The sequence below is a fragment of the Citrus clementina genome, unplaced genomic scaffold (assembly GCF_000493195.1).
Source record: "Citrus clementina cultivar Clemenules unplaced genomic scaffold, Citrus_clementina_v1.0 scaffold_9, whole genome shotgun sequence".
Lineage (NCBI taxonomy): Eukaryota > Viridiplantae > Streptophyta > Magnoliopsida > Sapindales > Rutaceae > Citrus > Citrus x clementina.
This window is the reverse complement of record NW_006261964.1, coordinates 4,778,737-4,850,825: the sequence shown is the minus strand read 5'-3', so window position 1 is coordinate 4,850,825 and position 72,089 is coordinate 4,778,737. Positions and strand designations below refer to the sequence as shown.

The following is a 72,089-nucleotide window of genomic DNA, read 5'->3' as shown; positions in this document are numbered from 1 at the left end:
ATAAAATATACACACATTCTACAGAGAAGAATCATACCTTTTTTTTTTTTCATTCATAACTGAAATTATGTAATTTACAAGTCAAACAACTCATACCTTGGGCCTAAATTACATTACTTGATTCCAATCTCCAAGATATTCACATTTTGTTGAGTGATCATCTGTGCCTTCCTACAACTATCAGGAGTAAAGCAAGATGCTCTACAATCCTTTCGAGTATAAAAATCCAACAATGAAATCAATTGATATATGAAGCTCCATATTGTAACTGCCACTCCATGCAGTCCTCAATATCAAAACTGCTTGCACAATCCAACAATGCATTTTGCTGATGTTCGTAGCGACATATATAATTCAATCCAACAAGTAGCTCACAGATGGCTGCTTCAGTTTTTTCCCTATCAGCAAAATATAATGTTTGCAGCAGAAGAACATTTGTCCTTGTAACTATTTGCTGTTGCTCAAAATTACGCTCGCTCTGCCACCTGATCATATTATGTGCCATTGGGGCAAGCCATTTCAGTATCCCATCAAGGGTCTCTTTCCAATCATGGGCAAGTGGAGCATCATATATCGCCAGATTCTTGACATATGATTTGAGATTGGTCTTCAGAGACAGTCTCAAGCTCGCTGGCAGCATCTGATACAAATCCTCCCTAGCTTCCTCACCAACCAAATGAGGGTAACGTAGCAGCTTCTCTATGACAATTATGACATTAGCATAATGCAAGGCTAGGGCAGAGCCTCCCACAGTGGAAGGAGAAGCATATCCCGTCAACCTACTTTTGGGACCAAATTGTGCACTATTCATCTCACCACCCAAGGATTGGGTTCGGCTAAAATAACCAGAATAGCTTGGGTGGTCTCTCTTATAACCACCATTCCCGACACTGCAACAACCTGAAATTTGGCTACTCCCTTCCTCCCTATCAATCTCATCATCAGAATCAAACTTCGAAACTGAACTACCCAAACTAAGACACTCCATGAAAAGCCTTCCGGGACTAGTTCCACATGGAAAATTAAAATCTTCCACCCTAAACATTGCTGCCTCCCCTCTCCTCGAATCAAGCCTAGGCTTCAAACTTGCCTCCCTTTTCTTCATTCTGCCCCTCTCTATCGACCCCGAATGATACCCATTACTACTACCCTTACTCTGAACCCGTTTAAAAGGACCTGAAACTGTTTGGACATGACCCGAAACTTGCCTGCAGTCATCCTTCAACAAGACAGAAGAATGTGCCTCAGGATTGTCCCTCAAAGCAGAGTCCCCAAAAGCCACACAAATTTTTGCATAAATCGTACACACAGTCCTAGCTAACAACTCTACAACCTTATCATAAGTCTGGTTCCAAAGGGAAATTTCCTTAAGATGCCTGACATCTTGCTTCTGCCAAATCAGCTTCTGCTCAAACGCCCTTCGACTCTCCTCATGCTGATTCTGCTGAAACTTCTTCGAAGTCTGTTCCAATTCATTCAAAACCTCCATTTCAGTATACAAATTCGACGTGGCATTAACAAACCTCTCCATTTTCCTCACCATACTATCCATATCCTTAACCAAAAACCCCAGCTCCTTAACATCAATAACCCCACTAACAACATCATTATAGACGTGTTCAAATCCTCGTAAAGCCGGTTCACTACATTTCTTCCCTAGCCTAGACACAACATTCCCGACCCGGTTCAAATCATCTAGCTTTTCAGCTAAAACAAGCTGAAGCAAGTAACTTTGGTCATCAGAAACCAACAACTTAATCCCTTCCGAGTTCAGGATCTCATCTTTGAGCTTAGAGATTTCAGAATCGGTTAAAGATTTATGTAAATGAATGGTTTTGGACATTGTATTAGCGACTTCGAAAGAAAGAATCCCAATGCAGCGTTTGGGTTCTGGGTTTTTGTTTCTCTTAGAAGATGGTTCAAGGAGAAGAGCGTGTTTAAGATTGTTACTTACTTGGTTCCCCATTTTGAGTATCCAAGGTTCAGCCACCATTTCTGCCCGGGAGATCTCGGATTTTGTAGTTGGCTTGCTCTTTCGTTGTTGTGTTGGAGAAAGTTGGGGCAAAGTGTGGGGGGAGGAATCAAAGAGAGCAGCTGCAGAGTTGGAACAGAGAGCCTCTCATTGTGTTTGTGTTTTTGACAAACATGTTCGAGGGTTCGGGTGTTTTTAACTCCTGTGTTCTGTTCTGCTATCGGCTGCTGCTACCATTCAATAATATGATGTTAAATAATTAAAGTATGCTGACTTATTTTTATTTTTCCTGTTTAAGTGTAATGGATTGGTTTAAAGTTCTACCATTTTTTTTAGTCCTTACCTCGCACCCTGAGAAATATTCAGATTTCATTGATTTTCGTTGACCAAAGCTGTAGAATACGGCATCTTTGAGATATTATAGTCATGCGACTATACGCATTTTAGGTTCTATTATCAGTGCCAATGTATACACTAATTACTGTATTTAAAATTATCGTAACTATAACGTGTCAACTGTTGAGTTGTGTTCTACTAGTAAATGGAAGATATTTAGGTTTATAAAGAGAATATGTCACTCCATCAAATATGTTAGTTTTTTAGGTTGGATACTTATAAATTTTATACTAAATTCTTTTAACAAATAGTATCAGAACTAAACCCTAGTAGCTAAAATATGGTAGTGGAACAACTTAGATGTGTGGTATCAGAGCTAAACCCTAATAGTTGAAATATAGTGGTGGAACAACTCAAGTGTGCCGGACGAAAAGACCAGGGTCTGACAGTGGTTTCGTCCGAAGGAAGGATTGTTGAGTTATGTCCTATATTAACTAGTAAAAAAAAGATACTTAAGTTTATAAAGAGAATATGTCACTCAATTCAATAGACTAATTTTTTAAGTTGGATATTTAAATATCTTATGCTAAGTCCCCCAACACCAACATCATCTAAGATTTTTCATTTAAAATAATATGAGCTCATTTAATTTTTTTTCTAAAAAATTTAGATAAGACAATAACATCTAATAAAATTTTGACGCATGTTGCACATTCTCTCTCTAATTATCATAGTTATAATTGATAATTGGTCGATTTGAAAATGAAAGTATATGTGATAAGATTTTACTTAATCCGTGGACAAATGATGCAGTGCACGAGTCCCACCACAGACTTTCTTCTGTTCAAAAAGTTTGTGGGTATTAGAACTAAGATTTTGATCCCCCATGCTGCATAAATTTTAGTTATGTGTCATCAAAACAATTTGTTTTGTGATATTAAAATCTCACAAGAGGATAAGTTATTATGTCCTAAGATATTTCATTTATTTTCGAATCGGACCTGTTTCACAATTTATAAATTAGGCCAACGAACGTCTTGACGTTTTGTTTGGTTGTATATATAATTTCGAGTATAATATTTTGATTAAAATTAAAGATGATGAAATTTAATAGATTTATCATTTGCGTCCAAAGCCAAACACTAGCTTTGTTTGCGAATGAAGTAGAGGATATGATCAATTAAGAAAAACTGAGAGACATGTTTAATCATAGGCTTGTGACCACACATACAACTGAGAGACATGTTTAATCATAGGCTTGTGACCATACATAATTTTTTCTTCATTGGCTTTTGAATTGATTTTCTGGTTTTCATACTCAATTTGTCAAGGTGATCCCTATGGGATACAAAAAGAGGAATTCTTTGTTTTTCAAATGATCATAAATAAATCATTAAATATAATCGTATTTATAGCTCGGTCAAAATCTTATCATTAGAGTAATTGATAAACATCTCAAAAATTAATTATAAATTTCATTTTAAATAATGTATCATGTGATATATCATATTGATTAATTATCTGTTTGATATGAATTGTCTAATACCTATAAATGCTTCTATAATTCTATAAGGTCTTTTTAAATTTGTTGTTGTTGTTTGATTGTTTTTTTACTAGAGTTTTTAAAGATTAAATAAACTATTTTGCATCTATTAACAAAACTTTAAATTTTAGGCTTTTAAGAGTAGATGTTGAATTTTTTTTTAAATATTAAAATATCTAAAATATTATTTCTTTATTTCATAATCTTATTTCATTTATTCATAACATAACTTTAAATAATTTACTTATTAAAGTAATTTTATAATTTTTAATAAAAGTTCTCATTAACAATCAAAACAACTAAATTTTTTGTGGTAAAAACTCTAATTGTAAAAGATCTATTTAAATAAGTTCTATTTGAAAACAGAGCCTAAGTGGATGATAATTTTTCATAAGTTTTAAGTAAATTTATTAGATTATCTCATCAATCAATGAATAAATATTATATTATTTGAGATGTATAACATTACTCTTTGTATTTCTAGCTAAATTCTCATTATTTGAACTTGTTAATTCTTTTAAAGGAACCCAAACCTTAAGTTCTAGATATGAGCTTCTCTTGATTTGAGGCTGATTTAAAAAAACAGTCCTTTCTGCTAGGTGGCTTCATTATAATTATCATTATTTATTCTAAAAATGATTTTTTTTTCCAAAAAAAGGAATTGATATCCCCATTTAATCCGAATAGTCGTAACCAAGAAAGTAGGAAGGATAATGAGTGCTCTAGTTATGAAGCGTGTTTGACCTAGAATTTCTTTTGGATCAACAAAATAAAATCTACAAAACCAACTTTGACTTGAACTGTAATCCACCTCACATACTTAGAATATTATGATACTAAAAATTAGAAAATTGCATCAATTAAATATTTAGTAAATAAAACTGAGGATTCCAAGTACATGATTACATCAACTAGCTAGCAACTACTAGTGCCAGACAAAGTGTGGTGGCGCAAAATCTTCTTTAAGTTTGCCATTTTGGGGTTTCCAAGTCAAAGAGTACAAGTAGATGTCTGGTGTTATGGGTCAAGTAATCCAACATCCAGAGCGCTGATCATTCTCATATTTTTGTGTCCTTTGTGGTCATTGTCCTTACAAAATCATTAGTGGGAAAAAAGGAGTCAACAGAGGGACATGTTACTAGTACTGGTAGGACCTCTTGGTTATAAGTGGTTTAGAAAAATCAACAGTTGGCTTGAAACTTTGCAACTAAAATCATTTAGGTGCCATCTGCTCTCCTTTGATACTACTATTCCTTTGCCTGCTAAGGCACCTATCTTTTCCAAATTACCAGTTTTTAGTAAGGACTTTGGATTGGGTTTGTTGTTTGATAATCAAAGGAAAAGAAGTTTTATAGATGAATGAATTTGACCAAAGTGATCATGAGGGAGTTTTGTCAAAAGTTAACACACAAGTGGGAGTTGTTGATGACTTTTTTTTAAAATTTTTTATTTTTACAGGAGTCACTGCTTACTTAAGAGCCAAAGACCAGCCACATCAACATGGATACTCACTCTGCATAGGGCATGAAGAAAACAATCACATAATGACAAAAAGAGAAATCAAATCAACTAATTAACACATCTCCAAGCTTTTTAATTTCTCTAACACATGACATTTGAGTTTGGCTTTTTGTTCTGTATGCATTATGAGATGTCCAGCAATTCAGCAAATTGCCCAGATCCCAATAATTTATCATATCAGAAGTACTTTAGAATGAATTAGACCCAACAAATATTTTTTGCTTATGATCAGTACTACTGGTTGATTGAGAAGAAAATTCACATTGTGTAAAGATAATATCAATTTATGAATTATATAGCTGGGACGTTATATATTATATATCAATCAAGCTGCAAGTTAGCAAATTGTTTATTCGGTGAGATACATATATGGACAAATTTTGAGTTTTTAACGTATCTCCCCTGACTTGTTAAAGTGCTATATTATTCATGAATCTAAATTTCAGCCAATAAATCATGTGGGACAAACTCTCATTTTGCTGGGGAAACATGGTGAGGCTTCAGCCTCAGCCTTCAAGTGGGAACAAGAAGAATCAACCGCAATGAACTTTGCAGCACGTTTCTTCCACTCAGTGATCTAATTAATTAACATGTAATTATGTAATGGCATGCACATTACAATTGATGGGCTCATCTTTGGACTTTGATGGCATTTTTTTTTTCACTCTTTGTAGCTTGTAGACTTTTGTTGGAAAGGGAAGTGGACGAGGGGCCCGAGGGAGCTTTACTGAATGTACTCATTAGCGCCTTAAGAAGCTCATCAGGACCATGTTCCCTTTTGCCTATAATTTTGTGTATCTCAATATATGCCCACCTCTTTTTTTTTTTCTTTTAACCTTGTCGTCACGCATATATCTTCATCATTTCAACGTGAATATTCATGCATGCCATGGTCCATACACCATCATGATTTTCGTCTCTCTTTAGTCTTCACCCTTTTCTTTTTTTCGTTTTTCCCTTTTACTAATGAGAAATGAGATCATCTTTCGCATGCATTATGCATATATACGCACAAGTATAGTAAAAACAAATTAAGGGCTTTGTATATATAATATTAATCGTGCATGAGCTAGGGACCCCTTAACAAATCCACCACCTATGAGAAAAAGACATGCATATACATGCAGCACGTTGGCTGAGTGGAGAAGATATGCAAATTAAAGGAGGAGCGAATAAAAAATAAAGCACAAAAAGATTGGTTGATGGAATAGTAGTTGCATGTAAGTTTGTGTTTGGACTCACTTTTTCTTTTGAGAACGAAATGGGTGTGTTGAATTTTGCTTTGCACTTGCCTACGGGGAGCTTTTGTAACACACAAAATAAATTTTAATAGTAAGACTTGAGAGAAGTCGTTTTCGTGGAGAGGGTGGTGACTGGTGAGTGTGAATTTGTGCTTTGGGTTTTTGTTGGTTTATCTTTTTCTGACGAATGACGCCAATTAATTAAAGGTCTTCAATTTGTTGATGACTTTGTATATATGAATCAATCAAATCAATCAATGAGTGTTGTTTATAAAGAAATTTGCTGTCCCAGATTTTGCATATACAGACGATAAAGGTCTCTTTCTTGATGAATATGGTTTTTCTACTATTTCTTCCTATGTGTTGTAGGTTGAACGTCCTGGTGAACTAGTTTTGGGCTGGGCTGGATAGTTAATGAAGCCCAACCAATAGTTTTGGACCGAATCTTCTCAATGGGGAAGATGATTTCATTCTGGGTGACACTACTAGCACCCCTCCTTTTCTCTTACAGATAAGACCCCATTGGTTTGTATTTACAATTTTATTCTTTATATTTTAAGTAGTATTAAAAATTAAAAATTTTCTTATTAAAACCCGAATGCGGTTTTGCTCCCATTGTCTTTCTCCATCACAAACTCTTTAAATCGACAAAGTTTACAAACAAGAAAGAAGTCAATTAAAACAAAAAGTATTTGATTTAGAATAAGTCTTATCCGAGTATTTACAATTGATTTTTGTAGGAAAGATAATTTTGTGAAGCTTTCACTAAATTTATGAACATGCTAATGGACAATTAAATTTGGTGCTTATTATTTTTTTTTTTAAATGAAATGGGAGAGAAAGAATCGCCCATTGGAGTTTTATTGAGCAAGAAAAACAGTTAATAAAATGCTATATCGATAAGTTGAAAGGGGTTGAAATGGGAGACGAAGAGAGTCGCTCGCGGGGCTTTTTGAAGAAGAATATTAATGAGGGTTATTTTAGGAATTAAATAGGATGTAAATAGAAAAAGGAGCTTGAAAGGATAATCGACGAGTGGTAACCCAAGTTCTAAAATTTGGGCCATCTTGAGGTCGTGACTTTGAGCAGTTCAGCTTGGATACAATTGAAGCCCGCGATCAAAGATTAATAACAATAAAAATAATTAAAAGCGTGCATCACTGTCAGCCCCAGTTGGCTTAGCTAAGCAAGAGGTCATTGTTTCAAGTCTAAGGGCTTGTTTGGTGGCTCGCATAAGGCTGCATAAAAGTATTATTTTGTATTAAATGAAGAGTTCTGTTATTTAGACTAAAGGAAGATAAAAGGAAGACAGAAACAGCAGCACGTGCTACCGTTTTCTATCCTCTCTCTCTTTAGTTTCCTACATGCGTGAATTCAGTCATGGGCCCACAATTAATTTTTAAAAAATAAATTTAACATGGCGCGTGAGCCAATATATGCATTTAACAATCATTTTAAAATTTTTTTTTTTGTATTTAACAATCAGTTTCTTGTCCTCTCTCTTTTTGCATCTCTCGTATCTCTTTTAGTTGTGCATTTAACGTGAGTCAATATCTGCATTTAACAATCAGTTTCATGTATTCTCTCTCTCTCTACATCTCGCATCTCTTTTAGTTGTTTATCACACAGCCAATATCTGCATTTCCAACCCTGCATTTGCTCGATTTCAGCAACAAAAAAAAAAAAAGCTGCCATAAGGAAAAATGAAAATATTCGGTGCATTTCAAAGCCAAAAATTATCACAAATACAATATTTCCCAAATCAACTTATCACACAAAAATTATCACAAATCACGTAATTAATTTTTTTTTTTTACAGAATTATCATTATTCCTATCACAATTTTTTTTAATTATTTGACAAAAATTGATATAAAATATTGATTATGTACGAATGAGAGATAGAGAGAGTTAAATGGGACTTTAACAATGACTCAAACGGAGGGGATGTTTGTTCGTTTCCGGTTGTTATGCTGGTGGCAGCTTCGTTGTAGATCGATTGTCAGCAGACGTTGGGGACGAGTTCTATTACTGCCTGCAGTGTTGGATGGTGATGGGGATGAGTGGAGAAAGGCACACGTGAAGAATGGAGGGGACGAAGTAAGGAACGTGTGAAGAACAGAGGGGACGAAGTTCTGAGAACGAGAACGAGTGGAGGGGATTTAAACAAATCTAGAGAATGAGTGGTTGGGGAGGGAGGAGGAGAATAAATGGATAATGTTTCAAATAAGGAAAATGATAAATGAAGATATTTGAGTTGCTTTTTTTCATTTTTCATTTTTTATTTTATTATTTATTGTCGGTCCCACAAATAAAAAAATTAGACTAAGGAAACCTGTGAAACGGCAACCCACGCTGCTGTTTCTGTCGTCCTTTAGTCTTACTTTCGCTCGTTTATCATTTTCCTTAAATGAATGCACACTCATGTGTGGCACCAAAACCAACACACACAACATTGCATTAAAGGAGTGAGAGTTGCCGCATTAGCTAAACCCGGCTCACAGCCGGGTTTAAGTTAATGCGGCAATTGCTGCTTGTTTTTTTTTTCCCCTCCCTTCAGCGTTTGTAACTGCCGCTTGACTTTTGTGAGTCGGGTTTAAATTAATGCGGCAACTGTTGTTTGTTTTTTTTTTTTTCCCTCCCTTCAGCTTTTGTAACTACCGCTTGACTTTTGTTTTTGCTTTTTGACTTTTGTTTTATAATATTAATAATAATGAATAAATATAACTTTTAATTTAATATAATTTTGTATATTTTTACATTATAATTATTAATATAAATTAATAAATATGTAATTTATCATTCAATATTATTATATTATATTTTTACATTATAACTTATTATAACTAATAATAACTATTTAAATATGAATAATATTAATTTAAAATTAATAATAACATAAAATATTAATACAATTTAAATGTATTAATATAATATAAATAATAACATAATATAATATAATATTTAATTTAAATTAATCACAAAAAATTATTATAGTACACTGTGGTACCAAACATTGTACAACATTGTTATAATACAATGCTAATGTAATACAACATAATACAATACACCAACATTAAAATAATGCAATACAATATAATACAATACAGTGTGCCAAATGCACCCTAAAGGAATATGCTTAATTTGGAGAGGGGACAAGTTTGATAATAATAATTATTATCGTAATTACCCTTACAAAATAACTACTGTTATAATTTGTGCTTATTTTTATTTTGTCATTTTGTAAGGGTAATTAAGTCTTTTTTGTGGATGGTTTATACAATTGAAAATTGAATAAATTCAAACTTTAATAATATTTTTTTATAACAGATTAAATTTAAGATGAATAATTGATAATTTTCCTAATAATTAAAGGGTTAATACAACTTTGTTGATCAACACAATGAAGACTTATTAAAAAAAAAGAAAATAGAGGTGACATCGGTTAGTATTATTGGTGCATACTTAAGAGCACCAAAAGACTCTTTTAATTTAGCTCTTCAATATTTATATTATTTTAAATAAGATTATTAAATAAATTTATATTATTTCCTAGAAGACTTTTTAAATAAAAATAAATTTATATTATTTTAATCAGACTTTTGACTATACCAAAATAATAATAATTATAACACTTCTCACTCTTTAAGGATAATGGGAAAAAAAAACATAATACTAAATTAAAGGCTCTAAGAGACTCTCCAAATAAGATTATTAAAATGAGATAAAGGAGTACAATCTTATTTGAAGAATTTTTTAAAACTCTTTTTGTTGAGATAGTTCTTCAAATAAATAGTAGGGTCTCATTTAAAAAGCTTTTTAATCACGCTTTTAAGTTTATAAAAGATTCGTCAGCATCTAAAGAACAAATCTTTGATGTTCAAATTATTTCTCCTCCTTTATACAAACTTAGCTCCCTTACAAAAAGAGCATCTCCTTCAAAATTTGAATTACATTGTCTTCTCAAATGTTAACTTAAATTTTAAAACGTTATGTGATGACTAAGAATAGCAACAGCAGCAAGTTCTAAATTTTAGTTTCCACTTTAGAGAGTGGAGTCCCCCAAAATTAGAAAGAGTGAAGAATAGAGACTATAGAGAACAAATGAATTGTATTTTGAATTTAAGGGAGCTGTGCTTTTCTTATTCATTCATTTATTTAAATACTCTTTCAAGAGAGTTACAGACAATTCTAGAAACGGCTAAAAATATCCTCTCTAACAAACTTGACAACACAGCAAAACAAAATTATAATAATAAGTAAATAACAAATTCAACACAATATCTTTAGAATATCTAAGTGTTGTAATTAGTTGCACCATCAGTCACGAACAAAATCTTGAAGTTTGAAGGGCATTTTAGGCTGTCTCTTGGGCGTAGCATGAGCAACCAACTGTGCAATGATTGTATCATTATGTGTGAATCTTATGACTAAAATTTTGAAATCCTGAAACTATCATAGAAACTATAAAATAATATGTTGTAGTTTACAAACAAACATTTCAATTTGAAAATGACTATTGAAATTGTTTACAGTCTCATAACAATCAAGTTCGGGTACCCTTCATTTGGACATCGAAACTACTAGAGACTGTTGAAATTGCTGCTTCGCCTTGCGTCTAGATCTTGAAATCATGATGTTAAGTGTTAGCCTAGTTGGACTTTTTAATTTGTCTCGTTTGTCGAATCTGTCAATAGTCAGAAACTGTGTACTGCTTTACTTCTCATTCGGGTTCTGATGTTACAAGTACGGTATATCCATCTTATTGAATAAATCCACAGCTTGAATTTGCTGGGCCCATGTCAAGGGCATTGACATAATTTATCAACAAAATTACCAACGCGTGGATCATATTAATCCAACAAAGCATTAGGCACCAGAATGAACTACTCTAATTAATTATGAATACTAAATTAAAATTAACAGTTAATGGTGGCATACTTATCTGTTTAGAAGATAAAACAAGGAATATTGACCATCATTTACACCTTAGGCCTAAAGCAAATAATGATTGACAATTTATTTGATATGGGTCCTCAAGAATCCCCTTTAAAAATTAAATAACCTTCCAAAATTGTTACACTTTATGCGTCTTTAGAGATTTTGGAATGAAACTTTTAGAGTTTTTGACTCAACAATCACGTGTAATCGATGGATATGGCATGTTTGAAGATTCAAAGAGCCCCAATTATTTGTGTTCTAGTGATGAAACTTCTAGAATTATATACATATAATATACACACGTGTGTTGGGTGGTGTTATCCATTTTTGAAGAACCATAAATACTTGAAATGTTGAAAATTGAAAACTCATTGATCTAGAACGGATGTGTTCTAGTGAATATATATATATATATATGTTACAACATTTGAAACAATACAACATCTGAAATAATGATACTCTGACATCTAATTCCATCGGTCTATATCTATTACTCACAACTAGAAGATTATTATTGTAGTCTCAAAAGCCATATTTATTGAGAGCCATAAACTAATTAGATGATAAACTGTCTGTCTCTTTTTTCATATACATGATAAGTTTTCGAATGCACCGTGTGCATTGGCAGGAGAAGAGTTTCTTCCCAAGAATTTTTTTTTTTCCGAATCAAGTATTACTCATAAATTTTTAAATAATAATAATTAAACATAATTTCAAAAATAACAATTCAGATGATTAGCAATCTTCCATCCAAATATAAGATCCATAAAAATAAAATGTAACTTGTAAGATTTTCTTCACAAGATTAGAACTAGATGAAGCTCGCTATGGACACATATATTTGAGTTATAGCATAGTACAATTAACCTAAATGATCGCAACATATTTACCAAGGCCAGCTTTAGAGTTTTTGGAGGCTTATGCGAATTTCTTTTATAGGGCCTTTTTTTATTTTGAAACTTAATACTCAAAGCAACATAAAATATCTCAAAGTTCGGTCCACACTTAGTTCTTGAATTTCAAAAATAATTAAAAAGATCTTAAAATTTTTTAAAAACAAAACCTAAAAAATTAGTGAAGAAGATATCTTTTTTACTTCCATTAGAACCATTACAAATATATATATTATTTTAAAATAGAATATCTAGAATTGTATCACATAGAGAGTTGAGAAAATAAATTAATAATAAAATAATGGATATGGACTTTATATTTCAAGAATCTAATTTTTTCTTTTTTAAATGAACTAATGAATGTAATGATTTTCTTTATAAATAAGACGTTAAGGAATTGTTTCATCTATTGATTTTTGAGGTAATAAGGTAGTAGAAATTAAAAGGAATACTAAAGTTAAAGATTCCAATGTTAAATAATTAAGTTTTCTTAGAAAACTGAAAAGGTAAAGAATTTAATTTTTTTCTTAGAAAGACTAATAATGAATGAATTAATGGTTAGACAATATTATTAATTATGTCTCTTTAACACTAAGATTAGCAAATATGAATAGGCTTTCCTACGTAAAAAACACTTCATTAATTAAAGAATTATTAAGGATATACTCAAAAGATGAGGCCTTCCCAAAATATGAGGTTTTAAACAACTGTCTTGTTCGTCACTTAAAGCCACCACTGATATTTATTGTAAAATATAAAGATCAATGAATTTGTAAAATATAAATTTTGAAGAAATAAGAGGGATTCAGTTTCCCCTAGTTGCAAATTTGGTTAGTTTTTTTTATTTTTTTATTTTGACCACGAGGTATCCTGGAGAGGGCTCAAACTGTGGGAGGCACCTTTAAGTCCGTACCACAATTCAGACTAGAAGTCCTCGCTCGAACCGAGAGGCACATGTTCTCCTAACAAAGGCGACTTCCCTGCGACTCGAACTGAGGAGCAAACCCAATCAAGCCACTTAAGGGGACTCTATTGCCAGTGGAACTAACACTTCGTTAAGTTTTTTTTATAGAAGTATTATATTGGTGTAAATTTTCTCCGTTGGAATTAAAATAGACGTAATTATTTCTACAAAAGTAGTATAAATAAATAAAGGAGTAAAGGCTCGATTGAGGGTCACATGTGGTCAGGTAGATGAAAGTCAGAGTAGCCATTCCATAATTGCGTTTCGAATATGCGAATCTCTTTTTAATTTTTTGCCTTATGATTATTATATACCAATAGAATTATTTTTCTGAATATTTTTTAATACTTTTACGTTATTCTTATATCTTTGCTTTTTCATGCTTTTTTTTCGTTTAATTAGAGTATGACCATTCAACTTGCATCAGATCAACCGATTGATAGAAGTTGTCGGTACCTAAATTGATTGACTGAGTGGAGCATTTTTTTTTTAAAATTTAATAACCAAATTGAATATCATAATATAATGGTGACTATGACATCACTTATTTATTATATTTCCTGGTTTTTTACACCGTTAAATAGTTAAATTTTATTGACTTTTTAATTATTTGACGGTACTTAAACTGTGATTATTTGACGGCGTTTAAACTGCACGGTCTGGTATAATACCTTTTGGTCGATACATTTATAATTCAATAAATAAATTTGTATGTTGTAATTTGTAAATCAATTATTAATTTCTCTTCTCTAAAACCTCCCAATTCGTTTCTTGCACTCCTTTTCTTTCCCTTCCGGCCAGTATTCTAAATTGCCCGTAACTTATTTTTAAATTTGATATAACTGAAATCATATACAAACTTGTTATAAACAGAGAATTAATACGATTAACACTAATAAGTTGAAAAAAGTTATTTTCTGTAAGAAGATTATTAACAAGAAAACCCCAACTCAGTTTAATATTCAAACTAAACTATTGTAATTATTCAAAATAAGTTATGGTAAACATTTATAATAAGTTTATCATACGTGCATTTATAGTAATATACGTTTAAAATTTAATTACATATTAAACTCGGCAATGAATTCTACTTCCACACGTGGAGGTACGATACGAGCTAGTAGTCGATTAACCAAGCATTTCTTTAGAAAAATCAAGCAATTATTGTAAAATTATTTTGGTTACCAAGCAAATGTGCCGTGTAACACAAGACAAAAATCAGCATATTGTATTCCTGATTAATATTCACCATTTACGCAACATTTACAAAAATCGATTTCGATTATATAATCCTAAAAAATAAACGCCCCAAATTTGCCAATTTTCTTTCCATTTTCCCATTAGCCAAACAGATTTAAGAATCATAAATATTCAGAAATTAAAAAAAATCGCATATTTGGTAACATTACTTAAATTTATGTTCATTAACTAATTAGCCGTATGAATATCAACATATTGATCTGTATCGGTATAACAAGTCAATAATAGCACCCAAAAGAAAATAAAAACCGCTCTAAGTATCAACAAATTAGTAAAACCACGCGGCGCGTGGTTCACAAACTCTATCCCGCACGCGCGCACGCAGAAAACGTTAGGTCTAACAAACTACTTTTGACCGGACCGGGTTAAACAAAATAATTATCATCCCCCTTTTTACCACTTCTACACCGGCACAAAGAAAGACGCCTTTATAGGCGCCGACTCGTAGCAAAACGGCGCCGCAGGGTGCTGCCACTTCTTGAACACCACCGGCTTGTCGCCTTCCGCCGACCGTTGCTCCTGCCGTGACTCCACTCTCATCGTCAGATCTTTATTGTTGGTGGTCGTCGGCGAGGTGGCCAGCGGCGATAGAAGCGGAATCGCCACGTTCCAGGATGAAGCCGGACTGATTTGGAGAGAAGCCGGCCGGCGCCGCTGCAGCCGGCTCGGCTGGTGCCGTGAACCGGAGTTATCATTTCTCGATGAATCAGCCATATACAACAGAAGAATTGATGAGATTTCCTTTGAACGGAAACTTTTGTTTTTATTTGTTTAAGATTTTGGAAAGCTGAGGAATATAAGAGCGGATATTTTTTTGTAATTTTTGGCCGGGTGAACAGAAATAGGGAGGGAAGAGAGAGGGAAAGAGTATATATAGGGAGCGAGGGGCATGTGGCTAACACGTTGGGTGAGTCCAGAAAGAGTTGAGAAGGGAATGAGCTGTCACACGGCTCGACTATTTAGCCGATTGATTTTGGATTTAATTTTGACTGAATTATGACTCGGATCTCACCCTTTTTTTTTTTTTGAAAAAAAATATTTTTCTAAATTAATTAATTTAGTTACTGTAAGCCGTTTTTTTCTGACAGAAGGGGAAACATTTTTTGAAGTCAGAAAAGGTTATTACACAATAAGTTAAGACAAGCAATTATGTGAGTTAATAAACGGGATCAGGCTACGGTGCAACTGTGGCACCGTGCCACAGTTGCACCTAAGGTTCCCCCTAATAAACGTCTCCATTTTTTTTAAATTTTGTGTTTTCATTTAATTAATTATTTTTTTTATTTTCATTTTTCTAGCATGCAAACCACGCTCAATTATCATTAAGCGTTTGTTTCCGAAACTTCTTATATTATTTTAAAGAGATATTACAAGAATAAGAGAAATCGAATTGATAAAATATGTGAACTTATGTGAAACTTTAAATTAGTCATATTCACAATAAGAAGTCTATTAAATAAGAATAGATTAAATTTATTTTTAATAATTAAAAGAAAATCTTATCAACAATATGCATAAAACAATTCAAATCTTCAATTTTTTTTAAAAAAATCTACCACTTAGGTTCCATTTTATACATTTTTTCAAGTATAAATTATGTAAATAGAGTTTTTATTTAAAAAAATTTAATTATTTGGTTGTCAATGAGATCATTTATTAAAAATTTATGAAATTACATTAATAGATAAATTTTTTAAAGTTATGTTATGAAAAGAATAAAATAAGATTATCAAATAAGTAGAGGATATCTTTTTAACCTCTATTTCTAAAAATTTAAAATTTAAACTTTTGTTAGTAGAGGTAAAATATCTTAGTTAAATTTTAAAAGCGCTACTAAAAAAATAACCAAATAATAACAAAAATTATAATAAGAGTTTGTGCAATTAAATAAGCACTTATAACCATTAAATAAGTCATAGAAAATTAATACTTAGTCAAAAGTGGTTTTTAAAATTTTAGATTAAGATAAAAAAGAATCCCCAAAATTTGTATCTCATTTTAAACTGGAAAACATAGATCAGGAAATTATAAAATAAACATGGGGTGGGTAAGTTTAGTTCAACATAACAAAAAGGCTATTCAAGTCAAGTTTGTTCTTCGAAGGAGTAATTGATTATTCGAGAACTTTCATTTATGAACAATATTTTATTTATCGTATTTAGTGTATAAAATTATAATTTGTTTTTAAATATATTAATTAATTTGTTTGAAGCCAAGCCAAGTGAAACAAGTTGAGCAACCAAACAAACCAATGGCAGCCCAAAGGCAAAGAAGAAGAGCATATTCATGGTCAGAGGCTGAGCTGGGGGTGTGTTATTTGACCCTTTTATCTGAAACAACAACAATAATAAACAACCACGTCACCATCACCTGGGCCCCACTGGCTAACAAAATTCTATGGCTCGCTTTCAACTTTTAGTAACTCTTACACCACCGGGATCTCCATTTTGGACCCCACCCACGATTAAATGCTTTTAATCAACGTTATTTGATCAACGACATTTCAACCTCCAAACAACCACCGTCCGATTCTCTTAGTGCCCCATGGAATATCTGACGGTTGATGTCGCAGTTACGTGTTCGACTCTGGATTAGATATGTCGACACGTGTTTGGTCCGTATTAGTTGCTATCCTCATCGTCGTTTACGTTGAATATGCGCAGTATTGAAACAATAGCTATTAGCTAATTAATGACAGCCGTGTGTTTCTTTCGTCTGGACCTGGTGATGTCGAAGGCCGGTGGGGTGACTGGTGAGTCGCTTTAGTCAAGGGTAGAACTGTAATTTCAGAAGCTTCCAAATTGTTGGTTGTCGTATAGTTGGACAAAGCCGTTACCAGTCAAGGATTTCCGTGTGCTTGTTGTTGCACGGTCTTTGTTGCAATCAAAAGCTGTGGACAAAACCACCGTCAGGGTAATCATGACGGAACGGAAAGGTATTGGGTGCCGTGTGTGTATTCTCTTCTGCCATGCTACAGTCTCCGAGATTCCTGTCCGAACAGGTTAAACCCGAAAACTACGTCGTTAAATAATTTATTATTGATTTTCCTATTCTCATACTTTTAAATTTTATGACTTCTGTAATTACTTTTCAAAAATTTGAAAATCTAGAAGAAAATCAAAATATATCTAATAATGTATATTGGTGATTACAAAATCTGGATGCAGATCTAGATCTATCCATGAAAAATCTTATTTACATGAAATTTAGAGACTATAAACTTTAATTATTGACTTCAAAAGTTGAAGAGATATGAACACCAAATGAAATATTTTTAAGAATAATTTGTGTTAAAAGTATATAAACAATAATGGAATATTATTATTTTATCATCTAATATTTTCTGACATTTAACACAAAAGTTTTATGACAATTATTTTTTTCATTTTACTATCAAACCATTAAAGTCAATAGAATTTCATAATAAAAGTCTATTTTATCTCTAAATTATGTAAATTCTATTATTAGTTTATGACACGATCACAATAATTTAATGTCTTTAGTTAGTTTAGAACCTAAAAGTTTATATTCCTAAATCTTAAGATACATTAAGTTCGTGATTTGGTGGCAAACATACCGAAAACATGAGTGAATAAGTAGCCTAAAATTGCGAATTGCTAGTGATTATAATTTTTTATACGAATTTTTTAACCTCCAAACATCGGTTGAGCACTTATCTAAGTCACTTTGACACTCAAATCACTGTTTCACCATAAGAATATAAAGGAAAATCGGATAAAAAAGTGAGATGTATTTTTACAAGTGCTCCCCTATGCAGCTAGCCGGCTGCTTATTAAGGGTAAATTAGTAATCCTAGCCATTTCGGGAGTCAAATCAATTTGTGCAATTTCAAAATTGGTCATTTTAAAATCCAATTGGAGGATAGAGAGCGCAAGTGGTAGTACTTTTTCAATCAAAAGAATCCTCATTAGCAATTCTTCTTAAAATAATATAAGTCATGGTAGAAGAAAAATCAAACTTCATGGTTTCTTGTTAACCAACTATAAACTAAACCAGCTGGCATTGGCAAGGCTAGAAAAGTTAGGCCGTTCAAGATTTGCTTCAATAAAAATTGACATGCGTTTAACGCGCAACTTATTTTATTTCTTTGGATTAATTTATTTTTTTTAACTTTAAAAAATGTCAAATAAAGGGGACTAATTAAAATCTCATTCATTCATTTTGATAGATCCCATCATCTAATCATTAGAGCTAGCTAACTGAAGACTAGTAGAGTATCTTATATATATTTATACATATGTATAAAATAATTCTCTAACGAGATCATCTGTATTCTGATAAAATAAGGATTCCACTCATAGATAAAAAAAATTAAATTTTAATATATTAATAGATAAAAACACACGCTTATACACACATAAATATAATGTTTGATTTTCAATAATTGATTTTTGAAAGATTTTAATATAATTTATCTCTTCATTTCTTTACTTCAATTTTCATACACATTACAAATACATTGTCATAAGTACTTTATATTAATGGGATGTTTGGTATCCAGAAGTGATGCAGAGCAAGAAATTAAAGAATTCTTAATTAGATTGAAAGTTATAATATTTAGATATTTTAATTAACTTGTATTCTAGTTTAATTAGGTTTCCTATTTAGAGTTTTATTGTTTAGGCATAGCTTATTCAAGTTATATTTCTAGTTTAAATATAAGTCTTACTGAAATAGGTTTTCTCGTCAAATTAGGGTAAATCGTAGTTTGTATAAATAAGTATCTCTTGTAGCTTTTACAGGAAGGCCTTGTTTATTTGTTATTGATTATTTCTTGGATAAACTCTTGATTTGAGTTCTATTCTTATTATTTCTCAACATTATGCAGAATTAACGAGTTTTAACACTCTAGATTCACTGGTATTCTTAGAATCAATGTGGATTTAAGTTATTTCTTAATTATGATATTATAAGAACTAATGTAATATTGAAAACATCCTTATTCTTTTTATTTCTCAATATTCTGCAAGAATAATGTGTTTTAACATCCTAAATTCACGGGTATTCTTAGAATTAACTTGGATTTAACTTATTTCTTTATTTTAGTGTCATAAAAAACCAACATAATATTGAAAACATCCCTATCTATCGATCACCCTATATCTTTTATCCATCAGCTGCATTAATTTATCTTTTCGTTGCATCAGTTTCACTGTAGAGTGTTTTTGTTTTAGAACCACGCTGCATTAGTTTGGCATAAGAGCCAAAAGCCTAATTCTTAACTTTTTTCATCCACCTATCCTTCCCCCATGTTTAGCTTTACAAAAAATATAAATCAGAAAAAACCAAAAGAGAAAACTTCAACCTTTACGTCAGCCACCATCCATGGCCACTAGGTGCAATTGTTGTCTTATTTTGGTTGATATCCTCCACCACTCGTGACGAAGAAAGCCAGTTATCAAACCCCATAGAAGGACCACTGCTAATTAGCCACAGATAGCCAAAAAATAGCCATCATAGACTAGATTTCCGATACCACCATCATCGATTTTCGCTGCAATTTATCCAATAACACCACTACTAATCAACTCCTCTCCACCAGCACAACCTTTCTAACCATGTATAACCACCGATTGACGTACTGATCATTGGAATTAAAGCACTTAGAAACAACACCAACTAAAACATTGACTTTTTGAATAAACTGTTGAGTACTAGAGAATACATATTTATAAAGGGCAAACTTATCGTTTTGCACTCTAAGTCTCACCAATATTTTTACTTTTATGTGTTTAAATCCTTTAAACTTTGATTTTGTGTGTTTTGTTATAATTTGAATATTTTATGTATTTAAGGGGTATTTTACTCATTTCATGATTAATAAGAAATCAAACAACAGAATAGATATCATTTTTTTAGCTTAAAATAACTGAAAATCTTAGGAAGGGAATATAGGGTAAAATTATAATTTTAAGATTCTGGTGGGACCCAAACGACATGGTGTTGACCAACTGATGTGCCATTGACCAGCTGATTTGGCATTGACTAATGACACGACAACATCCTATTGAATCGAAAAATGTTGATATGGTGTTGACAAATGTGGTGGCATTGACTAAGATGAGGTGGCATTTACCGATGACGTGACACCACATTATTTGACTGAAAATTTGACTTTTGTGCTGACTGTTGACGTGGCAACATATTAGCGGACCGAAAAATGTGTGTATAGTACGTGTATATACACGAAATGATAGTCGTGATGATATGTTCCATGTGTTTCATCCAATTAGAGCTTGCCACATGACGCAATACTAAGCATCCAAATTGTTTTTATTTGATGACCATAATTTACTCATTGTATTTATAAATAAGGAATCATCCTTTAGTTCAACAGGTCTGAATCTAAATTTGACCTCAATTTTGTCTAAATCTTACTGTATCTTGTATTGTTATATGTATTTTTTATAAAATTACTATTTTACTTGAAGTTCGAAATGAGTAGCTAATTTAAGTTCAAGTTGTGAAGCCTCAACATGATCCATAAGCTTAATTTAGTAAGTTTATTCACCATTTCTTTTTAATTTATATGGTTTTTTTTAACCCATCGTTGACAGATAATAATAATCTTGTCTAAATTTTGTATGGTATAACGGCTCCTTAGTACAAGATTGTTATTTTTTTGCACAATGAGCTCTTTACATTATATTTATTAGAGAAAAACTCCCCTCTAAGACTTGTGGGTCGTCTTGACTTAGTATTGACAGGGAATGCATCTAAGTTATTTAGCGGATAGTCTTGCTACATTGTCAACAATAGGATCATTATCACTTGGCACAACGTGTACTTAGCACCACATTTAGCAGAAGATTATTTTCCCCCAGCACAATGAGTTCTTGATAATATATTTATTAAAGTTATGCTTATAAGGAGTGAAAATATCCTCTTATAAATTAATTAGAATTAAAAAGGAATATTAAGCCCACGGTGAAATGTTGAGTGCAAATAAGAGACTCAAGTGCTTCATTTGCATTGTTTCATCTTTAATTCATTCTCATCATTTTATTTTAAATCTTAACATAAGTAAATTACATCCAACCAACTCACATATAAACTTGGAAAATTAACTCTACATATAATTAAATTTACCTCTTCTTATGATCGACACTTCTCACCATTAATCTATATTACAATAGATTCATGCACTAGCGAGTATAATAAAATTTGTAAAACACAAACCAGCATATCATCATACTCATTGACCTCAAATTTTCTAGATCCACTTATCTTTATCTTATTTTCTAATCACCGTTGCAGGTAACCCTATTTTTTGCTTATTTACAGTTTTAACCCAATACTATCTCTTATTTACAATATTACATTTAGATTTTTTGATCTCATAAAGAAATCCCTAATCAAAATCTCATAAAAGAAACCCCTAAACAAACAAAAAAAAAAAACTTTAGTCATGAAGCCACAATATCATTATAAATATTTCGTCTTCAAAGAATATGTTTTGGTTAGAATGTTGAGGATTTTGCGTTCGATTGGTCAAGATTTAGAGAAAGTTCAAGATAAAAAATTATTTGCATATATGGCATAAATTTGAATTTGACGAAGTTGTTCATGACAATACAAGTTATAAAGATAATGTTATTGAGGAAAACAATGACTATATATGCTTCCCTTGTCAATGTTACTCCATCCAAAGAGAATATTGATTGGCCATTAACATCAACCTTAACTTCTCACGATCCTATCATCAGTTTAGATCAACCGCCTAAATTTGATCACTTTATTCATGTTGTGGAACGAGATGAGACAACTGTTAATGACATCTTGTGATCTTGTATAACAAAGATGAGGTATTTGTCGATATAACCTTATATTGTTCTCTAGATGGTTTGCTTGAAGAAAATAAAGAAGATTGTTGCGATTTTTTCCAATGGTTAATAGATTATGAGAAGAAATCATTTTCCTCAACTATGCTGAAATTCGTCATGAAGAATGCGAGAAGGCAATATCAGAGAAATTGTTGATAGAAGAATTTATTTTACGTTATTGCAGTGATTGGATGGACATCATAGCAAAGGTTGGAAATTTTAAAGTTTTTTGTCTACATCGAAGCTTTGTTTTGAAAAGTATTCCTCATACATGTAAGATGTTTTTGGAGATTACAACAAGCAAAATTCAAAGACAAATTTTATCTACTCTGGAAGGAATGATGTAGAGTAAGAAATTAAGGAAATTCTAGGTAAATTGAAATTTATAATATTTAGAAATTTTTTAATTAATTTTTATTGTAGTTTAATTTGGTTTCCTATTTAGAGTTTCATTATTTAGGCATAACGTATTTAAGTTATATTCCTATTTTAGGTTTAAATCTTATAAAAATAGGTTTTTTAGTCAAATTAAGATATGTTGTAGTTAGTATAAATGAGTGTCTTTTGTAGCTTTCACAAGCAGACGCCATAATTATTCGCTATTGATTATTTCTTGGAATGAACTTATGCTTTGAATTCTATTCTTGTTATTTCTTGGCATTCTATAGGATCAATGACTTTTAACACCCTAGATTCGTAGGTTTTCTTAGAATCAACATGCATTTAGCTCATTTCTTTATTTCGGTATTCTCAAGAATAACGGAGTATTGAAAACACCCCTATATATCGATCTCCCTATATCTTTATCCATCCGCTGCATTAATTTATCCTTTCATTGCATCAGTTTCATTGCAGAGTTTTTTGTTTTAAAACCACGCGACATCTAGTTGTGACTTTTAATCCACATAGTTATCACATGAGCAACTGCTAAGTTACATATAATATAACTTACAGCAACCCTCTTAGAATCAACATGGATTTCGCTTATTTCTTTGTTTCGGTGTTTTAAAGAATCAATGGAGTATTGAAAACATCATTCTATTTTGATCACCCTATATCTTCTATCCATCCGTTGCATTAATTTATCCTTCCACTGCATCAGTTTCACTACAAGGTGTTCTGTTTTAGAACCACACTGCAGCAAGTTGTGACTTTTAATCCACATAGTTATCACATGGCTGATAAGTGCATATTTTTCATATATTTTGCTATTAATTTCTCCATCTTTTTCTTATTTTGGTCTTAAATATTCTAGTTATTTTAGTTAATTTTTAATTTAGTAAATTATATTTTTATTGTGTTAATTTTTATCTTAGTTTTTTTATTTTGTTATTTTAGATATTTTCTGGGATTAAAGAGAAATTAAATCGAAGCATTCAAGAAAGAAATATGATTGAGAGAATCAAAATAGGAAAAGAATTAAAGATCGAGAGACAAAAGTACACAAGAGATCAAGAATTGAAGAAATAAATAATATTTTCCATTTAGAGCTTTTACGGGCTAAGCAAAATTAATTTTGCTCATGGAGCTAAAATGGGAAAAAGGAGATTGCCATCCAGCACGTGAGAGGAAGAAAAGAATAAAGCCTTTTGCCTTTAAGGATGGCCAATCAAAAGAGTTTGTGAATGAAGATGAAAAAGTAAGCAAATATTTTGCATGACAATTTAAATGGCAAGCACGTTATGAAAGTGGCGGTTTTGGCTTTGGATTTAATTCTTTCCATGCAAGGATTTAAAAGCCGCAATTGAAGCATTATAAAAGGGCCAAGCGGAAGCAACACAAGGGGGGATTTTTTCGGCAGCACACAAACTGAAAACAATTTGCAGCCGCAGAGGAGAAGAAAAAAATCAGCAGCTGAAAAGAATTGAACAAAAAGGTAGCTGCTTGAATTGATCTCCATGATTGGTTTTATCAATTCTCTTATTCTCAATTTAATTATATTAGGCTAGATTTTCTATTTGGTTGAGGGTGAATTTAAAACCCCAAATATGTCATATAATTAATTTTTAATTTCTATCATTCAATTTATTTAATTGAGATTGTTTATGTCCTTCTATAATTAATGTTTATATTCTTCTATAATTAATGTTTATAATTTTATTCTCATCTAGTTTGAATGGCCAATTAGATAGGACTTGAATAAATTCTATTGCTAGATTAAAATTCTTGATATGTAATTGTCTTGATATTTTAATCATAAGTAGCAGGTTGGAATCAGTGATTTCAATTAGAGAATATAACTTAGGTTAAAAAATCTGAGCTTGTGTGTTTATTGCCTAGATCAACCTAATATTTTTCTTTGTTTAATGCTTCCATTATCTTAAATTTAAAGAGCTTTTTTTAAAATTATTTAATGGTTAGAGATTAGGTGAAGAGCTTGTTTTGTCTAACGACACACTAAGGAAATATTGAGACTAACAGAGCTTGTTGTTGTCTACGGTTGATAGTTTCAATATAAATTGATGATAGAATTGATATATTATGTGCATGTTTGGTGGTGGCGAATGATCCTTTAACCAAAGTTTTCATCATTATTATTTCTTTCTCCTTTAATTAGATTTTTAATTAAATTTTTATTTTCATAGTTTAATTTCTTTATTTCTTGCTCTTTAGTTAAAAATTCAAAACCTCTCCTTTTATTTATAATTGGCATTTTCTTTAGTCAGATTAATTTATATTAATTATTTCTATTATTATTTTATTTTAAGTCTTGCTTTAGAGTTGATAATAAATATAACTAGCATAATCTCTGTGGAATCGATCATTACTCATTCTGTACTAATTATTTATACTAGTAGTAAGGTTTTAAATTTGGTGCACCCTAACGACACTACCAATGGCCAAGTTGTGACTTTTAATCCACATAGTTATCGCATGGGCAACTGATAAGTTACATATAATATAACTTATAGCAACCCAAAAGTCGTTACCCAATACCAAAAAATGATAACATTTAAAATAAGTAATAGGTCATGGGTAACTATTTTTGGGTTTATCATAAGTACTTATGATGTAACTTATAGCAAGACTCTGTCACATAATAGTCATACTGACTCTTAAGATATAGCATACTATATGATGTATATGCAATTACTTTAAGAAAGAAGAAAAATTGTTCTTTTGAATTGAAAGCTAATTGATCTTGATATTTCTCCCTAGTTTATTTTTTTATTCAACAATTTTGGAGGAATTTTGCCACATTGAAAGCATCTTTCTTGACTAAGATGGTATGCTCTCTCTCACTCATTCTCTTTTCTTCTTTGTCGTCTACATGCAACAAAAATTTTCATCTTATTTTCTCCTTGCGGTGTTAAAATTACATTAGCACCCATTGAAGGCCAATTTCGCATGTGCCATCAGCTCATTACGTACATTGTTAAAATAAAATCATTTTGAATACTTCCCAAGAGTGCAGAGGAGAAATGTGAATTCAGAGAAAGATAGAGGCTATAAAGGGAAATTTACAAAAATAGCCAAAAAAATTAAGCGTTTTTCAACTTTAACCCCTCAAAGTTTTTTCTATCATAACTAGCCAAACACCCTATTTTTGGACTACATTACCCTCATCACTTTCATCAAATTTACAAAGGTATGCCACTTTTCCCTTTTTCAATTCCAGCAATTCCAGCACTTCCACCACTTTTCTCTTTTCAACTTAACAAACTTCATCACTCAACAAACTCCATTACTCTCAATAAATTAACAAATTTCATCACACAAGCATTACATAATTGAAGATATAATTATCAATTGGAGAGCTTCTTAAGGTTAGTTTATACTCTTACCATAACTTAAACTTTTAATCTATTGATTTTATCATTTGAGTTCGAAATTGAAGTGAGTTTTTATTTGTTATTTTTCATAAACAAAATAATGTGACTTGTTAAAGTAGTTAGTTTGAGTTGAGAAATGAAAATCAATCATTAAAACCCTTGAAAAATCGAGCAAAACAGAAGCCTAGAACAAGTGAGACAGGCACCTGTCCCACTTGCCTGCCTCACCAAAATATGTGCGACAGGCAAGTGGGACAGGCGCCTGTCGCACATATAAACCCACTGGTTTTATGTGAGACATGTGCCTGTCTCACTTGTTACCACCGGTTTTATGTGAGACAAGCAAGTGGGACAGACGCCTGTCTCACTTGTTCCCACTGGTTTTATGTGAGACATGCGCCTGTCCCACTGCATGTCTCATTAAATTTGAGTTATTTTCCAAAAGTAATAATTTGGGCTACATGTGTCTGTTTTAGGCGTATAATATATCGTTTCGAAGCTTACGATGAGACAAAGCAAATCCAAAATTGTATACTTCATTTCATTCACATAAATGTACTGCATATTCACTTTACTAGGTTTTGTAGCGTGGAATCTTATCTCTTTTGTTTTTTTTTTATAATTTTTAGGTTTAATGGATTCCGTTGTACTTCAATTATGTTACGACGGTTGGTGGGATACGTTAGCAGATGGCAGTACGGAGTACATGAATGCAAAGAATACGGCATTTTTAGTTCGAAAAGATTGTATGTTTGAGCAATTTCTGGCAAGGGTGTATGAAGTTTTACAGATAAATCCTAATGAATATAGTTTGACGATGAAGACAACTTTGAGGTCTAGTAACACAATGTATCGTGTATGTTCACTACCTATGGACATATTCAATGATGATATGGTTAATGTTGTGCTGCACATGGCCTCTGATGTGGTAAATTATGGATGCCTCCCTATATTTGTCACCACATATCCTCGAGTTCCAGCCGAAAATCCTGAGCCACTTGTGGAAAGTGAAACTTCGTTTAGAGCAAACGAGTCTATCCCCGATATTGAAGAAGATGTGTTACCACAACAAATGTCGTTCTAGCAACGTTACTCACCAGTCAACGAAAACAATGACACTATTAATGATAATGACATTATGTTAGCGGATGTTGAAGAAAACGTGTTACCATTAGGGATATCGTTAGAGCAACATTACTCTCCATTTCACAATAATGTGTTCTGCAGTTATGATGATCCTGATTATGACACCAACAACACAGAAGCTGATAATGTTTGTTTAGAACCGTTCAATAGTGTGCAAGGCATGAACTCCAATACTGAAGTTGATGATATGAGCATTGGTAATTCCGATATTCATATCAATGATGAGGATGAGTATCAGTATGATATTCCTATTAACAATAGAAACAACCAACTTATTCCTCCGACGGCCCGTTCGAGGAGGAGGACAACAGTTAATCCCCTGGTGAGTCTTACTCCAGTTTTGCCTTCAAACTTAGTTGCTCCAGACTTAGTTAGAAGTTGTAATTCTACTGACATTGGTGTGGGAAAGTTGTTCGCTGAGAAAAATGAGTTAATACTGGAATTGCGCAAAGTGGCCTTGTGGGAAAAGTTTGATTTCAAGATTGCACGGTCCACAACGACACGCTTTGAGGCTCACTGTTCTTCGGAATCATGTAATTGGCATCTTCGCGCAACGAGAAGTTCGGATGAGCAGAATGTTCCTTGGGTAGTGAGAAGCGTTTCCCATTTATCTGGTACAAGTTAAAAGTATTATATGTTAATAAATTATGAACAAAAGCAAAAAAAAAAAAGGCAGTAAAAAACAACGCGTTGTCTCTTGGTGCGATGGGCACCAAAAGGCAGCACCAAGCTCGTTGCCTCTTGGTGCAACGGGCACCAAAAGGCAGCACTAAGCTCACTGCCTCTAGGTGCGACAGGCACCAAGAGGCTCGCCAAGCGCGTGCGAATTGCCCGCAGGTTGGCACGCAGCTCGCGCGTGCAGACTGGTACGCGTCTCGCGTGCGGCATGGGCATCTCGCTCGTGCGACAGGCGCGGCCTCGCGCGCGAGATGCCCATGCCGTGCTCATCTCGCATGCGACAGGTGCGGCCTTGCGCGTGAGATGCCCATGTCGCGCGCATCTCGCGTGCGATAGCCGCGACCTCGCGCACGGGATGCTCCCCTTCACTTCCCTTTCTCTTCCATTCCCTTTCCCACATGCATCTCACCCACCACCGCCATTAAACACCACCAACAACAACAACCCAAACAACAACAACAACAACAACAACATCAAAAACAACTCACCTAGGGTTTCCAATTTCAACGTGATTTAGCTTGTTTCAGCCACCGACAACTTCCTCCGCTGCCGATCTACACCGCCGACGATGTATACGGGATTCCGGTGATGAAATTTTGGGTGAGAGGGGGAGGAATTTGCTTGAGGGAAACGTGAGAATGAGGAGGGTAATTTCATCCACAATTTGGTGATTTGGCTAATGTTGATAGAAAAAATTTAGGGGGGTTAAAGTTGAAAAACGCTTAATTTTTTTGGCTATTTTTTGTAATTTTCCGGCTATAAAGTGGTATATTTTCATTAATTGTTGTAATTCAATTAAGTTGTGCCAAGGCCTTATTGTTTTTCTTCCTTTTCTATGGTGGTATTAAGCCCAGCTCGTTATGGGTCCAAATTGACTAAGACCTCTTATAATAACATGAAAGATTTTTACCGACTATAAAATTAAAGGTTTGAATCAGAATTAAATATTATATACTAAGTACATCTTTATAAAATGTCAGATAACCTTGTTATAAGGACATAAATGTTATATACTAAGTATTTTACCGACTATAAGATTTTCTTCCTTTTTTGTTTTGATTTATAAGGATATAAATTTCAGATAATTATGTTTAAGATGTTTTCTATTTACAAAAAGAAATAAGATGCCACTTATATTTAGCTATTTATGATAGAAAAATAAACATGTTTAGATCCATTCAGACCCATTCTAATTTCAGACCATAAAAAAAAAAAAAAAAAAAAACCAAACGCTACCTAAATGTGGCCATTTTTGATACTTTGATTATGCAATATTTCTTTGTGTATAGAGAGGAGAGTCGTAAATTTTGTTGCAACTTTTGTACTAGACAACAACATTAAGATCTTGTTTGGTATTGAGATGTTATGCGTTTTAAGTTATAGTTGTTGTACAAAAAAAAAAGTCGTAAATATAAAATAAAAGTGATAATGTGTGGTAAACATAAGTTGTAAATAACAATTTTAACAAAAATAATAAATTTATCGTAGATTTGTTGTCCTGTAAGTATATGATCAAATCAATTTTGCTTCCAAAATTTAGTTTCTAAACTATTGTAGTACGTGTTCACTAAATATAAATATATAAAGAGCCGTAACTTTTAAGAAATAATTGTCCAATCACACTACCAAATAGCACCTTAATTAGTAAAATATTGACATATGTATTTTATAATTAGAGAATATGATCCAAACTCAGAGAAAAACTTTTATTTGATGAGGTGGTAGGGTCCCTGACCACTGAAAATGGGTTGTGTTTGCCAAATTCAAGTGTTGTTAAAGTATATGAAGAGTTCACATTGAGTATTTTGGATTAAGAGCGGGTAAAACAGGAATCTAGTAAAGGTAAAATGTTTCTATCTTCACTTACAAATACTATTTCGATCTGCTAATAATAAAATGCAATATTTTACGTACCATAATTAAATGAAACTCAGGTTTGAGCCAAATCCTAATAATATCCGAATATTTTTTCATTTTCTTTTGCAGGAAAACAATGGTTCCTTCCCTAGTGAATGAGCAAAAGAATGAGTATCTAGTGAATGACGTTTGAATGCGTGGTAAAAGACTGAGCTTGGAATTTCTGATGGACTGTAACAAGAAATTCAGATATAACTTATTACAAGAGAACTGATTCGTCAAAATTTTGATTGTTTAATAATTGGTAAAGATTTTTTTCTTGATTATGTGCTTGATCTTAATTGTTCGTCATTAGCAAGAAACAAAATTTCTTTTGGGCTCTATTTGTCACAACGCAAGCAATGAGTTCTGTTGGATTTGTATACTGCAAAGACATCATTAAGGGTCCCTTGACCATAAGGTTGAAGATTCACTTCAACCTTGATTATTATTTTTGTTGTATATTTATGCCTGTGTATAGACTGGGATGGGGTTATGATGTGTTCACCAATATACATATAAGAGTTTTGAACATTGAAGTTAGATATATATAGACATAAATACAACAAAAATAATATTCAATCCATCATTGAATCCCAATTCCCACATGATGTACCTCACTCTGTTGAGCTTCTATTTGTATTTATTTTTGAGGTTTTTTAACTCTCTTTTTTTTTTTTTTAACTTAAGTAGGGTTTATCTAGGGTTTAATGACCGATGATAAGAATTATAATATAAATGATGAAATATTGAAGTTAAAATTACTTAATATATAATAATAATTTATGGGTGACACATTATTTAAAATAAAAACTTTGTATCAAAATTTTACAAATAGAACATTAAGAACCAGCAAAACTAAACATGTTTCATCTTTTTCCATTATAATTTGAAAATTATTTTTATTTTCAATTAAACATAATTTTAGAGTTTTTTAAAAGAATTTTAAAAGTAATACAGATAAAAAGCATAGATCCTTGTTAAATCTAAAACATATTCGAATGACAATTTTTATCATGAATTTTTTTTCCCCATATGTCAGTAAATGTACTATAGATTTGGAGATTGTGGGTGTGCCTGTAAACATATATAAAGAAATCTTAGAAAGAAAAAGCATGAGTCATGTGACAAATAAATGAACGAGAAAGACCAAATTAAATGAAAAAAAAAAATGAAAGAAAACGAACAATTGGGATTAGATCAAGAATCTCCTTTAGTTGAAAGTTTTTACAAATAGAAATATTGAACTACTTAAAAAGGAGGGATATATGGAGAGAATCAACAGATTCTCTCTCTCACGAATGGAGAGAGAAACATTCTCCCGACTCAAGCTCCTTGATTTTTTTTTGTATTTTCTGAGAAATCAAATGGTGACTTGAAATTAGAGTGCCTTTTGCAGGTACCATATCATCGCTCGAAGTTTTGAAAGCTTAAAGATGAAGGATATAATTGTCATTTTTAAGTATTGAAGGAAATTTGTTCCTTCACTAGCAAAGGTCAATGCAACCTGAATCTGAACGGACCCGCACAAGTCTAAATTACAATTGGTATTTTTGAAAATACTGCTATTAAAAATTATTTTTTAATTACTTATATAGTATACATTTAACAAATCGATTGATATTTATATCTAAAATCACTTAGATTAAATCTATTATGATACGGTCTAAATTTATACCCTCATAAATATTATAAAAGTATTTATTTTACTTTATTTTACCTAGTAACCACAAAAAAAAAAAAATCCTACTTCACTCAATTTTAAATTAGAAAAAAAATATTGAATTGTTACAAGGACTCGAAGCACCAGCCTAATACTTGGTAGCCGAGTGGAAGCTTACTTTTAAAAAAGAGAAAAATGTTTGTTTAGTTTATATTTTGAGTTACGTGACTGTTTAGCTTTTATATTTAAAAAATTATGTTCAAAACACCTTTATTAGTAAATATGTTACACTTCTATCATTTTGTTTTTTTTCCTTTTATAGTAATACACTTGCAATAAAATTCTTCGGAGTGTTAATTAAAAAAATGATAATTTATCAAATTTACCTTAAAATCAACACAAAAAATTACACATACTTTTATATTACTATTATTTTACTTATAGGATTAGTTTGTAATTTTTTGTAAAATAATTATTAGTAAAATTGTTGTAAAGATATTAAACATTACTTTAAATTGATTGAAATTAATTAATTTATAAATAATTATTAGAAAGATTATTGCACAGGTACAAAAAAAAATTAATTTTTTATATCGATATTTATTTATTAATTTACTAAATAATTTTTTTATAAATAAATATTTAATGTCAAAAATATTGTTGGAATGATATTATTATAAAAGAAAATAAAAATAAAGATAAAAATATAACATATTTAATTATAAAATGCTTTGAGATATTTTAAAAAATATTAAAATTAATCAGACACTTAAATCAAAAATAGAAAATACTTAACCCTTAACAATTAAAAAAAAAAAGTTTAAAAAGCCTATGCGAGAAGACGGCTTCAATTTAACATCTTACAAAAACTCGTAACAAATATAAGATTAAAAAATGTGCACTTTAGAGAAACACGGCGACGTTTTTGTCCTGACCTTAACTGGTTCCTCCAACGTAGACGAACACCGGTTAGGTCCAACCGCTATCGACTCGATCCTCTCGGCTATCGCTCAAGCCAAAGCCGAAGCCACTCCCGGCTCCGCTCTTATCACCACTTCTCATGGCAAATTCTTCTCCAACGGCTTCGACCTCGCCTGGGCCCAAGCCGCTGGCTCCCGAACCGGCGCCCGGGAACGCCTCCACTACATGTTCAAATCCTTCAGGCCGCTTGTAGCCGCCATGATGGATCTACCTATGCCTACCGTGGCCGCCGTCAACGGCCACGCAGCCGCCGCGGGGTTCATTCTGGCTTTGAGCCATGATTACGTCGTCATGAGGCGTGATAAGGGCGTGCTGTACATGAGCGAGGTGGATATCGGGCTCACCTTGCCGGATTATTGTGCTGCTCTGTTTAGGGAAAAGGTCGGATCGGCTACGGCTCGGCGCGATGTGTTGTTGAGGGCTAAGAAGATCAAGGGAGAGGAGGCGTTGAGGATGGGTCTCGTGGAGGCAGCATACGATAGCGAGGAACGAGTGGCCGAGGCTAGTATGCGCCTGGGGAAGCAGTTGGCTGGTAGAAAGTGGGCTGGTGAGGTGTATGCGGAAATAAGGAAGAGTTTGTACCCGGACTTATGTGGCGTGCTGGGATTGGACATCAAGGCTGTTTTTTCCAATTCTAAACTTTGAATTTGATTAAGCGCGAAAATAACTACGAAGCTTAGAGTTGAATAATAATTATTCATGCCCAAGAATTTGGGATACGAAAGAATTTCAGAATTCGGAGATTCTTGTACAATAATAAAGAAAGATTTAAAGAGATAGAGTTATATTTTTCTTTTTGAAGAAAATAAGCTAACATTTCCTTCATTACAAGTGAAAATTAGTACATCTTCACATTTAGTACAAATATGAAAATTATACAAACAATCTCGATAGATATATTTACAAGTACACAGTTGTTGAATTAATATATTTTTCACACTTAAGAACAAGTGAAAAAATCAGCACATTAAAGATACTTTAGTGAAGTAGCTATTCCGACGAAGGAGATGTACCCAACAGAAAGCCATTCACCAAATAAAGTTCTTTCATGGTACCCTGTCTTTAGATTTGATACTTCAACTAGTTCAGGAATAGATTTTCTGTCTTGATCCACTTGTTATAGCCATGAAAAAGATGTAAGATACACAGGAGAAACGGTGCCTGCAGCTGTCACAAGCTGATTCAATATATTTTCCGTTAGATTTTAATTGGTAGTATTTCGGATACATCAAAACAACTACAGCCTGGAAGATGTATGTAACACGGAAGATGTTAACATAATTTTTTATAGAAATTATAATAAAATCTACTTTGTTTAAATTAAAAAAAATACAAAATTAATTAGATATAAAGGAATAATATTTTTATCGATTGATTGTTTTATATCTTTAAAATAATTAATTGATAAAATTATATATATATATATATATATATATATATATTAATAGATAAAATTATAAATATATATGTATAAAATAATTCTGTAATATGAGGATGCACTAACAGATTAAAAAAATATAAAGTTCAATAACAGATAAATACACACACTTGTCAAATTTTCAATAATTTATTTTTGAAAGATTTTAATATAAGTTCTCTCTTTATTTCTTTACTTCAATTTTCATACATATTCCAAGAACACTATCATAAGTACTTTATATTAATGGGATGTTTGATATTTAGAAGTTGTGACTTTTAATCTACATTGTTATATAAATAACCATCATGTTACATATAATATAACTTACCGCAACTCAAAAGTAGTTACCCAATACCAAAAATTATAACTTTTAAAATAAATCGAAGGTCATAGGTAACTATTTTTAGGTTTATTGTAAGTTACATGAGATGTAACTTTTAGCAAGATCCTATTACATATTAATAATATTGACTCTTGATATATATCATACTATATGTTGTACATGCAATTGTTGGAAAAATAGCATAACATGCTATTTTGAGAGCACATTTTGAGTGGATCCCACTTAACGAAAGTGAAAATATTGTGAGGTTCGGATTCTACTCTGTTGATACTTCAATAGTATAATTTTATTTTCTCAAAATGGTGCTTGGGGAATGAGAAATTGTCTCTCAAAGTTCACCCTTGGAGTTAGAAATTTAAAAGGAAATGAAGCTTATCCCACATGAGAAAAAGAAGCCTAGGAATTAGTGTATATATATAAACACTTAACCATGCATAGGTAAGGATTATAAGGAAAGAGATTCTCTCTACATGCGCGTGCGCAGGGGGGGTGCGAATCCAAGGCCGATTTGGTTGAACTCGTGCAGCGTCCTGCGTACACGAATGTCAGCCCAAAATCATCCATGCAAGCTAGGCACGTTTTTGAAATCAATTCATTGAATTGATTTGGCTGTTATAACAATTAAAATAAAACATATTGAATTCGAAAATTCAATACAAATGAGCTGTTACATCCTCACATGATTATAAAAAGACATCTCCTTTTCTATTTTTGATACACTCAGAAAAATTAACACAGAGCACACTTGCTGTTTTTTCCTTCGTCTTACTTCGTTTTTCTCTAATCAAGTTCACTGTTGTGGTTCGCCGGATTTTCCAGCATGTGCTTGACTGGAGAATCGTACCCGTTGCATCCTGGGAAACAGATACTAGCAAGCCTTAAGCACTCCGTAAAAGTGGTAAATCTGTTTTAAGGAGACTGTTTTTGTGCAGGCCTCGGGTTTCCATTTTAATTTTTCGTTTTCGTTTCATCTCTCTTCTGGTTTTGCTTTCTGTTATTTCTTTTGAAATCTTCAGTAGCTGGTTTTCGTTGGTTAGCTACTGTTTAATTTGTTATCTCACTGTTTTTCTTTTTCTTACAGCAATTACTTTAAGAAAGAAGAAATATTGTTCTTTTGAATTGAAAGCTTATTGATCTTGATATTTCTCCCATTGTTTTTTTATTCAACAATTTGGAGGATCTTTGTTGCAACCAAAGCGTCTTTGTTGACCAAGATGGTATGCTCTCGCTTGTTCAGTGTCTCTTCTTCTTTGTGGTCTATATACAACGAAAATTTTCATCTTATTTTCTCCTTGTGGTGTTAATATTACATTAACACCATTGAAGATAAATTTCACATATGCCACCAGCTCATTACGTACGTTGTTAAGATAAAGTAATTTTCGCCACTTAACCTTTACCCAAGTGGTGAACCACTTTCCTCAAAGTTAAGCATGATTATAAGGGTAGTGGTTCGAGTCTCTATGAACTCAACCTCCCACAATTAAACATAATTGTGTGAAGTTTATTTATAAGTCTCCCTCCCTTGTGAAATGCGAATGGAGCAAAGATATCACTTCTCTGTGAGGGTTATATGTCTGAGCATGTATTTTATAAATTTTAATTTAATAATGTAAGTCTCAATTATATATCTGATTGTAAATATTAGTGTAACGATCTATTGATATAGCAGTTATAAATATCTGTATAATACAATAATCTAATGTGTAATCAGTATTTAAAAAAAAAGATAAAATAATTTTCAATATTTGCGGAAAGTGCATAGGAAAAATCTAAAATCGGAGAATGTGAAATTGTGGTATATTTTTATTAATTTTTGTAATTCAATTAACTTGTGCCAGGGGCCTATTATTTTTCTTCCTTTTCCGAGGTGGTACTAGGCCTAGCTAAGACCAAGACTTCTTGTGACATCCCGAAAGATATTTACCGACTATGATCTGAATAAGGACTAAATACTATATTATAAAAAAAAATTTATAAAATATATTTATTTCCTAAACTATAAAACTTAATTTTTCTTTTTATTTGATTTATAAGAACATAAATGTCAAATAATCATATTTAAGATTTTTTTATTTACAAAAACTAAGAAGATGTCACTTATATTCAGTTATTTAAAAGAGAAAAATGAACATTTCATTCAAATATTCATATTTGGACCTGTTTAGACTTTGAAAATTTAAATTTATTTAAATTTCAGACAAAAAAAAATGCTATTTAACTTTGGCTATTTCTAGTACTTTGATTATGCAATATTTCTTTTTGTACAAAGAGGAGAGTTGCAAACTTTGTTGCAATGTTTGCATTAGACAGCATGGAGGTCCTGTTTGATATTGAGATATTACGACTTTTAAGTTGTAGTTACTATTAAAAAATAAAAATAAAAATAAAAATAAAAATAAAAATAAAAAAGTTATAGTTATGAAACAAAAGTTAATAGTGTGTGGTAAATATAACTTTTAAATAGCAATTTTTAAAAAATTGTAAAGATATCATAGTATTTTGTCCTACGAATGTATAATTAAATCAACTTACCTTCTAAAACTTAGTTTCTAAACTATAGCAATAAGTATTTACTAAACGTTAACACTTTAAGTATTATAACTTGTAAGATGCAATTGTCCAATCACACTACCAAATAAGGCATTTATTAATAAAATATTAACATTTGTATCTTATAATTAGAGAATATGATGCAAGGTTAGGAAAAAACTTTGATCTGCTGAGGTGATAGTGTCTTCGACCATTGAAAATTGGTTGTGTTTGCCAAATTCAAGTGTTGTGGTTACAGTATATAAAGAGTTGAGATTGAGCATTTTGGTCCTATTTGGTATTCAAGTACCATACCTTTTAAGTTACAGGTTACCATTTGTTATAGAAAAAAATTATAATTATAAAATAAAAGTTAATAGTATGTAGTAAGTAAAAAAATTTAAATAACAATTTTGACAAGATTAATAAAAATATAATAGATTTTTCATCATACAAGTGTAAAGTCAAACCAACTTAATTTTCAAGATATAACAACTAATGTTTACTAAACATGCGCATTAGAGTTGTAGCTCTGTTCAGCCTCAATCACAAACAGGGCCTTTGGATCAAGAACGGAGAATGTAAGAATCTAGTGAAGGGAACATATGTCTATCTTCACATCCCAATACAATTTCAATCTATTATTAAAATGTAATCTTTTACATACTATAATGAAATGAAACTTAAGATTGAGCCAAATCTAAATAATATCATAATATTTCTCCATTTTCTTTTGCAGGACTTCCCTAGTGAATGAGCAAAAGAATGGGTATCTTCCCTAGTGAATGAGCAAAAGAATGGGTATCCGGTGAATGACATTTGCATGGAAGAAGACTGAGATTGGAAATTCTCTTGGAATTTCTGAAGCACTATAACAAGAAATTAAGATTGACTTATTACACTTGTAATTGACTTATCAAAATTTTGATTGTTCCGACTTGATGAATGGTAATTGGTAAAGATTTTGCCTGATTGTGTGCTTGATCTTGATTGTTTTTCACTGGAAAGAAACAAAAGTTATTTTGGGCTCTATTTGTCACAACGCAAGCAGTGGGTTTTGTTGGATTGAATATTGCAAAGACATCCCTTAATTTTAAGAGCAGCACTGTAATCATGGGTTAAGACTTATGTTGAGAAAGTTTGGGAAGATTCACCTTCACAACACCCCTAATAAGAAAAAATAAAAACAAAACCCAAAGCGAAAAAATCCCTACGAAAATAATCATATTCTTCATAATCTATATATATTTCATGTTTCTGTCTCTTCAACTTCAAGTCTTCAATGTTCAAAACTCTTAGACATGTATTGGAAAACACACCCTAACCCTATCCCAGCCAACACACAAACATAAATACAACAAAAATGATATTCAATCCATCATTGAATCCCACATGATGAACCTCATTCTAGTGAGCTCTTGTTTTTATTTATTTTTGAGCATTTTTTAATTCTTTTTTTACCTACGTAGGGTTTCATCTAAGGGGTTCAATGACGATTATAAGAATTACAATATAGATTATGAAATATTTAAGTTAAAATTACTTAATATATAACAATAGTTGATGGTGACATATTATTTAAAATAAAAACTTTGCACTAAAATTTTGAAAATATAACATTTTATGAACCAGCAAAATTAAACATGTTTCATTTTTTTTTCTTATAATTTGAAAATTTATTTTATTTTCAATTGACTATAATTTTAGAAGTATTTTTTAAAAGAATTTTAAGAGTACAATACGAACAAAAAGCATAGATCCTTGATAAATCTAAAACATAATCAAATGACAAATTTTATCGTGATTTTTTTTTTCCGCATGTCAGTAAATGTACTATAGATTTGGGATTATGGATGTGCACATTAAACTTAAACAAATAAATATTAGAAAGCAAAAACATGTGAGTCACGTGATAAATAAATAAACAAGAAAGATCATATTAAATGAAAAAAGAAATGAACTACTGAGATTAGATCAGGAATGATCTAATGTTCCCTAGTCGAAAGTTCCTACAAATAGAAATATTGAACTATTTGAAAGGTGGGAGGGACAAAGATTCTCATAAGAGAATTAACAGATTCTCTCTAGAGAGAGAAAAATATTCTCTAAACTGAAACTTCTCGAACCTCGTATTTTCTAAGGAACCAAATGCTGACTTGAATGTCAGAGTACCTTTTACAAGTACCAAATCATTGCTCGAAGCTTTGGAAGCTTGAAGATGAAGGACATAATCATCGTTTTCGGGTATTAAAGGAAATTTGCTCGTTTGCTAGCAAAGGTAGAAGCAACTTTGAGTTGGAAATTTGCTCTTTCTCTAGCCTAAATTACAATTGGTATTATTGTAATACGACAATTAAAAATTACTTTTACACACACACACAAATATTAAAAGTCTACTTATGTTTATATATGAAATTAGATAGATCAAATAAATTATGATAGTCTCAATTTCTACTTTCATAAATATTAAAACAAAAGTCTTTATTTTGCGTACTAACCAAAAAAAAAAAAAAAAAACCTAACTCCCCTGAATTTTAAATTAGAAAAAGAAATGTTGAGTCTGTTAGCAGGACTCCAAGCATCCGCCTAACACCCAGGAGCCGAGTGGAAAATTACTTTTAAAATATTTTCCCAAACAAAAAATTACTTGAAGAAGCCTATTCGAGTAGACGGCTTCAACTTGACAATCTTACAATAACTCGTAACAAATATATGATTGAAAAATGTGCACTTTAGAGAAACACGGCGACGTTTTTGTCCTAACCTTAACCGGTTCCTCCGACGTTGACGAACACCGGTTCGGTCCTCCCGCAATCGACTCGATCCTCTCGGCTATTGCCAAAGCCAAAGCCAAAGCAACTCCCGGCTCCGCTCTTATTACCACTTCTCATGGCAAATTCTTCTCCAACGGCCTCGACCTCGCCTGGGCCCAAGCCGCCGGCTCACGAGCCGGCGCCCGGGAACGCCTCCTCTACATGGTCGAATCCTTCAGGCCGGTGGTAGCCGCCATGATGGATCTACCTATGCCTACCGTGGCGGCCGTCAACGGCCACGCAGCCGCCGCAGGGTTCACACTGGCTTTGAGCCATGATTACGTCATCATGAGGCGTGATAAGGGCGTGCTATACATGAGCGAGGTGGATATCGGGGCCACTCTGCCTGATTATTTTACTGCTCTGTTTCGGGCAAAGGTCGGATCGGCTACGGCTCGGCGCGATGTGTTGCTGAGGGCTAAGAAGATCAAGGGAGAGGAGGCGCTGAGTATGGGACTCGTGGAGGCAGCATACGATAGCGAGGAACAAGTGGCCGAGGCTAGCATGCGCCTGGCAAAGCAATTGGCCGGCAGGACGTGGGCTGGTGAGGTGTATGCGGAAATAAGGAAGAGTCTGTACCCGGACTTATGTGGCGTGCTGGGATTGGACATCAGGGCCGTTGTTTCCAATTCTAAGCTTTGAATTTGATTGGACGAGAAAATAACTATAAACCAGTTGTGTTTTGTGTTAACTGTTATCGAAGTTTAGTGATGAATAATATTCATACGTCTAGTACAAACATAGCTCCACAGACATCTATTACAAGTACACAATTGTTGAACCAATCTATTTTTCATATTAAAGAACAAGAGAAAATTAGTGCATCAAAAATACTTTAATGAAGTTTTTCTTCCCACGAAGAAGATGCACTCAATAGAGAGCCATTCACCAAATATTCGTAGTGCCTATATTTAAATTAGGGAACAGATTTTCTGCCCCTAGATCCACTTATAATAGCATAAAAGAGATAGAAGTATCGTAAGATACATGGGAAATGGTGCCTACAGTCTCACAAGCCGATTCAAAATATTTTCCGTTAAATTTTAGTTTGAAGCATTTCCGATACATCAATTTGAATTACGACCATAATAGAGCAGATAGAAATGATGAATAAGATTCAGCCAGTAAGAACATTCTTGCGGGAGTGTGTACCCATAGGCTATAGCTCAGCAATTTCAAGTTGACAATCTCATATATAAAGATCCAATAAACAGAACAACTCATGTCTCTGATGTTGTGGAAATGAGACGGCAAAATAAATAAGATAATTGAAACATACAAATATGCAAACGTGCAGAATATCAACGAAGAGTTAGAAAGGTGACAAACTACTGCATGATACACGGTAGAAAACATACAAAAACCTACCAGCTGAAAGAATGCTACTTGTTACAGCTTCTGCAAGACCAATCTTCTCTTCCTTCTTTGGCTTAGTTGTCAAAACTATGGTAGCTCTCCCACGTTGGTAATCCAACATTAATCCCAGGATAGAAGTTATCCGATATGTCAGATCTTCTGGGGAAATCTGTATGCCATGTATCTTCTAGCATATCCTCATCATAGTCGTTAAACCTGATTAAATTAATAAACCATTACAACGGCATCAAAGTTAAATAACTTGGCTACAGACATTTCACCATGCAGATAAATAAGCAACTGATGTAAATAACCAAGAACGAGGTGGTGGAGGATACGCATCTGGAACCAAAAGCTTTGGGTAGAACAAACCCATCGGAGGAACTGTTGTGAAAATTTTAATATACTCGCAAGCGCACGAATCTAGAGATAGAAAAGTGGTAACGAGGTCGATCCCACATGGATTGTTATAAATTGAAAAGTCTAATTTAAATCTAAAATTAATATTAATTCTAACCTAGTTGAGCAAATTGAGTTTTAAGAGAAATTAAACTAATTAAACTAAGAAAATAATTAAAGTAAATGAGAATTTAATGAGATAAAAATTACCAAGGTTTCGGAATCCACCACTATTCAATTAGTAATTATCTAAATATTAATTAATCCCCAATTTTAGAGTGAACTCGAAATCAATCTATGTCATCTCATGGATATAACAATTAAGCCCAAGTAATTAAATCTAATGTAGGTTCTTTTTCTGCTTAATAATATGACATCTAAGAATCTCATGTAAACATATTGAATAACAAAGAGTCAAAGTTTCCTAAGCACTCCATGTAAACAATTTAATGAAAGACATAAAATCAAAGATAATCATGTATAAACTTTATAGATCCAAGCATAGAATTAATCGAATATTAATCCTAACAATCAATAATGCATGACAGAATTGATGAAAAGATTTTATTAACATCCAATTAATCATGTGAAATAAAAACCATAATCATCAAAGAACATATATAGGGAATTAATTAAATAAAAAGATAATTATTTTATTGAATAGGGTTTCATCCTTAACCTCAGTGTAAGAAAATTAGCTAGACATACTTGAATTGAGAGCAACAAAAGAAATAAAATCAGCCATGGGAAGCCGAAATATTGCTGCTGCGGATTACTCTCTTCCAAAGCCGAATTCTCCTCCACTGGCGGCTACCTCTTCTTCTTTCCGTCCAGCCACTCCCTCCAAAAGCAAAAACTCTCTTTTATAATATTTAAAATGGACCCCACCTCTTAAATCCTAAAGCCAAAAGGCTTGGCCTTTTACTTGATTTGTTCTCACACGTGATCACTCTTAGAATTGCTTTAGGATTCCTTTTGTAATTATGAAAGCCAAGTGTGGGTCCCTTTAAATTGCTTCCAAATATTAGAATGCCATGCATTTGCTTCCCACGTGTTGGCCACTTTAGCTTTAAATTTCTTCTTTGTTTGCTCTAGCATGGAGAATTCACTTTATTGGCTTCAGCTTCTTCAGATTGAATTTCATACACATCTATTTAATTGCCTCCACAAATTGACTTGATCTTTAATGCTATCCATTTACTATTCTTTATGTACTTTTCATCCATAATCTCCAATCAATTCTCTATTCAATAAAATAATTCAATTAATTAAAAATAATAAATAAAATTAACTAGCAATTATATAATAAAGGGTAAAATATGTATATAAATTATGCTCATCAAATACCCCCAAACTTAGATTTTGCTAGTCCTCGAGCAAAACTAAAATTTAAAACAAAAATAAAAATAACAACACAAAAAGTAAATCCTAACTAAACCACTTTCGCAGGTAATCGCGATTGCATTTAGCACATGCAACAAGCCTTTAAACCCCTAGGCGGCCCTAGTGGACGAGTTATAGTCTCGTGAGGGCTTCAGTGATGATACCCACAAACATCATTTAAAAATAAATAAATAAATTAAATTAAATCAAAAGAACGAAAAACTTTAAATAAACCATGAAAAATAGCCTCAAAGATTGCAAAAATTATATAGCTCAAAGAAAATTTCAAATATTAGCAAAGTTCTAACTTTAATTCAATAGTCAATCCCACCTCTCTTTTGATTCTTGTAGTGTGTGTGTGAAATCAATTCAATCAAATCCATTCCCAAAATCCTCAACATCAACAGCCTTCACCTCAAACAAAGAACAGAGTAGGTCAAACTAATCTTATCATCTTGATCTCCAATTTTTTTTTTCTCTCACAGGCTTTTATGTGCATTTTCTTTTGATTTTTTTTTCAGCACATGCACTTGATTTTTTTTTTTCTTCTCCTTTTTTTTTTTTCAACCATAGTCAGGAGCTTTCACTCTACCCCTTAAGGTAGCCTTCTTCTCATGGTAGATTATCCTCTACATACTTGTGGTACATAGGCCCAAATTACTCAAGGATAGCTTCACTCTTAAGGGTTATAGGTAGCTATTTCTGACTTTGGTGCCCGTGTATACTATTTTGTATTGTGGAGATAAGAATCAAGACAAACAGTCATTTACTCTATCTAAAATTCTCAACTCAGGCTGCGTCAATATCAAATTTCAAGTCAAAATTACGAAAGAATTGATGTTAGTGCTCATGGTTTAAAGAATCTCAATCAAGAGGAACTAACACAAGAATCAAGTATAAACTAAGACAATATTCAACCCTTTCTAAAAACCATATTCATTGTCAATCAAATTTTTATCATTGGCTTTTCACATAAAAACAAAAAACAACAAATTTTTTTTTTTTTAATTTTTATTTAAAATTTTCAATTTTTTTTTTTAACAAACAAAACACACACTATTCCCACCCCCAAACTTATTTGGAACATTGTCCTCAATGTTGCACAAACAAAAGATATGCATGCAAACAAATGAAAGAAATAATAATAATAATAATAATAATAATAATAATAATAAACATAAATAATAAAAAGAAAGTTGGAGAGAACACACCTGGATGGGCTGGGAAAGCTTTAAAAAAAAAAACAACTAAACATTAGAAAAGAAAAATACTAGAAAAGAAAAACAAACAAAGAGAAGAAAACCTACTATTAAAATAAAACAAGAGTGCAAAGATGGACATAATTAATCCTGATAAACAGGATCATCTAAAAGTATCTCCTCAACTTCTGGTGTTCTTAACTCTAAAAATGGTTTCAATCTTTGCCCATTGACCTTAAATAAATCACCATTTTTAGGGTTTTCAATCTCAATTGCTCCATAAGGGAAAACAGTACGAACTATAAAAGGACCAGACCATCGAGAACGTAACTTACCTGGAAAGAGATGCAATCGGGAATTATATAAAAGTACTTTCTGACCTGGTGTAAAGGCTTTTCTCAAAATGTGTTTGTCATGAAAGACTTTCATTCGCTGTTTATAAATCTTGGCATTCTCATATGCATCATTCCTGATCTCTTCAAGTTCTGCTAGTTGTAATCTTCTCTTGGAACCAGCCTGCTGCATGTCAAAATTGAATTTCTTGATCGCCCAATATGCACGATGCTCCAACTCTACTGGCAGATGACATGTTTTTCCATACACAAGTCGATAAGGTGACATCCCAATTGGTGTTTTAAAAGCAGTCCTATATGCCCACAATGCATCATCAAGTCTCAAAGACCAATCCTTTCTATCTGGCCTAACTGTTTTCTCTAGAATCTGCTTGATCTCTCTATTAGAAATCTCTACTTGGCCACTGGTTTGAGGATGATATGGGGTGGCAACCTTATGTGTAATGGAATATTTGTCCAAAAGAGTTTTGAAAGGTTTATTGCAAAAATGGGTGCCACCATCACTAATGATTGTTCTAGGGAAACCAAAACGAGACAGAATATTACTCTTCAAGAATTTCACTACAACCCTATGATCATTGGTTTTGCATGGAATAGCTTCAACCCACTTCGACACATAGTCCACTGCAACCAATATATACTGATAACCAAAAGATGGAGGAAAAGGTCCCATGAAATCAATACCCCATACATCGAAGATCTCAACCACAAGAATAGGATTGAGTGGCATCATGTTCCGCTTTGAAATGCTACCCATACGTTGGCACCTATCACACAAAGAACAGAAAATATAAGCATCATGAAAAAGAGTAGGCCAATAAAAACCACACTGTAAAATTTTTGTTGCTGTCTTTTTAGCACTAAAGTGGCCTCCACAAGCTTGTTCATGGCAAAATGAGATAACACTTTGAATTTCATTATCGGGAACACATCGCCTAATAATCTGATCAGCACAATATTTAAATAAATAGGGATCATCCCAAAAGAAGTCTTTCACTTTAGATAAGAACTTTGTTCTATCTTGCTTAGTCCAGTGCTCTGGGATTTGACCTGTAGCAAGGTAATTAACTATATCAGCAAACCATGGTACGACATTTACACTCATAAGTTGCTCATCTGGGAAAGACTCATTCAAAGGTAAAGATTCTGGAATAAATTTAAGATCAAGGCGAGATAAATGATCTGCCACAACATTTTCAGAACCTTTTTTATCTATAAATTCAATGTCAAATTCTTGTAAAAGCAACACCCAACGAATCAATCTTGCCTTGGCATCTTTCTTAGTAAACAAATATTTTAAAGCAGCATGATCAGTAAAAATAATCACTTTACAACCTATAAGATAAGATCTGAATTTATCAAGTGCAAACACCACAGCTAGCATTTCTTTTTCTGTAGTTGAATAGTTCAACTGTGCATCATTGAGTGTCATACTAGCATAATAAATCACATAAGGCACATGATCTAATCTTTGTCCTAAAACTGCTCCTACAGCATAATCAGATGCATCACACATAATTTCAAAAGGCAAATCCCAATTAGGTGGCTGAATGATAGGTGAAGAAGTCAACAATTTCTTAAGCTTTGCAAAACCATCAAGACAAGATTCATCAAAGATAAAAGGTGCATCCTTAACAAGTAAATTGCATAAAGGTCTAGAAATTTTACTAAAATCTTTAATGAATCTTCTATAAAAACCAGCATGTCCAAGGAAAGATCTTACTTCTTTTACAGATTTGGGATGTGGAAGATTAGAAATTAAATCCACCTTAGCTTTGTCGACTTCTATTCCTTTGCTGGAAATTATATGACCAAGAACAATACCTTGTTTTACCATGAAGTGACATTTTTCCCAATTTAGAACCAAGTTCTTTTCTTTACATCTCTGCAAAACTAATGTTAGATGCTGCAAACATTCATCAAAAGAATCTCCATAAACAGAAAAATCATCCATGAATACTTCAAGAAATCTCTCAACCATATTAGAAAAAATACTAAGCATGCATCTTTGAAAGGTAGCAGGTGCATTGCATAAACCAAATGGCATTCTCCTATATGCAAAAGTTCCAAATGGACAAGTAAAAGTAGTTTTCTCCTGGTCCTCTGGAGCTATAGGGATCTGATTATAACCTGAATATCCATCTAGAAAACAATAAAAATCATGACCTGCAAGTCTATCAAGCATTTGATCAATAAATGGAAGAGGAAAATGATCTTTTCTTGTAAATGAATTCAATTTTCTATAATCAATACAAACACGCCAACCTGTAGTTACTCTAGTGGGAATTAATTCATTATTAGCATTAGTAACTACTGTAATACCAGATTTCTTAGGAACTACTTGCACAGGGCTAACCCAAGAGCTATCTGAAATAGGATAAATAATTCCTGCATCTAATAATTTGATTACTTCAGCTCTTACCACTTCTTTCATGTTAGGATTTAGCCTACGTTGCATCTCCCTAATAGGTTTAGCATTTTCTTCAAGATGAATACGATGCATGCAATCTACTGGATTAATACCTTTAATATCAGCAATGGTCCATCCTATTGCCTCCTTATGCTCTTTTAGAATACCTAACAACTGACATTTTTGCTCAAGATCGAGGGAAGAAGAAATAATAACAGGTAGAGTGTCAGATTCTCCCAAGAATGCATATTCCAAAGTGTCGGGCAGTGCTTTGAGTTCCAATTTTGGTGGTGCCTCCGCAGGTGGGCCAATTTTCTTCTCAGAATGAGGCAGTAATTCTGACTTTGCCTTCCATTTAGTTGTGTCCGTAATTAGAGGTGCATCAAGTAAAGCGCTGACTTCTGCAATTGCACTATCATCATTAAAAGATAAATCAGAATGAGTTAGACATGCCTCTAATGGATCATCAGTATGGTTAGAAATGAATGAATTTTCTACTAATTCCTCTATCATATTTGCTTCAACAAATTCATCTTCTTCTTGTGGCTGCTTGGTAACATTAAAAATATTCAATTCCATGGTCATATTACCAAAAGATAGCTGCATATTTCCATTCCTGCAATTAATAAGAGCATCAGCTGTAGCTAAGAAAGGACGACCTAGAATAACTGGAGTGTGTTTCTTAGGATCATGTACATGCTGAGTATCAATAACGATAAAATCAACAGGATAATAAAATTTATCAATCTGTATCAACACATCCTCTATAATACCACGAGGTATTTTCATTGATCTATCAGCAAGTTGCAAAATAATAGAAGTTGGCTTTAATTCCCCTAGTCCAAGTTGCATGTAAACAGAGTAAGGCAAGAGATTAACACTAGCGCCTAAATCCAATAATGCTTTATCAAAACATTGGTTCCCTATAACACATGAGATAGTAGGAGAACCAGGGTCCTTAAATTTTGGTGGCATTTTACATTGAAGTAAATTGCTAGTTTGTTCAGTTAAAAATGCCTTTTTAGTGACATGCAAATTTCTCTTTTTAGTGCATAAATCTTTCAAAAACTTTGCATATGAAGGAACTTGCTTAATAGCATCGAGTAAAGGGATGTTTATACTTACCTGTTTGAAAATTTCCATAATCTCACCTGTTGAAGTCCCTTTCTTTACCTTTGTTAACCTTTGAGGAAAAGGAGCCTTGGGAATGTAAGCTGGCGGGCCACTCTCTTCAGGATCATTTGGTGATGAGTCTTGTGATGGAACTGAATCTGAAGAAGTAGGCTCAGATGTCTTCCTTGTTTGAACCTCTACTTTGTTGTCAAATAATTTTCCTCTTCTCAAGGTCATAACAGATTTTGCTTCTTCATGTTGATGGCTTGAACTCGATCCAACTTCGTGTACTCCTTTGGGATTAGGAATTGGTTGACTTGGAAATTTTCCTTTTTCTCTCTCAGCTACAGTAGTTGCTAATTGACCCAATTGATGTTCAAGCTTTAGAATAGCTTGAGTGTTTGACTGAAAAGCTTGTTGGGTTGACTGAATGAAACTTTGAAGTGTATCCTCTAAAGAAGGCTTTCTTTGTTGGGGTGCAACAAATTGAGACATAGGTTGTTGGGCAGGAGGATATACTTGGTTAGGAGGGACAAATTGTTGATTGGGCATGTTAAATTGTTGTCCTCCTTGGTTTGACAAAGGTTGATTTTGTTTCCAAGAAAAATTAGGGTGATTCCTCCAATTAGGATTATATGTGGATGAATATGGACTATTGGAGGTTTTCTCATATGATTGTAAAGCATGTACCTGCTCAGAATAAGCCTCTTGATAGGCTGGTAATGATGGACAATTCTGTGCTGTATGAGACACGTTAGAACAAATAGCACAAACCTCATTAGCTACACTAGGATGATGATTCATTGATTGGTTCAGAGCTAAGGCATCTACTTTCCTAAAAAGTGTAGCTAGAGTGGATTTCACATCAAAATCATCCTTAACTTCATATAACCCCTTTCTAGAAACTTGAGATGATTTTTCTCTTTGATTTGAAAAATCCCACTGTTGAGAATTCTCAGAAAGTGAATTAAAGAAATCCCATGCAGCCCCTTCATGTAAGTTCAAAAATCTCCCACCATTCATAGACTCTACCATATGACGATTTGACATGGTTAAACCGTTATAAAAGCATTGTATAAGTCTCCATTTTTCAAAACCATGGTGGGGACACTTGAGGAGTAAATCATTGAATCTTTCCCAACACTCGTAAAATTGCTCACCCTCTCTTTGATAAAAATCACTTATCTCTCTCCTAAGGGCATTTGTTTTAGACATAGGGAAAAACTTGGTGAGAAACTTATTACTCAATTCATCCCATGTACTAATAGATCCAGCAGGAAGTGAATTCAACCAAGCTTTTGCTTTGTCTTTTAATGAGAAAGGGAACATACGAAGCTTAATTGACTCATCATTAAAATTTTGAAAACGAAATGTAGAGCATATGTCAAGAAATTCCTTAATGTGCAAATATGGATCCTCTCTCTCTAACCCATGGAAAGATGGTAAAAGTTGAATGACAGAGGGCTTGAGTTCAAAGTGTGTTGCTGTGGTTTGTGGCAACACAATACAAGATGGTTGGTTGGCTGCAAGTGGTGAAAAATATTCTCTAAGGGTTTTCTCTGCTTGCATTGGTGGAAGTATTGGCAATAGTCTATTTGGGTCATCCATCACTTCTAAAGAACTAGTTTGACTACTATCAATTTTCGACTCTCTTTTAACCAAACGATTTGTTAAATCACGTTCCCAAACACTCATAAACTAACTAGACAAGGAAAGAAAGAAAAAAAAAATAAAATAAAACAAATCAACAATAATAAAAATTAAATAAAAGAAATCAAACAACCAAACAATGAATTTAAAGACAAATAATTTTTTTTTTTTTGTGTTTTTTTTAATTAAAAAAAAAATATAAAAGACAATCTAAATTATAACTAGTGGAAGAATCAAATCAACCTAGATTAAACTGACTTTCTAGCACAATCCCCGGCAACGGCGCCAAAAACTTGTTGTGAAAATTTTAATATACTCGCAAGTGCACGAATCTAGAGATAGAAAAGTGGTAACGAGGTCGATCCCACAGGGATTGTTATAAATTGAAAAGTCTAATTTAAATCTAAAATTAATATTAATTCTAACCTAGTTGAGCAAATTGAGTTTTAAGAGAAATTAAACTAATTAAACTAAGAAAATAATTAAAGTAAATGAGAATTTAATGAGATAAAAATTACCAAGGTTTCGGAATCCACCACTATTCAATTAGTAATTATCTAAATATTAATTAATCCCCAATTTTAGAGTGAACTCGAAATCAATCTATGTCATCTCATGGATATAACAATTAAGCCCAAGTAATTAAATCTAATGTAGGTTCTTTTTCTGCTTAATAATATGACATCTAAGAATCTCATGTAAACATATTGAATAACAAAGAGTCAAAGTTTCCTAAGCACTCCATGTAAACAATTTAATGAAAGACATAAAATCAAAGATAATCATGTATAAACTTTATAGATCCAAGCATAGAATTAATCGAATATTAATCCTAACAATCAATAATGCATGACAGAATTGATGAAAAGATTTTATTAACATCCAATTAATCATGTGAAATAAAAACCATAATCATCAAAGAACATATATAGGGAATTAATTAAATAAAAAGATAATTATTTTATTGAATAGGGTTTCATCCTTAACCTCAGTGTAAGAAAATTAGCTAGACATACTTGAATTGAGAGCAACAAAAGAAATAAAATCAGCCATGGGAAGCCGAAATATTGCTGCTGCGGATTGCTCTCTTCCAAAGCCGAATTCTCCTCCACTGGCGGCTACTCCCCCCAAAAGCCAAGAGCTTAGCTTTCTTATATAGCCTTTAAAATAGGCCCCACCTTGTCAATCCTAAAGCCTAAAGGATTTGGCTTTTATTTTTCTTTACTCTCACTCACGTGCTCATCAATTAAGCTTGTACTAGGATTTCCTTTTTCCAATTGTAAAAGCCAAGTGTGGGCCCCTTTAAGTTGCTTTCCATCCATTTATCTTCTTTGTCCGCATGTGCATGGGTAAATGAATTTGTTGAATTCGGTTTCTTGGCTTGATTTCCACATGCATGTACGTCTAATTCCTTCCAAAAATAAATTAATCTTTAATGCTTACAAATTGAACTCCTTTATGCTCTTTTTATCCATAATCTCCAATTCATTCCCTATTCAATAAAATAATTCAATTAATTAAAAATAACAAATAAATATAACTAACAATTATTTAATTAATGGTAAAATATGTATGTATTATATGCTCATCACTCGTCATAACCTATTACAAGTTCAAATATTCCCAAATTTTAGGAAATTAATTAATTGTTAATGTTTATAATTCTCTCAAAATGTACCACATATGTATATTGTTGTAGTTGGGATTTTTTCCATGGTGCTTGATTAGACTAAATTGGATCTTGTGCCGGCGACATGTAGTCCGTGGAGATGGGAAAGAATTGATCAAGGTAATAATAATACAAAAGAGAAGAAGCAGAGGAATAATAGAGAAGAAGAAAAGTTAGACAATATCTTAGAGCGACATGTCGAGGAAGTAAAGGATTCCTGTATAGAAATTGTTGCACTTGTAGCAACTGTTACTTTTCCCGCAAGTATTACTATGCCTGCTCGTTACAATAATGAAATGGGTCTAGAGTCCAGAGTCCAGACTAGGGGTGCCGCAGTTCTAACTAGAAGCGTCAAGCAATGCTTTACAGGCTAGCATTTGTTACGCTCAATTTGATAGCCATGACTTTGTCCACAAGTGCCGTGTTCATCCACCTCACTTACTTGTCAAGGTTGGTGACGAAGAGTATGGAGCATTGACAATGGCAACTGAGCCTAGGACTAATACTTTATGGCTTGTTAATTTGGTGTTAGCATTTCTTAAAGGCACATATTTAGTGCTATATAATGCCAAAGGCCAAAGCGCTAGTAGTTATGGTTTTCGTTATCCCTGGCTTGTTCTTCTTCATATATCGGTACTTCTTAGGTGTGTTGATCATCTACTCAATTTATGTTAACTAGCCGGCGATCTAGCCCTTCCTCATGAAGGTTGTACATTTTTCTTTCTTCGGCCAATGCATGCACTCAACTGCATGCATATATTTCGTAATATACAGATCCTTTCGCAAATTCGAGTGTTGTGTATATTTAAATGATGTGTAATAGTAAATGTCTTGTATAAGTTATATTGGAAATTTTTCCCAAGTTCCTCTAATCCTCTCAACATGGAATGATAAAAATAAAATGCCTCCTTTTATTATTATTATTAAATTTTCTTATATTACATATGTGATATTCGGGGAAGATTCTTTTCTACTGTAATAAATTGCTTCTGAGTAAAGTAGTGACAGCTCCCAAGATTGACTAAGTCATACCCAAACGCAAAATCTTTTCCTCCACTCTGTTTCTTTCAACTCCCTAGCCTCTACACGAAAGCTACACAGCAATGCAACACACTCGCAAATAAAGATGAATTGGATGCTTATCTATATGTTTTTTGATGCATTAGCTTATTCTATCCTTACAACACACAATGCTTTCTTATGATGCAAGTTTTAAATGATGAAGACAAATTTACTGCTCTTAGTATTTTTCTTGGCGGCAAACTGCAACTAAATTCTATTAATATATTTTTAAATCTTTGCATTGCGGGGTATCTCAATCAGCTATGGGCATGATATTCATTCCATGCTACAAAACGTAGAGCACCTTTCTTCTCTTCTCTGCATCTAGCCATCCAAAACCTTCATCTCTAATTATTATGTTGACGTTTTCAGAATGGCATTTGAAAATAACAATTTAGATTTCATTCACTAAAAAAATTTGAGGAAGCATCTCCGTTGCCATCAAACCATTTGATTCAGTGATGGTACTCCTTTAACGTTGTGGATTATGACGTTACGTGCACATGTTCTACAGCATATTGAGAACCTTTCACATTACTTAGAAAAGATGAGCTTCAATGAGTAAAACACATACTTATTCCCAACAGTACTGTTAACTCTTGCGGGACATATATCTTGTCAAACAGAGGATCTTTTAACTGAACCATTGTTTTTTTAAATGCATGAGTTACATCAATCAACCAACTAGCCTGTCTTCAACCACTGTTTCGATTACAATAGTACTTAAGATTACAGAAAATTAAATAGATTATAAATCATTCAATATCATGCTAACAAATTCATCTGGTTTATATCACGACTTGCAACAAGAGATGAACTCAAGCATTGATGTAAGCAAGACTAGCCAATCTCAGAGTGCAGTCAATTTGCTAACTTTGTGTGGGCTGTATATGTATATGCATGTATTTGTGTGTGTGTATGTGTGAGAGAGAGAGAGAGCACAAGAGAGACAAATGATACTTTGTATGTCTGTTCCTCTTACTCTCCTGGAAAATGAAATACCCCTATATCTAACATGAAAAGCAGTAGCATAAGTTTGATCTACACAACATTCATAATTTTGAAGTGAACAAAGAATGACACATTGGTGCCAGACACAACCGGATCTGCTCCCACCAAGCTGTCTCTTTTCCAACTCTGTTCCATGGTCATGCTAGCAGTAGCTCTAAGTGGAAGTAGCTAGCATTCTAATTATCTTCATCCGATCATCTCTCTACTGAAATCTTCTTAAAGTCTGGAAAATAATTATTACATTTTTGGACCATAGAAATGAAGCTCTTACGTCTTCAAGCCGCCTTATCAGCATCATTCTTTGGTGCTGTAGCAACAATAATGATCTTGTTCTCATCCATTCCCATCGTAGTTCGAATCTAAAAAGCAGTGAAAGATGAAATTGTTAATAGTGAAATTGATTAAGTAGTTGGATTTCATCAAATATATATAGGTAGCATCTTGGCTCCCACCAAAAGCATTTGCTTTGGGATGGTGCTCTTTTTTCTTTCTAAATTGTGTGCAAATGGAACAAATCTTGTGCAGAAGTGCACTAAAATCCCATGACATGAATTAGAAAATGTAGGCATGTACAAGTAGTAGGGTGCATACCCACTCATGAATGGTTTCAACTCAGCACTCAGCAGTGGACTGCAATTTGCCAAAATGAGAACCTCTAACATTTGTAATCTATCTAACATCTTCTTACTTTATGAGGAAATTAAAATGTAGAACCAAGCTAAACACATATTTTCATACATCCGATTTTGCTGGTTATAGCGACAAGCCTGAGGGATATGCCTCTGGCGAAGACATAGAAAATAGGTAAATGTATTAGCATTGACACTTGCCAACTTGTCCCTAAAATGATCACTGCATTTAATTTTAATCAACCAACTACTCAATATTTCATTCAGGGTCATACATTCTTCTTTCTTTCACCCTATGTGCAGTCGGAGTTACTTTATGCTTATTTTAGTAAATAACGTGATATAAAACTCCAACTTTGATTGTTGACTTATGAGTTATTTAGATATGAGACTGTAGATTCAGAAAGTCTTGTTGAATACGAGACTGTAAATTCAAATAGTCTTGTTGAACATGGGACTGTAGATTCTTATAGCATGTTGAATATCTCATATTTCTCTTGACGAGGGATAATAATGATGAAATATCACCTTTATTTTATCTTAGAGCAGAATTTTCTCAGATGTAGTGATAATTGTTGACAAACAGATGATAAATCCAACACTCGCTGGCAATCTTCCATGGCATTTTGTTTTTTGGAAAGAACTAGTATCATAATCACTAACTTTATAATTTTCCTCAATGAATTAGATTAACATTTGAAACCACCCTTGCCCCCGCTCCCCTCTTATTTTGGTGGTGGTTGTTGAACACGTAGTCGAAAGTACAATTCAAACGGTGATGCTTGCAATATTAGCTTATCTGAGGGTGCAGTCTATTTGCATAAGCTATATGTGTACTGCCTATATATATGCTTGTGAGTGTATGGTGGACGAGGAGGAGTGTGAGAGAGAGAGCTTTATAAATTTGTTCATCTTATGTAAAATTAAACATCACATGTCTAAAAGAGCAACAGCATAAGTGACTTGAAGACAGAAAAATGGAAATATGCCCATAAAAACCCAACAGCTTTAGATGTATTGGTTATTTTCAATTTATGGACTAGAGGAAATCAAGGTTGTGCATAAGTTTGCCTATACCTTAATTACCATGTACAAATTACATTGTATACAAACTACTTTTATATGTTTGCCACGTGGCCTACTTTTTTAATTCTCATTAACTATAATATTTTTTATTTTCCTTCTACCTATACTTTCAGAAGTAGTGCTAGTTACAAATCTTAAAATTTTATCCTAAAATTAATTTTATTGTATGCATTTCAAGGTGATTTGCAATATTAACTATTAACAAACTCTTACAAGTGGATGTAAATTTTTTTTAATTAAATTAAAAGTAGTGTTAGACTTCTTAAAATTTTATTTTAAATTATGTGGTATTCATCAAAGTAGATTATGAAATAATACAACTAATTCACTTGATATTTGTAAAAAAATATCAACCACCTAATGAATGATATATTATGTAGAATGAAATTTAAGATAAAAACTTATAAGGTTAGCGATATTGATCTAAACATATAATGTGAAACTATAAGATATCAGCTGCACCACACCATAACAAACATTAATAATTAGTTCGTACTTGGTAATGATCTTTTTTATGTATATTCAATTTATATATACACAACACACACATGATAGGAACCTTGTTGCATGTAACGACGGACAATGAAAAAATTGTTATGCCTGCACGGTGCAACTGACGCACCGTAGCAAGACTCGAAACCATACATTTTCCAACGAAAGTGCTTATGGATTCTTAATAAAAATGATCATGTCATAGGGTTAGGATATTAACCAAACCATTTGATTGTGAAACTTCCTTAATTTTCTCTATCCTAGGAAAGCGCTTATCAATTTCTCCATCATATGTAAGTGAATCATTCTCTATTCCAAGACCCTGCAAGATAAAAACAAAAACAACCAAAAAAAAAACTGACTAGTTTACCTGACGAGCGGCTATGAATGAGGAAAATTTTCCATCTTTTACACTACACTCTTCAACGTCTTCCGTTCACTATCCGTAGCCTTTCTTAGTTGTTGTTTGGGTATGTATGTTTGGTGAAGACTCTACTAGCTAATACCAATGTATCTTCCCAGTTGCTTTTCAGAGCATGCGAAAAGTGTACAATTTTATCAATGAGCCTTTAGCCCAGTGGGAGAATTTTTATAATTACAATGTTGAGTGCAAATGTTCGAGCCTCCATAAAAGCATTATATGGGTTAATTTCAATCCTCTCTCAATTATCAAATAATTGAGTAGAGCCAGTCTGCCCCTCACGAAATGTGAGTGAAATGGATAGCTCTCGAATATTAGAGAGAATTTAAAGAATCTGGACAATGTTTCATAAGAGTACATGCTACGAAGAAGGTCCTAGTTGTATAATCTGTTTGTAAATATTATTAGTAATATCTGATGTAATATCAGTAACAGTTCTGTATAACAATATTAATAAAAAAAAGGATACAATTTTCTCGAGCGCGTGAAAGTAATGGCCTTAGCCTATTGGCCATATTCGTATGATTTTCAAATAGTTTATTTAACTAGTTATCATAATTAAAATTTTTTAAAAAAATTAAAGATTGAAAATCGATTAAGCTTTTTAAGATATTAAGAAAAAGTATTATTATAGTTGGACAACATTTAAAATTATAAAATATGAAATAATTGTAAGAAGTATTTGTGCTTATCATTTTATTTTTGTATCTTTCAAAAAAATTTATTTTAGTTTATTTTTGTCATGAGTTGAAAACTGATGTCATGCTCTAAAAGTATCTTTACATTCAAAACTAAGATAAGTTGTATTATAATTTTAAATGGCAAGGGCAGTGTACTCATTATCGTTAAAAACAAATGAAAGAAAAAAAAAATCTTGAATCCCGAATATCTAACGTGATCATCTTCTTCTTCTTCACTTTTTTTCTCAGATAGTGATCCACCATCTTTGAAAAATTATTGGCATTTTTGAATGGGTACAGGCCATGCATTGGCATTGATGGGTGTCGTCTAAAAGAAGAATTGGAGGGATTTTGATGGCAGCCGTGGGTGAGGAAAATTTATTATGTTTTTATAACTTATCTCAGCGATACGTGATATATTTGAAAGTGGATTTTATATAATATTTCTTTGAGATTTTTTTTTTCCAGTTGCTGAGTTTGATTTGGTTATGGAATGATGGATTTATTATTATGAGTTTGAAGGATTGTGACGAAATAGAAATTAAGATTGACAGAAAGCATATTGATCTTCAAGCTTTAATGGCAGTTTCAATTTGCTATCTTCAAGTTTTAGTGGCGGTTTCAATTTGATATCTTGATGAGAGCAAGATTAGCAATTTAGCACACAAGGAGGATACTTAATCACAAGCAGTTTTTTTTTTTTTTTCCCCTTCTTTTCCCCAATTGGAGCATAAGAAGTTTTGGAAGTGAAGGCACGCATTCTTCAGTTGAGTTTGATTCTTTATTTTTGTTTTCTCATTTTTTTTATTTAATTAAAAATTTAATTAATTTTTTAAAGTAAGGACATATTAATATTTTGTTAGTCAACTATTGGTCAACTAATAGTAGAAAATAAAAATATAATGAAATAAAAGATTTTACAAAAGATATTATAATAAAATAATAGACACCAACACTTCTTATAATCATTTGATATTTTATGATCTAAAGTAATTAAATGATAATAATCCTAAAAAAAATAGTAAGAACCAGAATCATTTATTGAATCCTGCATATCATTAACCACACACTTTAGGTATAAGCAATATTCTTAACTAATGAAGTTACTTTTGAGTAATGAAGCGTGACCGAATGATTTTCAAGTAACTTTATTTTGACAAATCATTTGATTTGGAATTCAAGTGTGGTAAGGAAATAAGTGTAGAAGCGGATTAAGGGTGTGGGGTTAATGGTCCACTCAAAAATAAATTTCCTATTAATTTTTGGGAACTTATCTTTGAGTGGGGGTAATTTTATAAATAAATTTTAATATTGGTTTCAATTTTATAAATTATTTTTTTATTATGATGTTGCCCCGTGTGAATTAATTTTTAGATATGCCCCTGGTTTAAGGGTGTTAATTAATTAAAAAAATTAATGAAGTAATTTTATTGTGGACATGCTCTTGAAGTCAAGGTCCATCTCAATTGACAAGAAATGAACTTTGTTATACCTTAAATTTCGAACTTCAATAAATACGCAAGTTAATTAAAAAGGAAAAAAAAAGATAAATAAAATTATTTTGCTTATAAAATGGCAGAACAGACTTTAGAAAACAGCTGATTAGTATAACATAATCTTTAATTTACTGGACGAGGATGAATTTTCCTTTAATTGCTCTTTCAACGAAAGTGCCTATGCATTTGTTCGGTCATATTAACTGCAGGTCTTCAGAAAACAGGAAAGTTCCCATACATTTTGCAGGTCTTCAGAAAACAGTGATTAGTATAGCCTAATATTTAATCTACTGAACGAGGATGAATTTCCCTGTAGGACCAGACTCGTACGCGCATGTAACCCATTTTTATCTATAAATTGGTAAGCGCACTTAGCAGCACCGTAGCCAATAGCCATCTCCATTTTGGAAACGGAAAAAAGAAAAGAAAATCCTATCTTTCACAAACACTTCCTTCCCATTTCTATTTGGGGGACCACATCACATCACCAGCAAAATGTCGTCGTCACTTTCAGGTTCTGATAACCAGAATGCTGAGACACGACGGGCAGGACTACTAAGTGTCCGAGAAAAGAATTTCGAGTTGATGGATTCTCTTTACAAGGTTGCCGTAGAAGGCCATACCGATCAATTCAGAGCACACTCAAAGATGCTTGACCAAATATTCACTCCGAACGAGAACACAATCCTCCATATCCACATCACAGCCCGGCCTAATCAAACAATGAAGCCTAATAACAAGTTAAAAAGCAGCCTTTGGAGGATGATGAGTGTTAAGATACTAATCAAATCTTGGTCGTTAATCAACCAAATCGATTCAATCTGACTCCCCAAGAATTGTTACCATTAGAAAAGAAAACAACAACACATCCAAGAAACTAAAGAATTAAGAAAGAAGAGAGAGTGAGAAGAAGACAACACTCAAAGATTACGTGGTTCAGTACCAATGGTACCGATATCCACGGCTGAAGAACCCTCTTGGACTTGAAGCTTTTATTGAACTGATTGATTACAAAGAGACAACTCATGACAAGGATTAAATCTCTCTCACGGAGAATTTTCTATCTCTCACCCTAGGCCTCTCAAAATCGTGATTAAAATTCTTCTCTGATCAGCCTCTAACTATATATTTATAGCTATGTTGTCCAGCCGTAAGCAGCAACAAACTTAACTAACTACTGGCCCCACAAATGTTGACTCAGCTCGCCACTTAACCACATAACATAATTAACTAAAGCTTCACAATGAGTACTTTTAAAAAGCAATCATCATCATTAGAACATTTTGTGACAGATATTTTAGAAATGTCTCCTGGTCTATTACTGAAGGCCAACACCAAAGGGGAAACTTTGCTGCACATCGCGGGCAGGCACGGGCATGTTGATATAGTGAAGGATTTGATTGCCGAATGCAAAAAACCCCACCAGAACGACCCCGAGAAAGTTATTGAAGCCGCAAGGCTGATGCTGGGGATGACGAATGAAGCCAAGGACAAAGCCTTGCACGAGGCGGTGCGTTACAATCGAGTCGAAGTGGTGAAGATGGTGACCAAAGAAGACCCTAGTTTACCATATGATGCCAATAATGCCGGGGAGACTCCACTGTACCTGGCCGCGGAGAGGGGTTACAAAGACGTGATGCAAGATATTTTCTTGACTTGCAAATCACCAGCTGGCCATGGACCAATGGGAAGAACGGCTTTGCACGCAGTGGCATTTCGTAATGATACAGGTAAAACCTGTTGTTATTTGATTGTCAACCTTTTTTTGTTTTAAATATTTCTCATTTTGAACATACAAGAATCAAAATAACTTATACTTTAACCAAATCTATTATGCAAAATTAATTTGAACAAATAGTTGGTCACTCTATATCATTTTTCAATTTAATTTTTGTTTGCTTTCTTTTATGTAGAAATGACAAAAGTGTTACTAGATTCTAGTATTGGAACTCAGACCAGCAAAGTGGATCAGCAAGGGTGGCGTCCACTTCACTTGGCAGCACACTTGGGGTACTATGACGTGGTGAAGGAATTACTCAAGGCCGATAAATCAGCCGCCTACAAAGCTGATAATGAGGGAAAAATACCTCTTCATCTTGCAGCCGGTAAGGGCAGACTACATACAATGCAAGAGCTAATAATGAGTTGTCCAAGTTCTTGTGAACTGGTCGATGACAGAGGGTGGAATGTTTTTCACTTTGCCCTGCATAGCGAAAGTAGAAGAGCGAAAGTAGAAGGACAGTCGAATTACTTTTAAAAAGCCCATAGCTTGGAAACCTTGTAAACGAGAAAAATGATGACGGAAACACACCTCTCCTAGAACATGCTGTTTCTGGTTCTTTTATACAGTCTTTCGTTTGTCACCCAAAAGTGGACAGGCTAGCATTCAATCATCACAACTGTAGCGTTGAAGACATATATGTTAGGAAATTAAGTTTCCTCCCAAGATTACTCCAAGCAATTTATCAAGCAACAAATTAATAAAAAAAATTAAATAGAGAATACACCAATCACACAACACAAGATTTACGTGAAAAACTCCAAATCCAGAGAAAAACCACGGTCGTTGTTGAGAGACAACCAGAGAAAAATATTCACTATGTGGAAAATTATTACAACCACTCTCAGAAATAATTTTCTCTCCCCCAAGCTCCAAATACATAATCCCGATAAATATTCCTTAACAAAGCAATCCCATAATACCCATATTGAGGAGCCAAATACTCATTCAATATAACTACATGCTTAAGAATATTTCTATCTCTCAATTCTCACCAAAATTTGGATCGCTTCTCTGGGATTTGGATACAAAAATAAGGAGGAGCACTCCTCTATTTATAGCCAAATTATGGCTTCCTTTTCTTCTTCTTTTTTTCTTCTTTCCATGGGCGGCATCTACCCATTTTCCTTGTTCAATGGCTAGCCACCCACCATCTTTGAATTCAAAGATGATTGCTCAACCACCCACCATTTTGACATTTTTTTTTAATCAATTTTCAACAATCTCCACCATGATTAAAAAAAAAAAATTCCATAGCCACTGCTACAAAACACTGTCTTCACCAATAGTCATAATTTTTAATATAAAGAATTATCACACTCCACCATAAAGAGTATACCACTTAAAATCAACCATTCTAATATTTTTCTCGGCACATATCAAAATATCCTGCTGAAATTTATGGTGCAATTCTCATGCTTGGTTTCACTGAGAATTCTTCAGCCATGACATAACTTTTCCACCACACACCTTACATTTATACCAAGCCAATGCCTGCGTGCAAACTTGTGGACCCCACTGATAATAATATGTTCTCTTTCATGGCAACTTGGATATCTACATGCAAAAAGAACTAACTCAATCTCTTATAAAAAAGAAATTCACCATCTGCGAGAATATCGGTATCTCCTGATTCTGGAGCAATTTGCCGAGCTCGCTCCACCTTCTTGACAATTTCCTTGAGGTGCCAAATTGTCCACACCTTCAAATCCTTGTGCATACCAGATTGGATATACCTTTAACTTGAATTCTCTACAAGCCAACAAAAAATCATTCTCCCATTAATTTTTCAATAACATCAAACTCCACCAAGTTTGAAAAACACCATCTGTTGACATATATGTTTTATAGATCAGCCTCCGCTCTTCACCACAGACTATTTGAATTGGCTCCACTGCTTCACGCGAACAGTACCGTATACATGAATAATATCGTGTACGTAAACAGTGTCCCGACACCAAACCTTCAATCAATGGCTCTGATACCACTGTTAGGAAATTAAGTTTCCTCCCAAGATTACTCCAAGCAATTTATCAAGCAACAAATTAATAAAAAAAATTAAATAGAGAATACACCAATCACACAACACAAGATTTACGTGGAAAACTCCAAATCCAGAGAAAAACCACGGTCGTTGTTGAGAGACAACCATAGAAAATTATTCACTATGTAGAAAATTATTACAACCACTCTCAGAAATAATTTTCTCTCCCCCAAGCTCCAAATACATAATCCAGATAAATATTCCTTAACAAAGCAACCCCATAATACCCATATTGAGGAGCCAAATACTCATTCAATATAACTACATGCTTAAGAATATTTCTATCTCTCAATTCTCACCAAAATTTGGATCGCTTCTTTGGGATTTGGATACAAAAATAAGGAGGAGCACTCCTCTATTTATAGCCAAATTATGGCTTCCTTTTCTTTTTTTTTTTTTCTTCTTTCCATGGGCGGCATCTACCCATTTTCCTTGTTCAATGGCTAGCCACTCACCATCTTTGAATTCAAAGATGGTTGCTCAACCACCCACCATTTTGACACTTTTTTTTTAATCAATTTTCAACAATATACGTTCAAACAAGGTGCTTTTTTAGGAGAGCGAGGTAAGACAGACTACATAATAATCTATATTTTTAATTTTTGTGTCCTTATTAGTTATTTTTACGCACCGACTCTAGAATTAGGAAATTGATTGTTTACTGTTCAAAACAATTGTTTCAAAATGTACAACATATATTGTTGCAGGCATCGTTTCTAGGGTGCTTGGCTAGACTTAACCCTATCCGATGCCAGTGACACATAGTCTTTGGAAATGGGGAAAGAAAGGAACAAGGTAGTAATACTAGTATAGAAGACAAGAATAACAATGACAGAAAAGAAAAGTCATCATCATGATACGAGGAGTTGGAGCAATATGTCAACAAAAACAAGGAAGCCCATCTAGTAGTGGCAGCACTTATAGCAACTGTTACATTCACAACAGGTATTACCGTGCCTGGTGGTTACATTAATGAAATTGGTTCAGATCAGGGTGCCGCAGTTTTAACAAAAAGCAGTGATTTCCAAGCATTTGTTATATTCGATTCGTTAGCCATGATTTTGTCCACAAGTGCCATCTTCATCCACATTTACCTGTCATTGATACCGGACAAGATTTAGGAATATATTCTATGGCAAATTAGTCGAGGAATGATTCAGTTAGCCTTGGTTGTGATGGTTTTCGCTTTTCTTATAGGCACATATTCAGTGCTTCATAGTGCTAAAGTACTTGCAGTTATTGTTTCCATCATCACTGGCGGCTTCTTCCTCTACATCTACGATTATGCCGCACATTTCTTGTTAATAACAGCAGCGATGAGATTCCAGGTCCGCAGGCTAAAAGAAATTAGGGAGAAGTTTCAACGAATTTACTTTCTTGTATTTGAATGACTTTGTCCAGGCCTGTTAAGAAATCACATAACGTGTGCAAACAGTCTGCTTATGCTTAGCACGTGTGAGAATTTAGTTAGCTGAAGTTAGTTAAGTGTGTAATGCCAGCTCAGCAAAATTAGTTAAGCTTACTGAGATTCTGTTTTTGTAGCTTTCTTCTGTTAGCTAATCGTGTGGTGTATAAAAGGTGTGTTTGTGATTATTTGTAAAGTTAGTGAAAAAGATGAAATAAAATCCAAAATCTTCTTTGAGATTTTCTCAACAAACAGAGTAAATTTTCTTAGCAACCAAACAAATTGATCAGTGAATTTTATGTTTTCAAACATGGTATCAGAGCCAGTTCTAGTTGATGGATCTACTTAACAAATTGACAATCCTGAGTATCAGATTTAGAGATCACAAGATCAAACTCTTCTTGGCTTGCTGCTGTCATCAATAAGTGAAGGTATTCTAAGCCTTGTCATCAACTGTGAAAGTTCTTTTGATGTATGGAAAACTTTAGAAAAGAAATTTGGAGTTCAATCTGAAGCTCAAGTTCTGCAACTCAGATATGAACTAAATACTCTTAAAAATGAATATCTTAGTATTGAAGATTATTGTATTAAAATGAAAGTAGTATCTGACAAGCTTGCTAGTGCTGGTAGTCGAATAACAGAAAAGGATCTAATGCTGACCATACTCAATGGATTAGGACCAGGATACCGTGATATTGTTACATTCATAACTGGTTCACGTATGGAATTTGACAATGCTTATGCATTGTTGCTCACTCATGAAACTAGATTGGAACAAGATCAGGACGATAAGAGTGTAATCAATGCTAACATGAATATACTAATGCATTTCATCCTAAGGCTTATTATGTACGGCCTAGGGGAAACTTTAAGAGAGGAGGTTATTATGGTGGTAGAAATGTTTTTTTTTTTTTTGGTAGAGGAAATATTAACTTTTCTCCAAGAATGTTCAATGGAGGTTTTAGAAGTGGTTTTGATAGAGGATACTCTTTTGGCAATAACTTCAATGGCAATAATCTTTTAGCACCAAAGAATCCACCTTCTATTGTCAAGAATGGATCACAGGGAACTTTCAACAACAATTCAAGGGATCCAGTATGTCAAATTTGTCTCAAACTTGGTCATACTGCTGATATTTGTTGGCATAGATTTGTTGAAAACTATGTGACAATACCAAGAGGTTTTGGCAAAGGCAAAGCACCAATAGCAGCATATCTGTCAAATTTTGATGGCTTTGTTTCTAATCCAAACTTTGATAGTTATGAAAACTTCAACTATATGCCTTTAGCTTACAATTCTATGTCTGGCAGTAGCTATTACTCTAGTATTTATGCATATACTTCTGGAGCAGCATTTATGGCTAATTTTGAAGGGGCTGCTGATGATGGATGGTACTTAGACAGTGGAGCAACTCACCATTTGACCAACAACATAGAGAATTTACAGATCAGTGAAGAATTCAAAGGTACTGATCAACTTGTAATAAGTAATGGTCAAGGTTTGTCTATCACTCATATTGGACATGCATTTCTGTCACATAGATCTTCAAATTTCTTATCCACACATATTAAAATAGCACTTAAGGACATATTACTTGTTCCTTCAATTACCAAAAATCTACTAAGTATTTCCAAACTGACATCTGATAACCCCATAACTGTTGAGTTTTGTGGAAATGTTTGTTTTGTGAGGATATAAATGGACAAATTCTTCTGCAGGGACTTGCTGAAAGAAGTCTATACAAGCTGCTACTGAGTTCTAATTCTTCTTTTCCATTATCTACATCTCATCTTTATCATACTCAACTAAATAAACTTGTCTCAATGTTGTCCAGCTTTCAAAACTTTGATAGCTTTACTAAAGCTTGTTATCATTCTGTTTCCAATAAATGTAAAGCCAAATTTGATGCGATAACTTTGTTACATAGAAAATTTGGTCATCCAAGTTCAGTGAAACTGATGCATTTCCTTAAATCTTGCAAACATTTAAAGGTCTCTAAAAAAGATGTTGTTTCTTTAACAAATTCTCTATGTGAGGCATGTCAGTTAGGCAAAGTTCACAAGCAAAATTTTCTAGCAACTGAAACAAAAATAAAGGGAGTCTTAAAATTGATTCATACTGATATATGGGGTCTTTTACCCACTGTATCTAGAAATGGATACAAATATTACATTAGTTTTGTAGATGATTACATTAGATACACCTGGATCTACCCACTTAAACTTAAATCACAGGCATTTGAGGTCTTTAAACTGTTCAAAGCACAAGTTGAAAATTAGTTTAATGCCAAGATTAAAGAATTGCACTCTGATATGGGTGGAGAGTTTAGAGTGTTCAGTGATTTTCTAAGTCAAAATGGGATCAATTTTAGACATTCATGTCTTTATACTCATCATCCAAATGGTCTTATTGAGAGGAAACATAGACACATAATTAAATTAGGATTAACACTCTTAGCTCAAGCTAATCTCTCTTTTCAATTTTGGTGGGAAGCTGTAAACACAGCAGTATATCATATCAATAGGCTACCAACACTTGTTCTCAAGCTTTTATCTCCTTATGAAAAGCTTTTTAAGCACAAACTAGATTATACATTTCTTAAGTGTTTTAATTGTCTATGTTATCCATATTTGAGAGACTTTAATAAACATAAGTTTGATTTTCACACTACCAAATGCATCTTCATTGGCTACAGTCCTTCCTACAAGGGTTACAAATGTCTAACAAGCACATGAAAAGTTCATATCCTAAGGCATGTTATCTTTGATGGAAATGCATTCTCTTATTCAACAAATAGAACTTTTCATTCATCTGAAAAGAATTCAAATTCTGAAATATTAGTATTAAATTTTTCTCAGCAACAAATTTATCGTCTCTCCATATTATCTTTAACTGACAGCAGCTTGGAATATCTTCAATCAAAAAGTTCAGAAAGCAATGAACAAGTGCTTTTTGTTTCTGCACATACAAATAATCTGCATCAACAAGAGCATTCTCAACCTACAATATCATAACAGTCCTTCTCAATCATACCATCACAAACTACATCACCAAACCAAAAAATGAACCACAACCACAAACTGAACCACAACCATCTACTTTTCAGCATACAAATCAAATTTAAAACACAAACATTTCTTCACAACCATCCTATCCAATGACAACCAGATCAAAATCTGGAATCTTCAAACCAAAAGTCTACATAACTACCTTAACCAATAAAGAACATAGGACAGTTCAAGAAGCTCTAAGTGATCAAAATTGGCATCAAGCTATGAGAGATGAATATGAGGCCTTGATGAGAAATGAAACATGGTCAATAGTACCATTTTCAGATGCATACAAGGTCGTTGACAGTAAATGGGTGTTTAGAATTAAACAAAACACAGATGAGAGTGTAGCTAAATAGAAAGCCAAATTAGTTGCAAAAGGTTTTCAGCAAACTGAGGGTATTGATTATTTTGAGACTTTTAGCCTTGTTGTGAATGCTTGCACAGTGAGAATTATTTTGAGTTTGGCTATAATGAACAAATGGAAAATAAGGCAAGTGGATGTAAACAATGCCTTTTTAAATGAAGAATTAACAGAAGATGTTTACATGTATCAGCCGGAAGGATTTATTGATGAGAAAAGGCCCAACTATGTATGCAAGTTGAAGAAAGCCTTTTATGGCTTAAAATAAGTTCCTAGAGTATGGTATGATAAGTTGAAAAGTTGTCTGATAAATAATTGGGGTTTTCAGAATTCTAGAGCTAATACTTCTCTCTTCTTTAAAGAGATTCAAGGCTCAATGATACTTATTCTTATATACGTTGATGATATATTGATTACAGGACCTGACAATGGAGAATTGGATAAGTTTATCTTAGATTTTAATAAGATGTTTGCTTTAAAGGATCTAGGAATACTGTCATATTTTCTTGGGATAGAATTTTCTTATGCTGATGACTGTATATATCTATCTCAAAGAAAATATATTAATGATCTATTGTCTAAAACTGATATGCTGAACTGTAAAGGGTGTGATACTCCCACAGTGACTGGAATGAAACTTCAGAAAGACGTTAAAGGTTATTTGGGTTAGTATGTTGAGGATGCAACAAGTTACAGAAGCTTCGTTAGAGGTTTGTAATATTTGGTATTGACCAGACCAGAGATAGCTTTTGTTGTGCATAAACTCAGTCAGTATGTCATAGTTCCAACACTGCAGCATATAATGGCATGTAAAAGAGTTCTCAGATACTTAAAGGAAACTATGGATTATGTTATAAAATTTTCAGCTGATGGAGAGATGAAAATAACAGGTTTTACAGATGCAGACTAGGCATGTGATATTGATGACATGAAATCTATAGGTGCATATTACATCTATTTTGGAAACAAATTGATGTCATGGTTATCTAAGAAGCAGTCAGTGGTTACAAGGTCTAGTGCAGAAAGTGAATACAGGGCTTTGGCTTCTGCAAGTGCAGAAATAGCATGGATTCAGTCATTGTTTAGTTAACTCAATATAAATGTACCTCAGTTCCTATCATCTGGTGTGACAACATGAGTGCAACAAAGTTAGTTAAAAATCCAGTCTATCATTAATGAACCAAACACATTGAACTGGATATGCATTTTGTTAGAGATAAGGTACTAGGAGAGGAGCTGAAAATTAGCTTCATCCCAAGTGAAGAACAAATTGTTGATGTCTTAACAAAGCCTCTCACATTCCTTCATTTTAACTATTTCATAACCAAACTCAATGTGCAGCCATGCCCCTTGAGTTTGAAGGAGGCTGTTAAGGAAGCACATAATGTGTGCAAACAATCTACTTATGCTTAGCACGTGTGGGAATTTAGTTAACTGAAGTTAGTTAAGTGTGTAATGCTAGCTCAGTAAAATTAGTTAAGCTTACTGAGATTCTGTTTTTGTAGCTTTCTTCTATTAGCTGATCGTGTGGTGTATAAAAGGTGTGTTTGTGATCATTTGTAAAGTCAGTGAAAACAATGAAATAAAATCTAGAATCTTCTTTGACATTTTCTTAGCAAACAGGGCAAATTTTCTTAACAACCAAACAAACTGATCAGTGAATTCTATGCTTTAAAATAGGGCCAGGAGGAGCACTTCCTACTGCAGAGTGCAAACTTGAAGAGGAGAGGAATTTGGATGGGTTTTACGCACGTTAATGGGATACAATTCATTTAGAGGAGAAATTTGAAAGAGAAATATGCCTCTGATCCATGTACTGATCATTGTTTGTAATTAATTTATGTTAACCATCCAGCGGTACCTCTATTTCTCCCAACTCTTTAGCCTCTACATAAAATCTACATAGCAACACACTCACACATAAAGATGGATGCTTATTTGTATGCTTTTCGATGCATTAGCTCATTCAATCCTTACATCACACAATTTTATGCTTTTCGATTCATTAGCTCATTCAATCATTATTACACACAATGCTTTTTTATGATGTAAATAAAAATGATAAAGACAGATTTACTGCTCTTAGTATTTTTCTTAATGGTAAACTGCTCCTAAATTCTAATAAATACATTTTCACATCCTTGCATTGCAGGGTATCTCAAATGGGCATGATGTTCATTCCATGTTACAACAGGTAGACCACTTTTCTTCTCATCTAAAACCTTCAACTACTGGTTCGATGACAATAGTACTTAAGATCACGGGAAATTAAATAGGCTAATAAATCATTCATTATCATGCCAACAAATTCATCTGGCTTTTCTCACAACTTGCAACCAGAGGTAAACTCAAGCATTGATAAGACTAGCCGATCTCAGGGTGCAGTCAATTTGCTAACATTGTGTGTGCTGCATATGTATATGCATGTATTTGTGTGTGTGTGTGTGTGTGTGTGTGTGTGTGTGAGAGAGAGAGAGAGAGAGCACAAGAGAGACATATGATACATTGTATGTCTGTTTCTATTACTTTCCTGGAAAATGAAGTGCCCATATATCTAACATGAAAAGTAGTACCATAAGTTTGATCAAAACGACATTCAAAATTTTGAAGTGAACAAAGACACATTGGTGCCAGACACAATCGGATCTGCTCCCACCAAACTGGCTCTCCTCCAAGTCTGTTGCATGTTCGTGCTAGCAGTAGTTTGAAAGTAGCACTCTGATAATCTTCATCTGATTATCTCTCTACCGAAACTTTCTTAAAGTCTGGAAAATAATTATTACATTTTGGGACCATAGAAATGAAACTCCTGTGTCTTCAGGCCGCCTTATCAGCATCCTTCTTTGGTGCTGTAGAAACAGCAGTGATCTTGTTGAGTTTCTCAGCCATTACCGTTGCAGTTCGAATCAAAGAAGCAGTGAAAGATGAAACTGTTAATAGTGAACTTGATCAGTTAAATCTGCAACAAGTAAAACGAATGAGAACTCAACAAAATGCAAGCAATCTAACGTCAGCTTTCTTAACAAAGTGACCTTCACCGTCCTCATTTATTTGTACTATAAATATCTCGTTCTCTGTAGCATTTCCTGAATCATGTGGTTAAAAGTATTTTAGGAATAATTGAGGATGTTTAATAAGCATACAAAGACTATGACCATTTGTTTACCTTTATTATTTACCAATCCATTTCCTTTCAGAATGATAGAAATTGTGTTAACAGTAGCAATTGCTGCATCAAGTGAAGCCAGTAGTCAACAATAATTGCACTAACGAAGACGAGTCATTCTAACTAATACTTTCTCATTGATGACTTGAGATTCAAGTTAACAGAAAATAACTCTAAATTTTCTGGAATATTAGACCTTATTGATCTCAATTACCTATTTGAAAGTTCATTACGACTATTCTATTGATCAAATTAACAGCATTTATGAATCACCTCATCATCAAATACAGCGGGATGCAATATACATAACCATCAAACTCATACCATTCGTATTTGCAAGGTTATAATGTTTATTCTGGCAACGGATTGTATTTGGATTTATTTCAAAAGAAATATTTAAGCATAAATGACCAGCAAGCAGGTGTAAAAGGTCTGCAATTTTTCAGATGAGCAATCATTTGGAAAATCACCAGTTATGCACACTTTGAAACAAAAAGTAAAAAAAGGAACAAAGGCAGGGAAAATAGGAAGGAAATAAACGAAAGAACAATAAAAATAAGAAAATGATGAAGAAAATTCATCGAGGCCAAAGTCAGAGAGCTCAGCATCATTATAGTCCGTTAAATACATCTGCAATACATTGATAAGATTAAAGAAACCCCATTAAGGAAAAATCCATAATCTGATTCTGATGCACAATGAAAGTATAATAAAATCAGTTTAAGGAATCCAGATTAATGAAAGGTGACAAGTCATGAATCAGTGCATAATATCCATTGTGAAGTTGCTACAGGAATATCACCTCAGATTAGGCATAGATGAAGAATATTACTAGAGGTACAAAATCAATACACAAACAATTGTATACAAGTTAATGAAAGCTATTGAGTCAAAGAACCAATAAATCTCTCCTTTTTAATGAAACAATCACGAATAAGTAAATCAACATTAGAACTAGAAGTCTAGAACCTACCAAGAAACAAAGACCATGAGATTATTAAGCAAATTCAAGTTTTATATAATTTGAAAATATAATTTATTGTCACCCAAATTATCTAATAAAGAAAAATAGGATCGCATCATATATATCAAAAACAAGTCTAAACCCCATGAAAATATCACACAAAGCTTCATTAGCTCATTTTCCTTTCCACAAAATCTTGGCAACCAAACAAACACATCAACTATATTTGACCTTAGAAAGTTTTTTGAACATGAGATTTTATGTGTATACCTTAGTAAGACTCCAGTAGAAAGCGAAAGTTTTCTGGAGGATGAAGGGTTGAATTAGATTGCTCATCCTTATCTCCTTCATCTTCATCCTCCCTTTATTCTTCTTCTAAATTCGTTTTTTATTGTTCTATAAACATCTTTAATTACTCGACCAAGAAACAATGCAAATGCCACTCGCAAAATTAATTCTTGTATCATCTTCAGAAACCAACTTCTGCTTTCTTGTTGTTGCCCTCCTTGTTTCTGGATTCAACAATAATCTATGGCCTCTGCATCAACATCAGTGGCCTTTACATTGCTTGGAAATGGCTAGAAATTTTTTAGTGAGATTCTTGGAGGAAAAGTCAGTTGTGACTGGAGGTCGGTGATTTATAGAGGCATTGATCCAATGGGAGATGGACGTTTGGCTGGGGTTCATTTGGATCAGTTTCTTGGTAGTTACTTTTAGCGGGAAGGTTCCAATGGTCCGCTAAAGCAACTGCCCAGCGTACTAGTTCGTTATTAGATTTGAACACTTTATTGTGTAACTAACTGGAAACTCAAATAATAATAATAAAAGAAAGCCCACATTACGGGAACTTGATTGGCTTAAGATTGCCACATTATTTGTATCTTTGAAATGTTAGATTTCATCCTTTAATCAATTAGGAAGCATCATAATTGCCAATAACATATACATATTTCCATCCAATTTTCATTTTCGGGTAAAAGCAATCATCATCATCAGATGATCAGAAAAGAATCCAGAGTGAACATTTTGTGAGAGATATTTTAGAAATGTGTCCTGCTCTATTTTTTTAGTTCGTTCATAACTGTTAAAGTAGCTCATTATTCAAGCAGCTTAGTGAAGCCACGTCAGCAGAAGGTTGTTAGTGATGA

General features: G+C 33.1%; 4 protein-coding genes, 1 non-coding gene and 1 pseudogene across 5 annotated transcripts; 4 read left to right on the top strand and 2 right to left on the bottom strand.

Annotated features, from left to right (window-relative positions):
• Positions 1-16: 16 nt before the first annotated feature.
• Positions 17-2,208, bottom strand: LOC18033283. Its single transcript, XM_006420069.2, has one exon. It carries the CDS (start codon positions 1,991-1,993, stop codon positions 239-241), a length of 1,755 nt encoding a protein of 584 aa, XP_006420132.1. The 5' UTR covers positions 1,994-2,208; the 3' UTR covers positions 17-238.
• Positions 2,209-14,815: 12,607 nt separating this feature from the next.
• On the bottom strand, positions 14,816-15,498 carry LOC18031193 (uncharacterized protein At4g14450, chloroplastic). Its single transcript, XM_006420068.2, has one exon. It carries the CDS (start codon positions 15,382-15,384, stop codon positions 15,073-15,075), a length of 312 nt encoding a protein of 103 aa, XP_006420131.1. The 5' UTR covers positions 15,385-15,498; the 3' UTR covers positions 14,816-15,072.
• A 17,015-nt stretch (positions 15,499-32,513) lies between these two features.
• On the top strand, positions 32,514-33,396 carry LOC112098348 (enoyl-CoA delta isomerase 2, peroxisomal-like). Its single transcript, XM_024184452.1, has one exon. It carries the CDS (start codon positions 32,565-32,567, stop codon positions 33,294-33,296), a length of 732 nt encoding a protein of 243 aa, XP_024040220.1. The 5' UTR covers positions 32,514-32,564; the 3' UTR covers positions 33,297-33,396.
• Positions 33,397-39,592: 6,196 nt separating this feature from the next.
• LOC18032194 (enoyl-CoA delta isomerase 2, peroxisomal) lies at positions 39,593-40,503 on the top strand. The gene has a single exon (XM_006420066.2). The coding sequence runs from the start codon at positions 39,670-39,672 to the stop codon at positions 40,399-40,401; it is 732 nt and encodes a 243-aa protein (XP_006420129.1). The 5' UTR covers positions 39,593-39,669; the 3' UTR covers positions 40,402-40,503.
• Positions 40,504-49,065: 8,562 nt separating this feature from the next.
• LOC112095456 lies at positions 49,066-49,172 on the top strand. The gene has a single exon (XR_002903822.1). It is a non-coding gene; the product is annotated as a small nucleolar RNA R71 (small nucleolar RNA).
• Positions 49,173-58,663: 9,491 nt separating this feature from the next.
• Positions 58,664-63,383, top strand: LOC18032384 (annotated as a pseudogene).
• Positions 63,384-72,089: the final 8,706 nt, after the last annotated feature.

Bases quoted from the DNA above. Each gene is read 5' to 3' on its own strand.
- LOC18033283 (XM_006420069.2), bottom strand. From the start codon at position 1,993: ATGGTGGCTGAACCTTGGATACTCAAAATGGGGAACCAAGTAAGTAAC.
- LOC112098348 (XM_024184452.1), top strand. From the start codon at position 32,565: ATGTGCACTTTAGAGAAACACGGCGACGTTTTTGTCCTGACCTTAACT.
- LOC18032194 (XM_006420066.2), top strand. From the start codon at position 39,670: ATGTGCACTTTAGAGAAACACGGCGACGTTTTTGTCCTAACCTTAACC.
- LOC18031193 (XM_006420068.2), bottom strand. From the start codon at position 15,384: ATGGCTGATTCATCGAGAAATGATAACTCCGGTTCACGGCACCAGCCG.